The 72089-nt window shown below is 42.1% G+C and overlaps 2 protein-coding genes across 10 annotated transcripts; both read left to right on the top strand.

Moving 5' to 3' along the window:
* Positions 1-674: 674 nt before the first annotated feature.
* LOC109900245 (probable E3 ubiquitin-protein ligase RNF217) lies at positions 675-17268 on the top strand. Its single transcript, XM_020495933.2, has 6 exons — positions 675-1631; positions 12614-12835; positions 13099-13263; positions 14091-14292; positions 15660-15731; positions 16684-17268. The coding sequence occupies exons 1-6, from the start codon at positions 693-695 to the stop codon at positions 16758-16760; spliced, it is 1677 nt and encodes a 558-aa protein (XP_020351522.1). The 5' UTR covers positions 675-692; the 3' UTR covers positions 16761-17268.
* Positions 17269-26235: 8967 nt separating this feature from the next.
* Positions 26236-55677, top strand: LOC109900706 (tumor protein D53 homolog). 9 transcript variants are annotated; one of them, XM_020496467.2, is made up of 7 exons: positions 26268-26421; positions 36875-36901; positions 42044-42159; positions 42492-42640; positions 50344-50445; positions 53337-53397; positions 53997-55677. In XM_020496467.2, exons 1-7 carry the CDS (start codon positions 26403-26405, stop codon positions 54123-54125), a joined length of 603 nt encoding a protein of 200 aa, XP_020352056.1. In that variant the 5' UTR covers positions 26268-26402; the 3' UTR covers positions 54126-55677. The 9 variants fall into 9 exon arrangements, with proteins under 9 accessions (XP_031692975.1, XP_020352057.1, XP_031692978.1 ...); XM_020496466.2 differs by having other exon boundaries at positions 53994-55677; XM_031837119.1 differs by lacking the exon at positions 36875-36901 and adding an exon at positions 31075-31189 and having other exon boundaries at positions 26298-26421; positions 53994-55677.
* The last annotated feature ends 16412 nt before the right edge of the window (positions 55678-72089 follow it).

Raw genomic sequence — 72089 nt, 5'->3', positions numbered from 1 at the left:
AGAATACTGTAGATTCATATCTAAACAATTATTGGTTGAAGGTTAAACCCCCATGGCAAAATAAATGCATTGAAAAAATATAGTCAGTTGTGAAATTAAATGCTATAACTTTCTGAATTGTCATTGTTTTATTGATAATGTCTTTCAGCCAGACTATTGACATTGGAAACTGTAATGGTAGAATGTATTATAATCTCACCAAATATGGATATTATAATTGGTATAGTGTATTTTTTCCTAAATGCTTGACGTAAGGTGTTTCTCACTTTGTGGAATAAAAAGGTTACCCTCATGACTTGTATGAGTTGCGTCCATAGATTTGATGCGCCCTTTGTGGGCAATGGACGTAAATTACAGGTCATACAGTCCTAGATTGATTCTACCTTGGTTGGTGGTAGCCTGTTGCTGGGCAGCCAAGCGTCCAAGGATCCCCAGAGACGACACTATTAACGTTGCTTAACAGTAATAGATGGATATGCATCTGACTCTTACCTTGCTTTTTTTTAATCAACAAATGCGTTGTTATTTCACAGCCAACGAGCTGGCGAGCGTACAGGTTGCAAGTCAAACAGCTACAATGTTACGGATTTATTTTCTCCCACACGCAGCCCCGGAAGCAGAAATACACCTCACTTGGGTTTTGTTTTGTTTTGTTTGTTAGTATCTGGAGTTGGAGAAGAGGTAGAGCGTGCATGGGGAGTTGCACCTTGGGAATGGAAGATGAACACATTTCTCTGAATGTGTATACGTGTAAAATGCCGAGTTTTGTCAGCAGATATGACGAAGAGACAGTCTGCAATCCTTCAGAAATGCTTGATAAAGTTGAGACATCAGGCACAGATTTGATTCAAGATGTCAGGGAAACAAAGATCCAAACACCAGACGGTGACGGGATTTTGGAGACGCACACACACAGGGTTACGAGAAGGGGGAGTAAAGAAAATGTTGAGGGATACAATTTCAGAAAACCGACTGCAGTGGGTATTTTGAGGAGGAATTTCGGGACGACGAGATCCCCTACGAATTTCAAAAACAATTCAGAAGATGACCAAAAACACCCAGAGGATGCCATGGTAGAAATAGTTTTAAATGAACGAATTGATCATGTGGACCTTGAAAAGTCAAGTGGCAGTGAAACGAATGTAAAAGAGCAAATCGCAGATCACATAGAGGGATTAACGTCATCCGATTTGAATGAAGTTGATGTAACATATTCTGACGATATTTGTGAAAGTAGCAGGGCTGACGACGATGTCGTACAGTTAAAGGAGCATGTTTACTGTACTGTATACTGTATTGCAAACGATAACTACAGGAAACCAGCTGACAATACCGGAGAACACCAATATAATGGGGCGATAACTCCGTCAACATCAAACGTCATTACAAAGCCATCCACAGATTTGCGGCAGCAGAGCAATCTGGAAATGGGCCACCACGCCGTTTCCGATCCATATACCCTACCGAACCTGGTTGATCCTAGAACTCTGAGCAACTTTTACAACGGGGATTACAATGAATCAGTTGTTTTGCCATGTCGCATCTGTCTGGACGACACACACATAAAGCCGTTACTTTGTTGCAAGAAGGCTGTCTGTGAGGAATGCCTGAAAATATACATCATTTCACAGGTAAAGGCCTGGTATCCCAATTGTCTATGTTATCAAGCCTTCTTGGTGGGTGGGTGGGTGTGTGCGCAATAGACACGCTGACACAAAACAAGATGGGGCCTATATATATATATATATATATATACATATATATACATATAACATACATTTATGGCACTTGTAGGCCCACCTGTTTTGATACATTTTTGTTTTCACAACACAAATGTACGTTTATACCCCTTGGATTGCTTTGTGTTAATTTAAGATCCTCTCCAGCTCATTTGGCATCTTAATAGTGTATCTGGGTGCAGATGTTGTGGTCTGTCGACAGCTGGCTTGCTGTGTCCTTCTGAATGAACCCAATGGGAGCCCTGGTCCATGTGCTCAGTTACCACTAAGAGGAACACCTGCAGGGAGAGCACTGGGATCTAGTATTACACTGTGCACCATGTGTTCAACTACCTGAGGAACACCCAGTCAGATGGTCTGTCTCCTGCTACAGCCTGGAGGAGTGCCAAGTAATTGGGATGTAGGCTAGTATAGTGATGAAAAAACAGGTTGAACACTTTCCCATCTTAGTGTTGGGCCTAAATGTCAGTATTTTGCTGGGCTGCTTGGAGAGAAGGGATGGAAGGGATAGCCCATTGTGTTGTAACGGTACTGCCTCGGCCATTGTTATCCTTGTTTAGGGAAGTCATGTGCTTCCTGCTTTCTGAGCCAACTGACTCATCTCACAAGGAACAATCTGCAACTGTGCTGCGCTGTGGAATTCAACAGGATGATGAGGCCTAACTCGGTGCAACTGAGTGTAAAGTGAAAGGATATGCAAGGCTTTTCCCAGAGAATGTATCAGACCGTGTCTCTGTCTATCCTTTAATTCGTTGTGGAATGACTTAATACAGTTTCTATGGATGTCTAACGCAGATAACCAGTGAGTGGTGTCTGTGGTTGGTTTGCACAGAAAGGGAGTCTGTAAATTATAAAAACAAATGCAGGGTGACAAAAGAAATTGCAACATCAGGGAAGGCACTGACTGCCTGCAGAATGAATTTGTTGGCTGAGGGAGGTGGGTGTGCTGAGCGCTGTCTTTCCTTGCGGCTGATGGCAGCAGCAGAGGGAGGGGTGGGGACAGGTTGTTTGTGGCTTTAATTGATAGCTTAATCACAGAGCTCTGTCTCTGTAGAACCTAGTGAAATCACACTTCTCTACCTCTGGAGGCTGCGTGCTGCGGTGTGTTATCTCTGAAGACAACATCAGTTGTCCACCTAGACCAGGGGTCTCCAACATTTTCTAGCATGAGAGCTACTTTTAAATAATGTAACATGTTGCAAGCATTTTTTTTTTTAGCTCATTCTTTTCTTCTCCACTCTCCTGCAACTCTTCCCGGGGTCCTTGGTGCACTACTTTCTCTTGTACAGTATGTTTTCTGTCAATATACCTGGTCAAATAATGGTAATAAACAACTCTAAGGGGGAGCTCTATAAAATAGTTTTTAGATCTGGAAGATTTTTTGGACTGCAATTTTGACTTAAATGCGCATCTAACCCTTTAATTGTGCATCTAACCCTTTAATTGTGCATCTAACCCTTTAATTGTGCATCTAGCGAGTGAGGAATGGTTTTGGGAAATGTATTTCTGTCGACCCACAAGACGGTTATCACATCTACTGCCTACGCACGGAATGATATAAAAACCGGGGCAATATTGCTGGAAATTAATTGTGTTAGGTTTGTCTTTTTAAGCCAATAGTGGCAGTAGTTGGGAGATTGTGGTGTCTGATACTTGTGAGATTTGTTTGACAGTTTGCTGTGGAAAACATAAATGTTATGTACTTTCTGAATTGTTTGGTGAGCTACTCATACATTATATATTCAAAAGTAAGTGGACACATCTTCAAATTAGTGGATTTGGCTATTTTAGCTACACCCGTTGCTGACAGGTGTATAAAATTGAACATACAACCATACAATCTCCATACACAAACATTTGCAGTAGAATGGTCTTGCTGAAGAGCTCAGTGACATTCAATGTGGCACTGTCATAGGATGCCACCTTTCCAATGAGACAATTCATCAAATTTCTGCCCTGCTAGAGTTGCCCCGGTCAACTGTAAGTGCTCTTATTGTGAAGTGGAAACGTCTAGGAGCAACAACAGCTCAGCCGCGAAGTGTTAGGTCACCAAGCTCACAGAACTGGACTGCAGAAGCGAGTAGCGCATAAAAATGATCTGTTCTTGGTTGCAACACTCACTACCAAGTTCCAAACTGCCTCTGGAAGCAACGTCAGCACAATAACTGTTCATGGGGAGCTTTGTGAAATGGGTTTCCATGGCCGAGCAGTGGCACACAAGCCTAAGATCACCATGCGCAATGCCAAGCGCCGGCAGAAGTGGTATAAAACTTGCTGCCATTGGAGTCTGAGCAGTGGAAACACGCTCTCTGGAGTGATGAATCGCGCTTCGCAATCTGGCAGTCCAATGGACAAAAATACAGAAATGGATTGTTGAGATCATTGTGGAAGAACTTGACTGGCCTGCACAGAGCCCTGACCTCAACCACATCGAACACCTCTGGGATGAATTGGAACGCAGACTGCGGGGCAGGCCTAATCACCCAACATCAGTGCCCGACCTCACTAATGCTCTTGTGGCTGAATGGAGCAATGTTCCTACATCTAGTGGAAAGCCTTTCTAGAAGAGTGGAGGCTGTTATAGCAGCAAAGGGGGACTTTCTCCATATTAAGGCCCATGATTTTAGAATGAGATGTTTGACGAGCAGGTTTCCACATACTGTTGGTCATGTAGTGTATGTAGCTGCGAGCTACTGGTAGCTCGAGATCGACCTGTTTAAGACCCCTGACCTAGAGGGATCTTGTTATTGTCATCAGGTAGCATCAGATTGCAGACTGTTCCTTGGCTTTCAAATCCAATTGAGTCGCTGACTCATCTGTCTCGGGGTCAGGATAGGGACTGTTACAGCTCCAGTTTCCTCCATGTTCACGTGTCTGTCATGCCTAATGCATTTCAGGTATTAAACCTGTTTTAAAGGATTTGCTGTTGGCTCTTTTGTGCTCAAATGCTCTAACACTTCTGGTGTTCTGGTTTCTAAGCTTTTCCAGTGATCTATATACATTATACAACTCAAGGAGTTGCAGGCCTTCCATGCTTTATGTTCTAAGGATCTAATGAACACTGAAACAGTGGGAAAATAGGCCTAGTTACTCTACCAAAACTTGTCCAGTTATTGATCTATGTCACGGGTCTTCAACCTTTTCTTGCACAGGGGCCCCCTCCCAGGCAAACCGGCAACCCATGGACCCACATCATATGTTAGCAAAACATTTCCTGTCTTATCACCAAGTGAATGATAGCTAGAAAGGTAACTCCAAACATATTTGGACATACATACAAACATAAACAGCAGCTGTTTAGCTGGTTAAACAAAGCTTAGTTAGCAAAAATGTATGTCCAAGTCAAAAAAGCTTACCTGCTGCCAGCGGCACTTGCCTCGCTGGTAGCCCATTCGCCGGCGCTTAATCAAAGCCTATGTCAGATACTCTAGTGAGTGTAACTGGCTACAATGTGTGTAATTGGCTCAATATTGGAAGTTGAAAAATAAAGTTGACATCATTAGAAAGAAGAGATTCTACTCTTACTGTAGGAACGTATATCATTCAACATGTATTTATTCAGTTGTTTTTAGTGATAGTCATAAAACCATTGAAATAATAAAACATATAAATCCATTCTCCCCTTCCCTGCAGTACTTCAGCGGACCCCTAATGGGCCAGGGACCCCTAATGGGCCAGGGACCCCTAATGGGCCAGGGACCCCTAATGGGCCAGGGACCCCTAATGGGCCAGGGACCCCTAATGGGCCAGGGACCCCTGGTTGAATACCCCTGGTGTAAGTGTTCTGTCTCAACCGATGTGGGGTTGAAGAATACCTACTAGCTCCTCAGTCCTGTCCTACAGTATCTATTATTTCCCTCTTTTCTTGAGGACTTCTCATAGCTGGTTTGCCTGTAATGATTCAAACTCATTGTTTATAAAGTCTTAATGTCATTATGATTACAAACGCCTGCATGTCTTCCAGTCTCATGAATAGGCTGCGTGCTCTTGTCTTCATTGATGTGATGCTGCCTGCAGAGGGATGGAAATATGACTATCACTCCAGTTCAATCCCTCACCATGTCTTGAGTGCAAAAAATACACTGTATTTTAAAAAGCCTAATTTAAATGGCTAATTATTCATATAATATAGCTACATGGCTGTCAAATCAAATCAAATCAAATCAAATCAAATTTATTTATATAGCCCTTCGTACATCAGCTGATATCTCAAAGTGCTGTACAGAAACCCAGCCTAAAACCCCAAACAGCAAGCAATGCAGGTGGAGAAGCACGGTGGCTAGGAAAAACTCCCTAGAAAGGCCAATACCTAGGAAGAAACCTAGAGAGGAACCAGGCTATGTGGGGTGGCCAGTCCTCTTCTGGCTGTGCCGGGTGGAGATTATAACAGAACATGGTCAAGATGTTCAATGTTCATAAATGACCAGCATGGTCGAATAATAATAAGGCAGAACAGTTGAAACTAGAGCAGCAGCACAGTCAGGTGGAAGTTGAAACTGGAGCAGCAGCATGGCCAGGTAGACTGGGGACAGCAAGGAGTCATCATGTCAGGTAGTCCTGGGGCATGGTCCTAGGGCTCAGGTCAGTTGAAACTGGAACAGCAGCATGGCCAGGTGGACTGGGGACAGCAAGGAGTCATCATGTCAGGTAGTCCTGGGGCATGGTCCTAGGGCTCAGGTCCTCCGAGAGAGAGAAAGAAAGAGAGAAGGAGAGAATTAGAGAACGCACACTTAGATTCACACAGGACACCGAATAGGACAGGAGAAGTACTCCAGATATAACAAACTGACCCCAGCCCCCCGACACATAAACTACTGCAGCATAAATACTGGAGGCTGAGACAGGAGGGGTCAGGAGACACTGTGGCCCCATCCGAGGACACCCCCGGACAGGGCCAAACAGGAAGGATATAACCCCACCCACTTTGCCAAAGCACAGCCCCCACACCACTGTCCTTATCATTGCTTTCGGAATGTTCGTGTGTTGTGTCATTTTTTTACACATCCATGTGTCTAGTTAGGAACAACACATTGTTTTACATTTAACACAATCACTGTGTTGGCACATTTAACACAATCACTGTGTTGGCACATTTAACACAATCACTGTGTGGTCCCTAACTAGACTGATGAGCACTATCATTGTTGAGCCATGTATTGTCTACTTCAATCAAAATCAAATGTATTTATAAAGCCCTTCTTACATCAGCTGATGTCACAAAGTGCTGTACAGAAACTCAGTCTAAAACCCCAAACAGCAAGCAATGCACATGTAGAAGCACAGTGGCTAGAAAAAAACTCCCTAGAAAGGCCAGAACCTAGGAAGAGACCTAGAGAGGGACCAGGCTATGAGGGGTGGCCAGTTCTCTACTGGCTGTGCCGGGTGGAGATTATAACAGAACATGGCCAAGATGTTCAAATGTTCATAGATGACCAGCAGGGTCAAATAATAATAATAATCACAGTGGTTGTAGAGGGTGAAACAGGTCAGCACCTCAGGAGTAAATGTCAGTTGGCTTTTCATAGCCGATCATTCAGAGAATCTCTACCGCTCCTGCTGTCTCTAGAGAGTTGATAACAGCAGGTCTGGGACAGGTAGTACGTGCAGTGAACAGGTCAGGGTTCCATAGCCGCAGGCAGAACAGTTGAAACTGGAGCAGCAGCACGACCTGGTGGACTGGGGACAGCAAGGAGTCATCAGGCTAGGTAGTCTTGAGGCATGGTCCTAGGGCTCAGGTCCTCCGGGAGATAGAAAGAAAGAGAGAGAGAGAGAATTAGAGAGAGCATACTTAAATTCACACAGGACACCGGATAAGACAGGAGAAATACTCCAGATATAACAGACTGACCCTAGCCCCCTCGACACATCAACTATTGCAGCATAAATTCTGGAGGCTGAGACAGGAAGGGTCGGGAGACACTGTGGCCCTGCCCGACGATACCCCCGGACAGGGCCAAACAGGCAGGATATACTTCTAACTCAGGGACATGTTTCCTATTGGTTGATGACAACATATCATTACTTCCTATTTTCTTTGATTAAGGGACTCGTTATATCTGTGTCCCTGTCTTTATGCTGTAGAGGGAATGCCTTAGTATAACTGTGTTCAGTAGAGAGGCCTCAATGCATCTCATGAGAGGCTGGCAAGTTGTTGTCTGCCAGTCAGTCTTGGCATGATTGCAATGTTCTGACCCTTTGATAGGCCAGGATTCAGGAAGCATGTTATCCTACATTCTAGATCTGGTGTGATGCATGTCTTTGTCCCTCACACTGACTCATACATGCTTTGTTTGATATGGTCTGACCTGTCCAGAGCTTGATGATGTACCACTGGCTTGTCAGCTCTGTCAGAGAATATGAAGACTTTCCTCTCAGTACATCTCACTGTATTGCAGGTGTTGCCAGGCACATTGTTATTCACTTGGCTTTTGCATGGATACAGAATAGTAATCCTTTAGTCTGTGTTAGTCATAATAGGATGATATGACTATCACACTGACTAACACTGGTAGGACAGGTGCCTGATTTACCCCCAAAAATGTATCAACCCGACACTGATCTTCTGTTGTATCTGTAGCTTCCAGTCAGGATCACAACATTTCATGAGCATAGATCAAGTGTGACATAACATAAGGAGTTGTGGATGGCACCACCACAGGTAGTATCCATTGTGTTGCTTCTTGCTGCCCTTCGTGGTGTTACCAGCCTTATCATTTGTAGCTCCTCTACTAAAGTTGGTTCCACCGGCTGAGGCTGAACGCTAAGGGCAGGTGTGTGTTGGTTCTTCTAACCTTGTGGGCACCTAAAATCTCCAACTGTCCCCATAAGGATAGTAAAACAAGGAAAATTAGGCCCATGAGGACAAAGGTTATTTTAAGTTTAAGGGTTAGGATTATAGTTAGGGTTATGGGTTAGGGAAATAGGATTTTAAATATAAATACATTTTTAGGTCCCCATGAGGATAGAATAACATAATGTGTGCGTGTGTTGGTTCGATCCTTGTGGGGACCTAAAATCCCCAAATGTCCTTAAGGTTATTTTTAGCTTAAGGGTTACAATTAGGGTAAGGGGTTAAAATTTGGGTTATGGTATGGGTTTGGGTTAGAGTTAGGGGAAATGGGATAATATAACGTGTAGTGTGTGTGCATTTCTGCGTCCGCGCACGAAAGAGAGCTCTACCTCAGGACCAACGTTGTAGTCTGAGGACAGAAGCATTCTGCCTGATGAAGTTAGTCTGCACCTCTGGTCATCAGTGAAATCAGAACTCAAATTAGACCTAATAAAGGGTTGAGAACGCACTCCTGGAGAACGCTCATTCATTTCTCTGTGAGGCTGTGGTGGACTACAGTTTCTCCTCTGTTTGGTTCTGGCTCTGAAGCAGCAGGACAGTTATACTAGGTGTACACATACACACACCACTTGACCACAGATGTTATGCCCTGGTGTAATCCAGGGGCACTGCTCTTGGAGGGCAGAAGCGAAGAGAGATGTTAGTGTATATATTTTTCACGTCTTGCCACAGCTCCAGTGTCCCTGCTGTGTTGGCTGTCAGGGCCACTGTCCTTTGGCCTGGTTAATGGGTGTAGAGGTGGGCTCAGGGTTTCCCTATGGGACTCCTTCACACCCTCATCACTGGGCACTACGTTCACAGGTGGCAACTGTCTTACTGACTGTCTCATCAGTGTCACAGCCTAGCTAGTCCTAAGCCTGTGACCTTGTCTGTGCAGCTTTAGAAGATAGACTTCCCAGTGCAAGTCACAACATAAACTATCCTTCCATTCACTTCCTTTTATTTACACACACAGTAGATATATCATGCTGGTGCCCACACACAGTTAGTTACAGTACAATGGACTAGACATATTATTAGAAGAACACGTCCCATGTTTAGTTAATATGGGTTCTTTTGTCTAGTCAATTGGTCTTGTGTGGCTCAGTTGGTAGGGAATGGTGCTTGCAACGCCAGGGTTGGGGGTTTGATTCCCACGGGGGACCAGTACAAAAATGTATGTGTTCACTACTGTAAGTTGCTCTGGATAAGAGTGTCTGCTAAATGACTGAAATGGAGGTTGGTTGAGTTGGCTGATGTCATGGTTCTGAGAAAGAACAATGTGTGTTATTGATATCTCACTTGCACTGGGACTGCTCTTTCTAGAAATGTCTTCAATCAGCTACCTCAAAAAAACATTCTGCTTGTTGTCACTTTAGGTCTACGTACTTCTGATGGGATAACATATGTGAGTTCATTGGACAACAATAGCTGAGCTGCTGTTGAGCAATCCCAAGAGCAGAACAGAGTGCACAGCCTGGCCCTGAGGAGAGTACAGTCCACACTGTAAACCATTTTGTGTTGTTTTTACTGTAACTTACAGGCAGCTAGTTGCCTGTAAGTTACTGTAAAAAAGGTACATTATGTTACCGTATTGTATGGTATCCAATAGTGTTACTGGAATCTTTTTTGCCTTTGTTTTTATGGTAACTTACAGGCAACTGGCTGCCCGTAAGTTATTGTAAAACAACTGTAATCTTATTATGGCAATTGTAACAAATGAATTAATGAATGGATACATTAATAAAAATTAAAAACAGACCGAAGGACAATGCAGATACTCAACCATTAAAGGTCTGAGACTTGCTGCCACTCCAATCTGTTCCCTATACACATTTAATTGTTAGGGCACAACGACCACATATCAGTTAAATTAGTGCAGCATTCTATCTAAAGGGTGGCACAAATGTAGCCTCTTAACACGGCACACCTCAAAATATGTTAATGAGCCAGAAACAACAGTACCATGCAACCATTTACAGTATGATTTAACATTTACGCCTAAGATCATTCAGACTATATTGTCATTTACGTCAATTTTCTATAAATATTTAATATGGTACTTTACTGTTAGTTTTATTATATAATACTGTCAAAACAACTATAATGTTTTATAGTGCAGGAACAGGGTCCATAGGGCCAGGGGCCAGGCTGTCATAGTGAAAAGAGTCTGCTGGGCATTACCCCAGAGCTGTGCTGCATCACTCTCTAGTCTACTTTATGGACATGTACTACAGGCCCAGCCAGGAGGGGATTACTCAGCTCAGATCAGCAGCAATGTGCTAATCTGGGGCCTACCCGTCTGTCTGCACCATGCCCTGTGAGGAGCACCCTGGAGGGGACCCACTGTGCCTGGAGCAAGGGTGTCCTGGAGCTCTACATGGGAGGGGGAGAGGTGATGGTGGGGTGTACTCATCAGGCTAATGCTAACTCAGTGACTCCCACTGAGGCGTACTGGGCCCTTTTTCCCTCTGTAGTTTTCCACTGTTGTAGTAGTGTTATCAAATCAAATCAAATGTATTTATATAGCCCTTCGTACATCAGCTGATATCTCAAAGTGCTGTACAGAAACCCCAGCCTAAAACCCCAAACAGCAAGCAATGCAGGTGTAGAAGCACGGTGGCTAGGAAAAACTCCCTAGAAAGGCCAAAACCTAGGAAGAAACCTAGAGAGGAACCAGGCTATGTGGGGTGGCCAGTCCTCTTCTGGCTGTGCCGGGTGGAGATTATAACAGAACATGGCCAAGATGTTCAAATGTTCATAAATGACCAGCATGGTCGTATCATAATAAGGCAGAACAGTTGAAACTGGAGCAGCAGCACGGTCAGATGGACTGGGGACAGCAAGGAGTCATCATGTCAGGTAGTCCTGGGGCATGGTCCTAGGGCTCAGGTCCTCCGAGAGAGAGAAAAAAAGAGAATTAGAGAGAGCATATGTGGGGTGGCCAGTCCTCTTCTGGCTGTGCCGGGTGGAGATTATAACAGAACATGGCCAAGATGTTCAAATGTTCATAAATGACCAGCATGTTCAAATAATAAGAAGGCAGAACAGTTGAAACTGGAGCAGCAGCACGGCCAGGTGGACTGGGGACAGCAAGGAGTCATCATGTCAGGTAATCCTGGGGCATGGTCCTAGGGCTCAGGTCCTCCGAGAGAGAGAGAAAGAAAGAGAGAAGGAGAGAATTAGAGAACGCACACTTAGATTCACACAGGACACCGAATAGGACAGAAGAAGTACTCCAGATATAACAAACCCTAGCCCCCCGACACATAAACTACTGCAGCATAAATACTGGAGGCTGAGACAGGAGGGGTCAGGAGACACTGTGGACCCATCCGAGGACACCCCCGGACAGGGCCAAACAGGAAGGATATAACCCCACCCACTTTGCCAAAGCACAGCCCCCACACCACTAGAGGGATATCTTCAACCACCAACACGCCCCCTGGCACGTTATGACTATGGGGTGGCAGATAGCTTAGCGGTTAACAGTGTTGGGCCAGGAACTGAAGTGTCGCTGGTTTGAATCCCCGAGCCGGCTAGGTGAAAAATCTGTTGATGTGCTCTTGAGCAAGGCACTTAACCCTAATAGCTCCTGCAAGTTGCTCTAGATAAGGGCATCTGCAAAATGACTAAAATGACTAGCGAAGTCACTCGTGGTTCATGGAAGCCTTCCAAGGCACATTCTCTCACACACCACAGTATCTCTTATAGGAGGATTAGGGTAACAACAGATCGTACCGCTCAACTTCTGGTAAATAACTTTTCCTTATACAGTACCATCCAGGAAATGTATGTTCCGTACTGTATGTACTGTACACTGTAGTATTTGCTTGTGTATTCTGTTTACCCTTCACCTACATAACACACATGCAATCCAGTAGCTAAATGTATCAACAATATTTTATTACCGGATCTAGGGCCAATGGCTTTGTGTTTGTATGCAACTTACGACCACTGTCTTATTATTTGTTTATCCTAATTTGTCATAAAGCATTCACATCTCTCTCAATTGATCCCTGTGTTATGTCTATGTGTTCCCCAGGTCAGGGTGGGCAGAGCGGACATCGTTTGCCCCATCACAGAGTGCAGTGGTTACCTGGAGGAGAGCCTGGTGGTGTCCCACCTGGGCAGTGAGGAAGTGGCCAAATACAAATACTTCCTGGAACTGAACCAGATTGACTCTAGCACCAAACCCTGTCCCCAGTGCAGCCAGTTCACCTCGCTGAAAGGACACACCCCCAGCAGGGCAGAGCACAAATACAAGGTGAGAGAGAGGGCCTGTACTGTTCTGAGATCAGATATTATACAGCATGACTGAGCACAAGTACAAGGTGAGTACAGGGCCTCTGCTGTTTGTAATTCTTGGGAAAATGTTTAGGTTTCTTGAATCATGGACAAAGTGCTTTTTCATGTATCATTAATGAGGGAGGTTTTAGTCCATGCAGGCACTTCAGTTCTTCTCACCAAATCTATGCCTCTTATACGCCATGCCTCTATCTAGCCAATCACATGTCTATGCCTCTGCAGATCCAGTGCACAAAGTGCCAGTTTGTGTGGTGCTTCAAATGCCACGCCCCCTGGCACGAGGGCCTGAAGTGCCGGGACTACAGGAAAGGGGACAAGCTGCTGCGTCATTGGGCCAGCATCATGGAGCACGGCCAGAGGAACGCCCAGAAGTGCCCCCACTGCAAGGTGGGTGACAGAGCCAGGAGAGTGGAGAAAATAGCAAACCTTGCTAGTTAACATAGCTACTGGAAGAAGATTGTGGTTGACAGTTCTGCAGCCAAAACGATGATATAGGAGGCCTTCTCACATGGTCCTAAATGGTGTTCGCTTGATTAGGCAGGTGGAGACAGGGCCGTCTGTTCTCTCCAGCGTTGTATGTCAACGACATAAGATGATTAAAGATGTGCTTTTCAGTAGTTCTACAGCCATGACAGTGTCCTCTGTGTGTTTTTCTCTAAGAGGAGAGAGAGAAAGAGAGTGTCAGAGGTCTTTTTACCCCCTTGTCCACTTGTAACAATGGCTGGAAATGAAGCATTCCATGTAGTCATAAGACTGAGTCCTGGGCAGAAAGTCAATACCAAATTAGATTTAGTATGCCACGTCAGCTCTTTGTTTCATACACAGTGAGAGGCCTTTTAGAAATCAACAGCAACAAGCACAGTGCTGCTAATTCGTTTTGGTATTGGAAGGAACTTTCACTGAGGTGTTGGCTGCTAGCTGGCTGTCTGTCCATGGCAGCACTCTCCTCTCAATGCAATGTCAGTCAGCATGAGTCAGGTAGAGGGGTTGAGTGATGCTCAGATATCAGGACAAAATGTTCCATTCTTTTCCCTTGATTTGGAACCAAACCAAAATACTTTCTATTCTGGAAATACCTGCGCTGAGCTGACTGATAATCTAGTAATTGATACATATAGTTAATAATTTGTTCAGAAATTAGGGTCCCACTTTAAATGAACAACGACTTATAAAAGCTTTATAGAGCATCCATGAGGTCATGTCGCTCTCTCCAGATCCACATTCAGAGGACGGAGGGCTGCGATCACATGAACTGCACCCAGTGCAGCACCAACTTCTGCTACCGCTGTGGGGAGAAGTACCGCCACTTGCGATTCTTCGGGGATCACACATCCAACCTCAGCGTGTTCGGCTGCAAGTACCGCTACCTTCCTGAGAAGCCCCACCTCCGCCGGCTGGTCCGGGGGTCCGTGTGTGGTGAGTCTGCCCAGCCTCAGCCCGGGCCCCAGAGGCCCTTAAACCCGTTATAGAGGGGACATTTTGGGATTCCCTTTACATTTCATGGTTAATATTATTAGACAAGCAAGCAATCAGTACCCTCTGACAATATGACAACTATATTTAGACTAGGCCCTTAAGGCCTGATTTAAAAAGATGCTCTGATTAGCAGCTGTAGTTTACAGTCCTTCTGCCTCCCTTTTAATTCAGTCGTTACACTGCCCATGACTTTCCTCCTTGGTCTCTGTGGTCAGACTCAGAAAGATACATACGCGTCACATACGCGACGAATTAACTTCAATTAGCATGTGGGTGGCCTTTCATCTTCTTAATCAGTTCACACAATAATGAAGATGATCAAAACAGCATATACTAGCTTGATGCTGCAGACATGACTCGTTCAAAACCCATTTTCACAGTACGTCTAGTGCCTATGCTAAAAATTGCATTGTGCATTGCAGTGCATTGTAATTTCTCACAGCTCTGAAGTCAGAACAATAACGGTAAACTGTAGCTGCCAACACAGTGGATGATTTGCATGCCCCTTATCAGCAGAACTTCCTTATCTGAGAAGAGGACTGGCCACCCCACATAGCCTGGTTCCTCTCTAGGTTTCTTCCTAGGTTTTGGCCTTTCTAGGGAGTTTTTCCTAGCCACCGTGCTTCTACACCTGCATTGCTTGCTGTTTGGGGTTTTAGGCTGGGTTTCTGTACAGCACTTTGAGATATCAGCTGATGTACGAAGGGCTATATAAATACATTTGATTTGATTTGATTTGAGATGACCCATGTCTTTGTGACCCTGCCTGCGGTGTGTGAATAGTGAACAGCTCAACTGAGAGATTCAGTAGTTCTCCGATAGGTGCTCTGACTGCAGCTCTGTATCTGTTGTTCCCTCAGGGCCTTGTGTAGTGACATGCAGTGCCTCAGCTGTTGCTCCCTGAGTGGGGTTAGCTAAAGTTAGTCCGATACCAGCATGGTGCCAATGGAAACATCTGACACACACTGACGGTGGGATAATGTGTCCCTCAAAGGGTCTACAAAAACCCCTCTACCTCCCATTAAAACACTCCACTGCCTGCTTCCATTCTCATGTTTTAACAGCCGTGCCAATGAAAACAAACATGGGAATTATCTAAACCGTAGTCCCATAACTCACTACTGGCTGTTTTGATTTAGGTTGGGTGTACTGTAATTGCGCAGGACCTCTGATAACCTGTTAAAAATGTGAATGTGCCAAGGTGCTATTCCAAACTGCCCTGTCCTCCCCATGCATTTTCATGCATGTAATTGTCCTGACCCCTCATGCATATCTGTGTTGTCTCTTCTGTCTCCCTCCCATTCCAGTGAGTAAAGTGGTGGTGGCCCCTGTTGTCATAGTCCTGGTGGTGGTTGTCGGAGCAGTATCCATGGTCATAGGTAAGCATTGTTACATCCTTTTTAACATTAAACGACTACTATTACCTACTGTTTTAGTCCTGCTCTTTTAATCCCTAGATAACAACATGAAACATTACATAACCGCTGGTGCTTTAGAGAATCTGAAATGTGTTACTTTCCCTTGGTTCAGGTATGTAGTGTGACTCCGCTTGTTCAGTGGCCGTGGTCTGCTGGAGAGGGCTATCTGTGTTTTGGTGTGAATTGATAGAAGCAGCTAAGTGTCTGCTTGTCCACTTCAGATAGCACTGCTACACTGGGCGATGGGAGGATGACACACTGATATAAAGCTGTTGACAGACACTTGTTAATCCCGCTCACAAATGATCTTTACTGTTGTGTGTCCGTATTTCAAAGGTAATGTGTTACTAGTGCGAACAACAGAACAGTATTGAGATTATTAAAGTATTTCCTTGATCGATCACCAATACTGTGAACACTTCCTTGCGAGAGGTGTCATTTCCTTGATCGATCACCAATACTGTGAACACTTCCTTGCGAGAGGTGTCATTTCCTTGATCGATCACCAATACTGTGAACACTTCCTTGCGAGAGGTGTCATTTCCTTGATCGATCACCAATACTGTGAACACTTCCTTGCGAGAGGTGTCATTTCCTTGATCGATCACCAATACTGTGAACACTTCCTTGCGAGAGGTGTCATTTCCTTGATCGATCACCAATACTGTGAACACTTCCTTGCGAGAGGTGTCATTTCCTTGATCGATCACCAATACTGTGAACACTTCCTTGCGAGAGGTGTCATTTCCTTGATCGATCACCAATACTGTGAACACTTCCTTGCGAGAGGTGTCATTTCCTTGATCGATCACCAATACTGTGAACACTTCCTTGCGAGAGGTGTCATTTCCTTGAGCTTAGATCCCATTCCATATTAACTGGCCTGTTCTCTCCTACTCTGCTCTCTCCTCAGGACTCGTGGCTTTTCCTATCTTCTACATCTGTAAGAAGAGACGGCAGCGCACCCAGGGTACTGGCCGTTGGCACTGAGCTGAGCACCATGGCAGTGTGGTCAGGACCCTGCTCCAGATACGAAGCCCAGGGAGGGGACACAGGGATTTGGGGGGAGGGGGGAGGGTTGGTCTCCATCCACAGCCTGAGAAGAGCAATGCTTTCCAGTGGCCTTCTCTCTCTACTGCATGTCTACCACAACACTGTATGTGGCTCCTCCTCCAGCCTGTGGATCTAAAGGCTCACAGAGCAGTCTACTCCTGTTCCGCCCACCTTACCTCCACAGTGTCTGGGCTCCTATAGCATGGCTAGTGAAACAGAAACACATTGGGTAGAATGGGAAAGAGTTACTGAAGACGTGTGGGTGAGTCTATCACCATTCTTTTGCGGACCCTGAGCACCTGCATATTTATGACATTTTCAGGGATTTTATTGTGATGCGTCCATACAGGTAACTACCAAAATGAAGGAAAAACTTGAGTAAATGAGGGATACAAAGTGCAGTGCATTCAGAAATTTTTTGTCACGCTACAGCCTTATTGTATTTTTCCCCCATCAATCTACACACAATACCCCATAATGACATAGCAACATTTTTGAAAATGTATAAATAAATAACAACGTATACGTTATTTACATAAGTATTCAGACCCTTTGCTCTGAGACTCAAAATTGAGCTCTGATGCATCCTGTTTCCATTGATCACCTGATGGTCACTCTGACAGAGCTCCAGTGTTCGTCTGTGGATATTGGAGAACCTTCTAGTAGAAGAACCTTCTGCAGCACTCCACCAATCAGGCCTTTATGGAAAAGTGACCAGACGGAAGCCACTCCTCAGTAAAAGGCACGTGACAGCCCGCTTGGAGTTTGCCAAAAGGCACCTAAAGGACTTTCAGACCATGAGAAACAACATTCTCTGGTCTGATAAAACCAAGATGGAACTATTTGACCTGAATTCCCAACGTCACGTCTGGAAGAAACCTGGCATCATACCTATGATGAAGCATGGTGGTGGCAGCATCATGCTGTGGGGATGTTTTTCAGCGTCAGGGACTGGGAGACTAGTCAGGATTGAGGGAAATATGAATCGAGCAAAGTACAGAGAGATCCTTGATGAAAACCTGCTCCAGAGCGCTCAGGACCTCAGACTGGGGCGAAGGTTCACCTTCCAACAGGACAACCACCCTAAGCACACAGCCAAGACAATTGCAGGAGTGGCTTCGGGACAAGTCTCTGAATGTCCTTGAGTGGCAGCCTGAAAATAGCTGTGCAGCGATGCTCCCGATCCAACCTGACAGAGCTTGAGAGGATCTGCAGAGAAAAATGGGAGAAACTCCCCAAATACAGGTGTGCCAAGCTTGTAGCGTCATACCCAAGAACACTCAATCGCTGCCAAAGATGCTTCAACAAAGTACTGAGTAAAGGGTCTGAATACTTCATTTTTGCTTTTTGCTGTCATTATGGGGTATTGTGTGTAGATTGATGAGGTGGAAAATACTATTTAATCTATAACGTAACATAACTAAATGTGGAAAAAGTCAGGGGCCTGAATACCTTCCGAATGCACTGTATATAGAAACCAGGTGCTTCCACACAGGTTTGTGCTGAACAAATTAGAGCTTTTTGAAGTTGGTTTGGTTTCTGTTCGGTTTTTGAAAAATCATCACTGTTTTCTATTTAGATTTGTGTGGGTTTTGTGTGGGTTGAATGCAGTAACACAACCTTTATTCAACCATCCTTTATTCACATTACTATAATACAATATTTCAGTTGTTGTGTATAAAGATTCTGGTCATTATAGTTAATTACCATGCTTTCTGCACTTACATATGATGAATTTTGACCTGTGGAAAACTACACCTGTCTATAACGTCCCACAGTTCATGCTTGATTTGCGCATTGAGCTTGCAGGAAAAAATAAATAAATAAATGAAATTCAAATAATTGAACCGATTTTCGGTCAATTAGTTGTCTAAAAAACAAAAATAAACAGAAATGTCAGCTAATCGCCCAGAACTAACACAAGTGTGGTTCCTGAGTTAATTAAGCAATTAACACCCCTTCATGCTTAGGGTAAAAAAAAGCCCAGTGCACAATATTTTGGCTACCATGGCTAGAAGAAGAGATCTTTGTGACCTTGAAAGAGGCTCTTTAAGGAGCATAGGGGGTTTAAAGGGTGTGTGTGTGTGTGTGTGTCAGTCAGTCACCAGATCTCAACCTTATTGAACACTTATGGGACATTTTACAAGCGACACCTGAGACAGCGTTTTCCACCAAATTATGGAATTTATTGTGGAAAAATGGTGTCGCCCAACGCCCTATTCAGACTCTATGTTGGCGGTTCCTTTATTTTGGCAGTTACCTGTAGATAGTTACACACAATAAGCAATTGATTTGTACATTTTTTATGACCAATCCCAAACTGCACTGTAAGTGGTGCTTGTGTTTTAGTGAGATTCAAGGTTCCATTACATACACTTACACACGTTCAGCCACTTCCATCCCTGCCAACCCCAGAGTGCTGTGCCCATACACACTGGTATTTGCATCGTCAACCAAATACATTTGTTTTTGTCCATGTTGTAAACAAACGAATGGGGACAGCACTGTTGAAATAACTGCTGTTTCATGCCCAGTAATGATGCCGCAATATATGTGTTTGTTTTGAAAATGTACATTTGACAAATTTTCTGCCTCCTTCAATGGTCAATATCAGATGTCTGCTGTGAGAATATATCTAAAAACCCATTCAATTTAAACATGGATATCTATGGAGGACAGACAGAGATGTACAGTAAGATCCATGATAAAGAAGTCATGGTTTTGTTATTTAATTTGAGGAGCCTATTTAAGGAACTCACTTTCAAACTCAACTAGATTGCATGAAACAATCACCTTCCCATAGTCGTCCATTATTTAAATCTAGTTGGAATTGTCATACAGTACATGCTATATGTTTATGAATGTGTATGAAGTTCATATTAGTCATGTCAGGGGTTTCTGTTCACATCAAATGTATAAGCCCGGTGTCTTGATATCATTAATAATAAACCATAGTCCATTCTCAATTTGAATTTGGAACACTGATTACAATAGGGCATGTTTAGTTAAGCTTTCTCTCAAATTCAATTTGGGCACAACATCAGTAAAAAAAAAATGTAATTGTTTGTATCACAGCTGATAATCAAATGTCTCTTAGACTTTTTTCCAGTGGCCTTTGATTTAAGTACCCTTTTGAAAGGCACACAATGGACCTGGATCTGTGCCAGTGAATAGTGGATTCTCTGCAGCTTTAAAGGTTGTAACTTGGCAACAGTGGGCCTGTCCACCTCCCCCTATCTACCCAATCTTCTCACCGTTGCCACTGTATTCATCAGACATTCAGACACTGCATTGATTCATGTGTTATTAATAACACATAATATGGTGAGGATGATGATGGAGATGGATGAAAGCTTGGTTACTACTTCACTCTAGTTACTGTGACGACTTCAGTTACCACAATGTCAAAGGTCATGAACAGAATTTGAAATCTATGAGGCTTTTGTAATTGTTCTCAGGGAGCATTCTGTTCACGTTCTCCACTGCTGTCTTTCCCTGCATGCCCCTTTAGCTCCCAACTGTGCTACATGATCAAAGCCTGACACACAAATGGTTTGTTTTTGTTTTTTAATGATTTTAAAGATAGAGCTTACCAGATACCAGGTATGATATCACCATTGTTTTCATCAAGTAATCACCTGGATATACTATATTAAAATGCCATTGTTTGATGACACTTTTAGTGTATACATGTTACCTTTTAACCTGTCACATTGAATTGACGTCTGGGCAGGTGGGTGATTCACCTCTGATGTCTGAACTTGCCCAGGGGCTTATCGGCTGGCTGAAGTCCCTATTAAAGCCATTGAGGTGTTGTTACCATAAAGATTACCTGGTGCCTTTACAAAGATTATTGATATATGCTTGATCTCCATGTTATTCCTGACTTTAAAGAGAATCTCATCTCTGCTCCAAAAAAGGTCTGTAGCTTGCACAACTGAAATGGTCAATTTCTCCTGATCTAGATATAAATGATCTAGTAGTTTAAACTAAAGCTACAACAACACAGATAGTAGTATTTCATGTATTGGTTGGTTTATGAAAATCAAATGCACAGATTTGTATTCTACATTTGTTTGTGGGTCTTCGATGCTGCTGCACCACTATCTTCTCAGTTGTAATTCATGTTTTGTAGAAAACTAATGTATGTTTTTATCAGATGGAATTGTAGAGTTATTAAACAGTGATGGTTGAAATGCCAAAAACATCTCTCTTCTCCCTGTACTATTCAGCCAAGGAAAACCAATTGATGGCTCAACAAAAAACACTGTCTTGCACTTGCCTTGATGTATAGTTTTTCAAAGAACACTGCCCCTTCCCCTCGTGAACCCCATTCCCTCCATCCACGAGGATGTCCTGTTCAGAAGTTGTTTTTACGGAAACGTTATCACCTTCATTTCCATTAGTGCTTGCCCCCTCTGAGAATAGCCCAGGAGGGTGGCCTACACCACATCAGCAGGGCCAAGCTGTTATGTTATCTATCCTTTCCAGTGTCCACTCTATCCTCCCTGGGTGGACAGACACAGGATGTGTCCCAAATGGCACTCTCTTCCCTTTATAGTGCACTACTTTTAACCAGGGCCCATTATGCTCTGGTCAAAATAGTGCACTATATAGGGAATATGGGGGCATTTGGGAAGCAAACCCAGCTCACTGCTTCCCAACATCATGTGATCTAACTGGGGCCTGCGCTTACTCCTCTGTACATTGCTCTGAGATCAGCTGACCTTGCGGCTGTGATGGCCACTGAGAAAGTGAGTCCAGCTGGTTATGGACCCACAGGTCCAGTGGAGTCCTCCTGGGGATGGGAAAGTAGTTACAATAGGGCCTTCAAACAACCAAGTACTGTGGACTCAGATACGCTCCTGTGAGCCAGCACAGGGAGCGAGCCCCTGAACGCAGATATGCTTGTTTGACCAGAATGCTGTGTGCTCCCAGCTGGTTCCTTCCTTCCAACCAGGATCATCTGATTTATTGTGTGTGATTTAGAATGCTGCGAACAGCTGTGTAAATACACAGGCTCCATATCAAACAAGTTCAAGAAGACAGCACATGATGCAAAAGGTATCATACCGGCTGTATTTCTGTATTTTAAAAGTTATTTATGTTGAAAACTTGATTGCTGACATGCAAAACATTTCTGATAGTATATCAACAATGGACTAATGAAACAAACACCAAAACATTGTTTTTGGGTGGAGTTTTTCTTTAACAGGGCCTTATCAAGAGGCTCAGCAGAGCTGACAAAGCTATTAAATATACAACACAATTCATGAGAATTGCCTGTAGTTAGTGGTTATTCATCAGCAGTATTACATAGTAATATAGACTCTTGTTGCTGTTCGGCCCAATGCAAAGGCCTCATACCACAATAAGAAACCAATCTGTACCAGATATATTGTAGCTCTGAGTCTGATCTGAATAATTGTTCATCATAATGAAAATTCCACCCATCAGTTGAATATCCTGCCTCCTCCTGTTTCACTCTGTGAAGTGGAGTTGCTGTCTGTCTGGGGGACTGTTTCCTCCTAGTGTGGGGCCGTGCTCCTCTCTCTCTGAAACAGACATCCTGTTGACAGAGCTCCTCTGCTACTAATGACAGGATACGGCTTGGCAGAGCTGCAGATTGAGGAACTCGGCTACCAGTACTACCACACTGGTCCCTGGTATAGCATGCCAGCGTGGGATATGGAAAAACACCCAGTGAATTACAGTATTTCATATGGTGTCTTGATAAGACAAAACAAATACGTAATCTTTCAAATTCATTTGAAATTATATTAATGGAAAGATTACATCTTAAAAGAGAATTTCACTATTTTACAACTTGATGTTAGATGGTTCTGAAAATAGTCTATGGGGCAGGAGAAACTCTAACTTCAGCTAACTTTAGCCACTGATAGAAAAATATCTATGGAATTGATGGGCATGTGAGCATGTTTTTTTGAATGTTATGGCCAAATCACCTTTAAGTCAAATCAAACCAAATATGTATTACATTTCAGGTGATTTGGACATACATCTTTTTTTACATGCTCACATCATGCCCATCACTTCCTTATATTTTTAGCTAGTAATGGCTAAAGTTAGCTAATGTTATAATGGCTGTTTAAAGAAAACTGAACCATGGATTAGTTTCTACTGGCCAATATACTATTTTCAGGGTGAGGAACTATCTAACATCAAGTTGTAAAATAGTGAACTTCTCTTTTAAAATGCAAGGTCATTCCAAAACACCTCATGGGTCAAAAGAGCAACTTCTGCATACAAGAAGTGTTGCTGGATGCTTTTTTTAACCTTTATTTAACTAGGCAAGTCAGTTAAGAACAAATTCTTATTTTCAATGACAGCCTAGGAACAGTCGGTTACTAGTCCAACGCTCTAACCACTAGGCTACCTTGCCGCCCCATAAAAGGATGAATGATAAAAGAGTTCAGGTTGAACATGACTTGATTTATTAACCCTCACAGCTATCATCCAATCAATGCATCTGAAAGACTGATGTCTTGAGAGTCTAACTATCTTCTAACAAGTGTTTTGCTTCTTATAAAATGAATACGTTTAGCATAATTTTCAAAAGTAAATAAAATGTATCTGTTTGCCTGGCCATAATTGTAAGCAAATACTGTATATCATGGAGTAAGGGATTGATTGAATCTGTTAAATCAAATGATATAGTATTATTTATTATTATACTGTAACCCAATCATCTGGAGTTAAAGTTACTCAATTTATCTTGTGACAAATGTACTACAAGAGATGTAGTTACCCTACTCTGACAGATGAGGGTGTACTGTACATTGATCAGGGTAGATTCTCAAAGAATCACAATTTATGAATCAGCAGACATGAATGTCACGCTTTCACTCTACCGGAAACAATGTCAATAATATTTAAGTGTACTAAACTAATAGCATTTATATATACAGTGGGGAATATTTAGTCAGCCACCAATTGTGCAAGTTCTCCCACTTAAAAAGATGAGAGAGGCCTGTAATTTTCATCATAGGTACACTTCAACTATGACAGACAAAATGAGAAAAAAAATCCAGAAAATCACATTGTAGGATTTTTAATGAATTTATTTTCAAATATTGGTGGAAAATAAGTATTTGGTCACCTACAAACAAGCAACATTTCTGGCTCTCACAGACCTGTAACTTCTTCTTTAAGAGGCTCCTCTGTCCTCCACTCGTTACCTATATTAATGGCATCTGTTTGAACTAGTTATCAGTATAAAAGACACCTGTCCACAACCTCAAACAGTCACACTCCAAACTCCACTATGGCCAAGACCAAAGAGCTGTCAAAGGACACCAGAAACAAAATTGTAGACCTGCACCAGGCTGGGAAGACTGAATCTGCAATAGGTAAGCAGCTTGGTTTGAAGAAATCAACTATGGGAGCAATTATTAGGAAATGGAAGACATACAAGACCACTGATAATCTCCCTCGATCTGGGGCTCCACGCAAGATCTCACCCCGTGGGGTCAAAATTATCACAAGAACGGTGAGCAAAAATCCCAGAACCACACGGGGGGACCTAGTGAATGACCTGCAGAGAGCTGGGACCAAAGTAACAAAGCCTACCATTAGTAACACACTACGCCGCCAGGGACTCAAATCCTGCAGTGCCAGACGTGTCCCCCTGCTTAAGCCAGTACATGTCCAGGCCCGTCTGAAGTTTGCTAGAGAGCATTTGGATGATCCAGAAGAAGATTGGGAGAATGTCATATGGTCAGATGAAACCAAAATATAACTTTTTGGTAAAAACTCAACTTGTCGTGTTTGGAGGACAAAGAATGCTGAGTTGCATCCAAAGAACACCACACCTACTGTGAAGCATGGGGGTGGAAACATCATGCTTTGGTGCTGTTCTTCTGCAAAGGGACCATGACGACTGATCCGTGTAAAGGAAAGAATGAATGGGGCCATGTATCGTGAGATTTTGAGTGAAAACCTCCTTCCATCAGCAAGGGCATTGAAGCTGAAACGTGGCTGGGTCTTTCAGCATGACAATGATCCCAAACACACCGCCCAGGCAACGAAGGAGTGGCTTCGTAAGAAGCATTTCAAGGTCCTGGAGTGGCCTAGCCAGTCTCCAGATCTCAACCCTATAGAAAATCTTTGGAGGGAGTTGAAAGTCCGTGTTGCCCAGCAACAGCCCCAAAACATCACTGCTCTAGAGGAGATCTGCATGGAGGAATGGGCCAAAATACCAGCAACAGTGTGTGAAAACCTTGTGAAGACTTACAGAAAACGTTTGACCTCTGTCATTGCCAACAAAGGGTATATAACAAAGTATTGAGACAAACTTTTGTTACTGACCAAATACTTATTTTCCACCATAATTTGCAAATAAATTAATTAAAATCCTACAATGTGATTTTCTGGATTTTTTTGTTCTCATTTTGTCTGTCATAGATGAAGTGTACCTATGATGAAAATTACAGGCCTCTCTCATCTTTTTAAGTGGGAGAACATGCACAATTGGTGGCTGACTAAATACTTTTTTGCCCCACTGTATATATATACTATTTTCTACATTGTAAAATAATAGTGAAGCCATCAAGACTATGAAATCAAGACTATGAAATAACACATATGGAATCATGTTGTAACCAAAAGATTATTCAAAGTAGCTACCCTTTGCCTTGATGACAGCTTTGCACACTCTTGGCATTCTCTCAACCAGCTTCATCTGGAATGCTTTTCCAATAGTCTTAAAGGGGTTCCCACATATGCTGAACACTTGTTGGCTGCTTTTCCTTCACTCTGCTGTCCAACTCATCCTTAACCATCTCAATTGGGTTGAGGTCAGGTGTTTGTGGAGTGTCACCAGCAGAGCACCCCTACACCATCACACCTTAAAAAAATATACATTTTTATTTTATTTATTTGTTTAACACTTTTTTGGTTACTACATGATTCCATATGTGTTATTTCATAAAATGTTCTCAATTTTCTGAATAAGCATGACACGCATCATTCGTTAGACAGGATAGAGTATTTGGAAAAGGAAAACATCACAACTTTGTTTCAGATTCCTTTGTGAATAAAGGGCAGTCAGTCTAGTTGGATGCAATCCTTGGGTCGTCCCAACTCTAACGTCACCCATTTGAACATTTTTACATTTTAGCAAACATTGTTATCAAAAGCAATTATGGTTACGTGCGTTGAAGGACACATCGACAGAAGTTTCTTCCAGTCGGCTTGGCGATTTGAACCAGTGACCTTTCTTTTACTAGCTCAATGTTGCTAACCTCCAGGCTACCAGCTGCTCTACACTGGTCAAAGGGTTAGGGTTAACTAAAGGTATGGGTTAAGGTTAGGGCTTAGGGTAAGGACGTCCCAATGAGTCCAGATAGCGCTAACCTTTTTTTTATGAGTCATTGGGTACACAACCATTGGTGCGTGTTGGACGCTCCGCCCACGGAGGCGGTAGCGTAATAACTGAGAGTGAAGGAAATCGTGTAAAGACTGGCATCTGACAGCGCAGCAGGAAGCTACGTCCAAAGTGTTGTTTGCTAGAACTATTTATATTTACTTGAAGTAGCCAACTGCTTCAGATTGTTTCGAATGGAGACCAGACAACAGGGTGAGTGAGAATTCCAACTCTCTAAAATTATAGAATAATATGTTCCACATAGTGGATTTTTGTTGTTGCATTTATTCAACTGGGTAACTAGTATTTAGCCAATTGTTTGTTACTTACAATTATCAGAGATGAACGAAAACTATTGTTAGTGTATTCATATTTGATATAGACTTAGTTAACCTTTGCATATATTAGTAACCGTAATAAGCAGTTGACCTTGTATATGGGAGGATGGTCTTGATAGATGCGTCATAACTTTTAACAAATTCTTCCTCCAAAAGGCAAACATTTTATCAACAGAGTAGCCAGTTATCACATGACGCATCTAGGCTGCCTAATGGAGCACGTGGTTAATTTGTCCATTTCTGTCCGGTGTGCAACATCATGTTCCAACATGGTAACAAAAGATCAAGTTCATGTGGATGTAAAATTGCTCTGTCCCTCTGTTAGGTTAAAATTCATTTTGCAAACCATATGACTGGCTCAAGGGCAAGGCCACTATTTTCCCTCCCCACATGACCATCTGACCAAATAATTGAAACCTTGCGATTGGTATTTGGTTTGGAGAGGGTTTCTTTGTAGTTGGCCGATATCTTCCAAATAGCAAGATGGCTGTCTCATCTTGTTCACACTAGATTAAGTTACCAGTTGAATACTGGATATTATAATCAACTTTCTGGTCCAAACAAGGTCTAGGCATTGTTTTTTTTATCAACTGGTTATCAAGTGTTGTACAGTCCGTCTGTAATGCAAGGTTTTCAACCGGAGTTCTGCGGTCTGTGGAGGTACTGCAGGATGTGTGTCCCCCCCACAATGTTTTTATTAAAATCACTAGCAACAACAGAATTTTTGGGGGACTACATACCTACAGTACAGTAGAAAATAGGAGAATATCTTATTTCTAATGATATCCATGTTAATTCTCAACTCCAAATATTGAGCAAATTACACTAATTGGAGCTAATTACACTCACTGGAGTATCTGACACAAGCTTAGAAAAAGCACCCATGAATAGATTACCAGGCTTGTCAAGTGCCAATGGCTGCTAGTAAGCTTTCTTGACTGACTTGGACTCTCATTTTGCCAACCCACGGCTAACCTTTGTTTAATCAGCTGAACAGCTGTTCTTAGAGAAAATAAGCTATGTTAGAGTTTACACTTCCTCTTCCAATTATAATGTGAGGAGGTCAAAATAATGAAAAACTATTTACCACATATTAATTTTAAAATGTTGTAAGCCAGTATGAGGGTTTGCACTCAGGCTAAAAAGAAAGGTGGCCTGTGCGTAAGATAAAACCTATATAAAGTTAGTTCTAAAAGGACTAGCACTCAAACCATGAATAGGAATAACCCAAGGAGGCCGAGATGTAAAAATAATATACTTAATTTAACGAATGCTCAAAAAATACAAAGGGCGACAGTGCAAGGTGCAAAAAAAGTGAATAAAGAGCATACCTTTCGGCCTTATACATTCATCACTGCTGTACAAAGCATTGATTACTTGATGACAAGACGTGACATTTTTTGGGGGGGTTAATGTATGATGTGGGTCGCCAGTTTGCCTGGGAGCGGGTTCCTGAGCCAAAAACGTTGAAGACCCCTGCTTTAATGGACACTGTAACCTACATTGTACACCAATCGTGTGTGTGCCTGTGTGTGTGCCTGTGTGTGTGCCTGTGTGTGTGCCTGTGTGTGTGTGTGTGCCTGTGTGTGTGTGTAACCTATTCTTTTGTCTTGCACCCCACTCATTGGCCTATGAACATCAAATGCATCATCATCAGATCTGTACTCGAGTGTACTGAGCGACTTTAATGTACTGAGTGATGGTATGGGGTAAGACCTTGTAGTCTGATGAGTGGGTTATGCCCAGCAGGTTTGAGATGCAACCTGAAGGTGACATGCCTTTGTTCAGTCCCTCCTTCCCAGTTATTGGTAGTATTACAGTAGTTACAGTCATTTGAGTGTGTCATCATGGGCCCACTGTTGAACAGTAAATCTGTGCAACATCAATTGCATATGTTGTATAGGCTACTGTGAATTGTAATAGCATGTGGTGATAAATCATTGGATTTAGATCCACTGATCTGTCTTGATGATTCTGCACAATTTAAACCAGAAAATGGGCCTATGTGTTCTTGATATGCTTGCTTGCCCTATTATGTAAATACAGTTGAAGTCAGAAGTTTACATAAACCTTAACCAAATATACACTGCTCAAAAAAATAAAGGGAACACTTAAACAACACAATGTAACTCCAAGTCAATCACACTTCTGTGAAATCAAACTGTCCACTTAGGAAGCAACACTGATTGACAATACATTTCACATGATGTTGTGCAAATGGTATAGACAACAGGTGGAAATTATAGGCAATTAGCAAGACACCCCCAATAAAGGAGTGGTTCTGCAGGTGGTGACCACAGACCACTTCTCAGTTCCTATGCTTCCTGGCTGATGTTTTGGTCACTTTTGAATGCTGGTGGTGCTTTCACTCTAGTGGTAGCATGAGACGGAGTCTACAACCCACACAAGTGGCTAAGGTAGTGCAGCTTATCCAGGATGGCACATCAATGCGAGCTGTGGCAAGAAGGTTTGCTGTGTCTGTCAGCGTAGTGTCCAGAGCATGGAGGTGCTACCAGGAGACAGGCCAGTACGTCAGGTGACGTGGAAGAGGCCGTAGGAGGGCAACAATCCAGCAGCAGGACCGCTACCTCCGCCTTTGTGCAAGGAGGAGCAGGAGGAGCACTGCCAGAGCCCTGCAAAATGACCTCCAGCAGGCCAGAAATGTGCATGTGTCTGTTTCTGACCATTTGAGCAGACTCAATGAGGGTGGTATGAGGGCCCGACGTCCACAGGTGGGGGTTGTGCTTACAGCCCAACACCGTGCAGGACGTTTGGCATTTGCCAAAGGCGCCCTGTGCTCTTCACAGATGAAAGCAGGTTCACACTGAACACATGTGACAGAGTCTGGAGACGCCGTGGAGAACGTTCTGCTGCCTGCAACATCCTCCAGCATGACTGGTTTGGCGGTGGGTCAGTCGTGGGGTGGCATTTCATTGGGGGCCCTCACAGCCCTCCATGTGCTCGCCAGAGGTAGCCTGACTGCCATTAGGTACCGAGATGAGATCCTCAGACCCCTTGTGAGACCATATGCTGGTGCGGTTGGCCCTAGGTTCCTCCTAATGCAAGACAATGCTAGACCTCATGTGGCTGGAGTGTGGCAGCAGTTCCTGCAAGAGGAAGGCATTGATGCTATGGACTGGCCCACCCGTTCCCCAGACCTGAATCCAATTGAGCACATCTGGGACATCATGTCTCGCTCCATCCACCAACGCCACGTTGCACCACAGACTGTCCAGGAGTTGGCGGATGCTTTAGTCCAGGTCTGGGAGGAGATCCCTCAGGAGACCATCTGCCACCTCATCAGGAGCATGCCCAGGCATTGTAGGGAGGTCATACAGGCACGTGGAGGCCACACACACTACTGAGCCTCATTTTGACTTGTTTTAAGGACATTCCATCAAAGTTGGATCAGCCTGTAGTGTGGTTTTCCTATTTAATTTTGAGTGTGACTCCAAATCCAGACCTCCATGGGTTGATAATTTTGATTTCCATTGATAATTTTTGTGTGATTTTGTTGTCCGCACATTCAACTATGTAAAGAAAAAAGTATTTAATAAGAATATTTCATTCATTCAGATCTAGGATGTGTTATTTTAGTGTTCCCTTAATTTTTTTGAGCAGAGTATTTAAACTCAGTTTTTCACAATTTCTGACCTTTTTAATCCTAGTAAAAATTCCCAGTCTTTGGTTAGTTAGGATCACCACTTTATTTTAAGAATGTGAAATGTCAGAATAATAGTAGAGAGAACTATTTATTTCAGCTTTTATTTCTTTCATCATATTCCCAGTGGGTCATAAGTTTACATACACTCAATTAGTATTTGGCAGCATTGCCTTTTAAATTGTTTAACTGTTTAGCTTCCCACAATAACAGAGCTGGTGGAACTGAGTCAGGCTTGTTGGCCTCCTTACTCGCACATGCTTTAACAGTTCTGCCCACACATTTTCTATGGGGTTGAGGTCATGTTGCTTCAATATATCCACATAATTTTCCTGCCTCACGATGCCATCTATTTTGTGAAGTGCACCAGTCCCTCCTGCAGCAAAGCACCCCCACAACATGATGCTGCCACCCCCATGCGTCACGGTTGGGATGGTGTTCTTCAGCTTGCAAGCCTCCCCCTTTTTTCTCCAAACATAACAATTATCATTATGGCCAAACAGTTCTGTTTTTGTTTCATCAGACCAGAGAACATTTCTCCAAAAAGTAGGATTTTTGTCCCCATATGCAGTTGCAAATCGTAGTCTGGCTTTTTTTTATGGCGGTTTTGGAGCAGTGGCTTCTTCCTTGCTGAGTGGCCTTTCAGTTTATTTTGATATAGGACTCCTTTTACTGTGGATATAGATACTTCTGTAGCTGTTTCCTCCAGAATCTTCACAAGGTCCTTTGCTGTTGTCCTGTGAATGATTTGCTCTTTTCGTACCAAAGTGCGTTTATCTCTAGGAGACAGAACGCGTCTCCTTCCTTAGTGGTATGATGGCTGTGTGGTCCCATGGTGTTTCTACTCACACACTATTGTTTGTACAGATGAACGTGGTACCTTCAGGCGTTTGGAAATTGCTGCCTAGGATGAACCGATGGCTGATGTTTGTTTTTTTTTGATTTTCCCATGATGTCAAGCGAAGAGGCACAGAGTTTGAAGGTAGGCCACAGGTACACATCCAATTGACTCATATGATGTCAATTAGCCTACCAGAAGCTTCTAAAGCCATGACATGATTTTCTGGAATATTTCAAGCTGTTTAAAGGCACAGTCAACTTAGTGTATGTAAATGTCTGACCCACTGGAATTGTGATACAGTGAAATAATCTGTCTGTAAACTATTTTGGGGGAAATTACTTGTGTCATGCACAAAGTAGATGTCCTAACCGACTTGCCAAAACTTGTTCAACAAGAAATTTGTGGAGTGGTTGAAAAACTAGTTTTAATGACTCCGACCTAAGTCTATGTAAACATCCAACTTCAACTGTAGATAGCAAGATTTCACTTTTGGAATACTAAAGTTCTCTAGCATGTTATGTTTGAGCTGATTGAAATTTCTAAATGTTCTCTCAGTACGTATACAGCCCTAAAGTATCTGTACGTGAATTGCCTAACCAGGGTCAACTTCATCACGCCAACAATGAAACACCTATGTAATCTATGTATGTGTCAAAAATGTTCAGATGTTTGTTATACAGCATTTTTTCTCTGGTTATGAACATGTTATATCCAAAGGCTGTATGTTTAGAACATGTGACCTCCTTGACAAAGTAGTCTAGGCCTACACACAGAGTACAAAACATTAGGAACACTTGACCTTCCTAATATTGACTTGCATTCCCTTTTACCCTCAGAACAGCCTCAATTCGTTCGGGCATGTACTCTGCAAGGTGTGTGTGTGTGTTTGAGTTCCACAGGGACGCTGCCCATGATGACTCCAGTGCTTTCCAATGTTGTCAAGTTGGCTTGAAGTCCTTTGTGTGGTGGACCATTCTTGATACACACGGGAAACTGTTGAGCGTGAAAAACCCAGCAGTATTGCAGTTCTTGACACACTAGAGAACGACCGATATGGATTTTTTTTTAGGACCGAAACCAATATTTTAGGCCGATATACAATATCATTAGACCGCCATGTATGCATTAATGCATAATTTTTTTTTTTAAACAAAACAATACATTTCACTTTGTTGATATGTAGTTAAATAGAAAAAATCGGAATATATTTAGACCCCTTGATTTTTTTTCCCCACATTTTGTTACGATACAGCCTTACTCTAAAATTACTTACACGAAAGATCAATCTACAAACAATACCCCATAATGACAATGCGAAAACAGGTTTTATACATTTGCACAAATGTATAAAAAAAATACAAAAATGGATGAGACTTGAAATTGAGCTCAGGTGCATTCTGTTTTCATTGATCATCCTTGAGATGTTTCTACAACTTGATTGGAGTCCACCTGTGCTAAATTCAATTGAATGGACAGGATTTGGAAAGGCACACACCTGTCTAGATAAGGTTCCACATTTGACAGTGCATGTCAGAGGAAAAACAAAGCCATGAGGTTGAAGGAATTGTCTGTAAAGCTCCAAAGATTGTGTTGAGGCACAGATCTGGGAAGGGTACCAAAACATGTCTGCAGCATTGAAGGTCCCCAAGAACACATTGGTCTCCATCATTCTTAAATGGAAGAAGTTTGGGACCACCAAGACTCTTCCTAGAGCTGGCCGCCCGACCAAACTGAGCAGTCGGATAAGAAGGGCCTTGGTCAGGGAGGTGCCCAAGAACCCGATGGTCACTCTGACAGAGCTCCAGAGTTCCTCTGTGGACAACCATCTCTGCAGCACTCCACCAATCAGGCCTTTATGGCAGAGTGGCCAGATGGAAACCACTCCTCAGTAAAAGGCACATGACAGCCCGCTTGGAGTTCGCACAAAGTTTTTGCTTTTGTAATTATGGGGTATTGTGTGTAAATTGATAAAGGAAAAAATCGATTTAATCAATTTTAGAACAAGGCTATAACGTAACAAAATGTGGAAATAGTCAAGGGGTCTGAATACTTTCCGAATGCACTGTAATTTGATTTGAATGGTAATTCTCTTGATAAACTGGGTTAAGACGGCATGAACAGCCTTTCAAAACACTTCATGGCTGCCAACATTTATTTTCTACAGGTTATTTAAATATGATGGAGAAAAAAAACATGACTGTAAATAATTAATTATAAAAATAAAGAAATTAAGAAACTAACTTTCAAATGAAAGGAAACTTCTTTGCAGGGAAAAAACAATGTTTGAATAAATGTGGGTTTTGACATTGTCATAACCAGTCATAAAATAACGCAATATATGTTACAACAGGTACATGAGTGTTATGACCATATTATGACAGGTTATGAGAAGTTGTCAGCTGTTGTGACATATGACATGGTTATAACCATGTCATAACGTGTTATTATGATAGGTTAAGTAAAGTGTTACCAAAAATAATGTACACTTTACTCCATACAATTTCCCTGCCACCCAAAAGTACTCGTTACATTTTAAATGCTTAGCAGGACAGGAAAATGTTCCAATTCACACACTCAAGAGAATATCCCTGGCCCATCATCCTCTGAGCTGGCAGACTCACCAAACACACATGCTTAGTTTGTAAATTGTCTGTGTTGGCGTGTGCCCCTTGCTATCCTTAAATAAATAAACAAGACAATAGTGCCATCTGATTTGCTTAATATAAGGAATTTCAAGTTATTTATACTTTTACTTTTGATACTTAAGTATATTTAAAAGTAGATTTTGGCTGATCAAATCAAATCAAATTTATTTATATAGCCCTTCGTACATCAGCTGATATCTCAAAGTGCTGTACAGAAACCCAGCCTAAAACCCCAAACAGCAAGCAATGCAGGTGTAGAAGCACGGTGGCTAGGAAAAACTCCCTAGAAAGGCCAATACCTAGGAAGAAACCTAGAGAGGAACCAGGCTATGTGGGGTGGCCAGTCCTCTTCTGGCTGTGCCGGGTGGAGATTATAACAGAACATGGCCAAGATGTTCAAATGTTCATAAATGACCAGCATGGTCGAATAATAATAAGGCAGAACAGTTGAAACTGGAGCAACAGCACAGTCAGGTGGAAGTTGAAACTGGAGCAGCAGCATGGCCAGGTGGACTGGGGACAGCAAGGAGTCATCATGTCAGGTAGTCCTGGGGCATGGTCCTAGGGCTCAGGTCAGTTGAAACTGGAACAGCAGCATGGCCAGGTGGACTGGGGACAGCAAGGAGTCATGTCAGGTAGTCCTGGGGCATGGTCCTAGGGCTCAGGTCCTCCGAGAGAGAGAAAGAAAGAGAGAAGGAGAGAATTAGAGAACGCACACTTAGATTCACACAGGACACCGAATAGGACAGGAGAAGTACTCCAGATATAACAAACTGATCTGTGGCATCTATGGTGCTACAGATGACAAACAATCCGTTTGCCTTCTATATTGCCCTACTGATCAACATTTGCATAAAAGCATCACTCACGCATGTGACACCTGTATGGAAGGACATCATATAGGCACTGCTGTTAGTGTGAGAATATAAAAGAACATCTGTTCAATGCAAATGGGTCCAACGTAACGTCATGATTTATGACCACGGATGCTAATGAAACTAGTATTTTCCTTTTATATGGATTATTATTATTTATTTTTTTAATTTTGCTGCCAGGACACATCTCTTAACAATGTAGCTGCCAGGACACATCTCTTAACAATGTAGCTGCCAGGACACATCTCTTAACAATGTAGCTGCCAGGACGCATCTCTAAACAATGTAGCTGCCAGGACACATCTCTTAACAATGTAGCTGCCAGGACACATCTCTTAACAATGTAGCTGCCAGGACACATCTCTTAACAATGTAGCTGCCAGGACACATCTCTTAACAATGTAGCTGCCAGGACGCATCTCTAAACAATGTAGCTGCCAGGACACATCTCTAAACAATGTAGCTGCCAGGACACATCTCTTAACAATGTAGCTGCCAGGACACATCTCTTAACAATGTAGCTGCCAGGACGCATCTCTAAACAATGTAGCTGCCAGGACACATCTCTTAACAATGTAGCTGCCAGGACACATCTCTTAACAATGTAGCTGCCAGGACGCATCTCTAAACAATGTAGCTGCCAGGACACATCTCTTAACAATGTAGCTGCCAGGACACATCTCTTAACAATGTAGCTGCCAGGACGCATCTCTAAACAATGTAGCTGCCAGGACACATCTCTAAACAATGTAGCTGCCAGGACACATCTCTTAACAATGTAGCTGCCAGGACACATCTCTTAACAATGTAGCTGCCAGGACACATCTCTTAACAATGTAGCTGCCAGGACGCATCTCTAAACAATGTAGCTGCCAGGACACATCTCTTAACAATGTAGCTGCCAGGACACATCTCTTAACAATGTAGCTGCCAGGACGTATCTCTTAACAATGTAGCTGCCAGGACACATCTCTTAACAATGTAGCTGCCAGGACACATCTCTTAACAATGTAGCTGCCAGGACACATCTCTTAACAATGTAGCTGCCAGGACACATCTCTTAACAATGTAGCTGCCAGGACGCATCTCTTAACAATGTAGCTGCCAGGACGCATCTCTTAACAATGTAGCTGCCAGGACGCATCTCTTAACAATGTAGCTGCCAGGACGCATCTCTTAACAATGTAGCTGCCAGGACGCATCTCTTAACAATGTAGCTGCCAGGACGCATCTCTTAACAATGTAGCTGCCAGGACGCATCTCTTAACAATGTAGCTGCCAGGACACATCTCTAAACAATGTAGCTGCCAGGACACATCTCTTAACAATGTAGCTGCCAGGACGCATCTCTTAACAATGTAGCTGCCAGGACGCATCTCTTAACAATGTAGCTGCCAGGACGCATCTCTTAACAATGTAGCTGCCAGGACGCATCTCTAATCAACTTAGCTGCCAGGACGCATCTCTAATCAACTTAGCTGCCAGGATGCATCTCTAATCAACTTAGCTGCCAGGATGCATCTCTAAACAACTTAGCTGCCAGGATGCATCGCTAAACAACTTAGCTGCCAGGATGCATCGCTAAACAACTTAGCTGCCAGGATGCATCGCTAAACAACTTAGCTGCCAGGATGCATCGCTAAACAACTTAGCTGCCAGGATGCATCGCTAAACAACTCAATTGACTAATGCAGCTATCGGTCAATAAATGGGCGAACTTGATCCTACTGCTACGGTTGGATAGAGCGATGGCTGTAACTCTGCACCCTTTCACATCTCTTCATCGCTCATATCACTTGCTGCTGTTTCCTGCTACTATGAGAACTATCTCAATGGCGATGACATTTGCTACCAAGCAATAAATGTGAATATCTAACAAGGAGTGCGTGGGTAGGAAAAAGATGAAACGAGGATACACGTTAGACTAGAAAATGCCAATATCGGACCGCTATATCGGCCTGGCTGATTATCAGTCGTTCTCTAACACAAACTGGTGCGCCTGGCACCTATCAGACCCTGTTCAAAGGCACTTCAATCTTTTGTTTTGCCCATTCACCCTCTGAATGGCATACATAACCAATCCTTGTCTCAATGTTTAAAAATCATTCTTTAACCTGTCTCATCTACACTGATTGAAGTGGATTTAACAAGTGGCATCGATACGGGATCATAGCTTTCACCTGGTCAGTCTATATCATGGAAAGAGGTGATCCTAATGTTTTGTACACTTAGTGTATATCTGATCAACAATTACTAATTTCATAAAATTAACAATCTTTCCCCCTCGTTTCTGCTACCAAATGAAGAAAGAGGACAAGGACATATCAGGACAGGTATGCTGCTTCTCTGATTATCTGACTGCCCTTCACAGGAATGTTCATGTGATGTGTCCCTTCTGACTGAAGTAATGCAGTATTACTGATTCATGTTTTAAGTCTCACTGTCGTGAGTGACTGAGGGACTGCACTCACTCTCACCTCCCTCCACCAATTGGATAAAAAACACCCCTGACAGTGTTAATTTACCTAATGAGTTTGAGAGCAACCATTTGAAGTTGCAGTCAGAGGACTATCTGAAATGGCATCTTCGACTTGAGCTAGCTATCACCACTGCTTAATTCTGCTGTGGCTGAGGCGAAGGACTGTGGTAAATCCAGTTTGATAATCCCTGAGGAAAACCCTACTACTATAGCCAGGTCAGAAATGATGTAACAGGTCGAGATGGTCTAAAACGGAAGCAAAAAGTGGAACCAATTTCCAGATAACCTCTGTTTATTTACTAACTGATCCATTTTATTTACCGTGGTTAAGAGCTATCTCATTGGTAAGGGGATTGGGGATTTACAGTAACACTTATGGTTATGTTGGCTCCGTGCTCCGTCTGACACAGGTTAAGTTTACAGGATTTGTTCTTCTGTCAATGCGTAATGGGTAAACTCGTTGAACATCAATGAGCTAGCGGTGATAATAGGAGATGACAGTGCTGTCGCTATCATTGTGCAAAGGTCGAGATGAGAGGGTATCAGTACATTTTCCATGTCATCAAAATTGATCGCAACCTGTTTGTCTGCTTTGAGAGAGAGACAACCATTGTGATACCCACTGTGATACCATCACTAATAGACAGATATTTCACCTTGGATGACAGACTTTAGCATGGCCAGAGCAGCCACAGTGTGAGAGATATGCCTTTCAGTTTGCCTATAGGTTTGTATCAGGTTGATTGATTATGTGTGAACAACACTGGGGTAGCTGTCAATACTACAGAATATTTGGTGTGGAGAAGGTTGTACAGCAAAACAATGATGACTTTGAGAACCTAGCATGTGAAAAGGAGAGAGTGTATTTCTACAGCTCTGGCCTCTGTGCTGCTGAATATGATTAGTGTGAGTTAATTGAGGATGAGTTGTCAAGCCACAGACTACCCAGACCTGCTGACCTGAACTGAGATTGTGACAATGATGTGTTCAGAATTTACTTGTGTATCCCACAAAAAAAGGTACACTGTAATAAGCTAACTTTTTTGCTGAATTTAAGCAAAATTCAGAAAATTCCCGGGCTTAACATCCCATGGAAAAGTTCCAGAAAAATTCTGGACATTTACCCAGAAAGTTTGACTCTTTGCAACCCTATCCCTACCTATATGTACATATCTACCTCAATTACCTTGTACCCCAGCATATCGAATTGGTACTGGTACCCTGTGTATATAGCCAAGTTATCATTACTCATTGTGTATTTATTCCTAATGTTTTTTTCTTTTTATAAAAAATTAATCTCTTCATTATTGGGAAGTAAGTAAGCATTTCACTGTTAGTCTAACTTGTTGTTTACAAAGTATGTGACAGATAACATTTGAGTCTCCGGACTTGAACCCAATTGAAAACTTGTGGTTTGAGTTGAATAGGGCAGTCCATTAGTGCAGACGAAGGATATCAAAGGATCTGGAAAGATTCTGTATGGAGGAATGGTCTAATGGTCTATTCCTCAAATGTGTTTTCCAATCTCAGTGCCATTGTCCTAGTAAGGGGAGGGTGCACAAAGTATTGAAAACAAGGGTGCCAATAATTTTGACAAACATTCTTTTGTAGAAAAATAAATGATTACTTGATAAACCAAAAATAAATAAATAAAATCTCTTTCTCTGAGTAATTGTATTTGTATAAGAGACTATAATTTTTCTTCATACAATGTAGCTGAGTATTTGAATGATTTATTTTATAGTCTTTGTTCATCGCTATCAAGGGTGCCAATAATTTTGGCAGTGACTGTGGTCCTCTGTTAAATCAGACTGGCAGGGATGGGGTGAGGGTTTAGAGCTGTGTGGTGAAACAGCAATGTGATTTTCAGATGACAGGCTGCCAGGGAGTCGAGAAGAAAGTCAGAGTCCATCGACTCCAATGGCATTCCGGCTGCATGGTTTCCTGTTGTTTTTGTGCTTTTTCATATTTATTTCCATATTGATTATTTAAGGAACATGAGAAAATGTTAATGTATCTACAGCAGGGACCTCATTCAGGGCCTCAGGAACACTGCTAATGGACGCAGAACCTCACACTGGCAACACAAGACCTCTAAATTGTCAGATTTAAATTGAATGAGCCTTATTGTTGACAGATTGACATGTCTTAATGACAACAACATGATTCAATGAATATGATTAGGTTTGCATGTCTATGTGGCAAGTTGCTAAGCAACATATCCCTACCGGGGGCCTACCCTTTCACAGTGAAAAGATTAGAAACCGCTGTTCAAAGTAAACTGAATCCTTTCCCATTTGAGATGAGCAAAGTGTCAGTAGAAAACGAATGAGGTAAATGGAATGACCATACAATGCTGAGTTTGGTTATATTGTGCTCTGAAATATATTGACTATTACAAGCACTGAAGCAAGGCAAAATGACAGAGCTGTAGAGTGATTCACAAGGAGAGCTGAAGTTCATAATGTGGAAGGCTACATGAAAAGGCTCCAAATAAAGGGAACGGCTCCAAAGGCTTCTGATGAGAAAATATTGGACTCCGTTCCCCAGCACAGCCTTCCTTTCTGTTATTGGGTTATGTGGCCAAACTGCATCACGAGCTCTGTGCCATGCCACCATTCATCTGCAGATGTAATGAGAAGCCAGGCCTCAAAGACGTGACGCATGTTTGTTAGTTGTCGTCTTTGTCTGGACAAAAACATCCGCTAGCTAGCTTGTCGCTGCTCAATAACATCCCTTAAGTTTAGATGTCGTAGTTATGTCAGAGCTTTTCAACCTTGGGATTAGTGTAGGTTGGGATTTCTATTCAGTTTACATTGTCAGGTGTATTACTGTAGGCTTGTATAGAATGTACAGCCACAGTCTCTCTTTACTGTACTTCTTATGCAGTTATAATAGACTATTGGTAGTCGGGACAATTAATGACTGATCTAATCTGCAGAGGGAACACCATGTCAGGGCTTTGGCCATTACTTCATCGGTCTGTGCGTCAGTCGTTTAGAGCAGGGCTGCAGATATTGACCAGACACTCAGTGCTTCACGTACCAGGAAGTGTTATGTTGTTTGTCTGGTTTTGCTTATATTGTGACTGTAAACACACACATGCACACACAGATAGATAGATGCATGCACACACACACTTATTATCATGTAATTAGATCACTATTAAACAATAGATTTGTGCTCCTATTTAATTAGACACTGTTAGTCAGACCTGTTGACCTTTTTGTTTGTTTTAGTGGAACCAGATAAGAAACAACATCTAAGACGGTTAATTAAGTGATAATGCCAGAGATACTGGTGTTGGGAGGATATATTGCTGTTCGTATAAGGCCGGCAAACTGTGCTAATATATCCTCAACACCGGCTTCAATGGCATTATCACTTTTATACAACAGGTTACCAACATATTCAAATAATGATTGACATATTTTCATTAAAGAAACATTCTTTTGATGAATTTATTTATACTATTTTATCCTTTCACGAGATATAGTCCCGACACAAATCTAGGTTGCTACCCAAGCCAGCTGGTTGTTTCTTCTAGCGGTTCGGTTGCCAGAGACGTGCCCCAGTCGTTAAGTATTTTTGTTCCATATCTATGGACCCAGTCATTCGTTCTAAATACTAGCCACATACGGCTAACTTAGTCACATCAAACAGTGCAGCCAAAAGGACAACAAAGTAGCTGCATTTGCGTTTTAAGCAGTTTTCTAGTGCCATTTTATTTGGATGCATCCATAACAATGAGTTAGTGATACGCGATTTTGCCTGGCATAGAAAATGTACTCTTTCATCAGGACACTTTTGTTCAGAGCAGGAGCTAGGCAACACCACAGGTAACACAATCACTTCAAACTGAAGATGGAAGACTACAAACTAGCTGCATTTCGTTTTACCTGTTTTCTATTGACATTTCTTTGTGTATATATCTATAAAAATGATGCTAGCTGATTCATGATTTCGACTGGCTGAGAAAAGCTGACTGCCTGTCTTGTCTCATCTTGACTCACGACACGTTTATTACTATGGGACAGCTGGAGATCAAATTTCAATATTGAAAACCAATGATCTCCACTGTTGAAAACCAAATGCTAGTCTAAAATAAATGGGAGATAATGTCTGTCATACCCTGACCTTAGTTTTCTATGTTTTATGTATTATTTTGGTCAGGTCAGGGTGTGATGAGGGTGGGTATGTGTTCTTTTTTTGTCTGTGTAATTGCATGTCAGCACTCGTTATATACAGTGGGGCAAAAAAGTATTTAGTCAGCCACCAATTGTGCAAGTTCTCCTACTTAAAAAGATGAGAGGCCTGTAATTTTCATCATAGTTACACTTCAACTATGACAGACAATGAGAAAAAATAAATTCAGAAAATCACATTTTGTAGGATTTTTTATGAATTTATTTGCAAATTATGGTGTGGGCATTTCAACATCATAGCTTTAGCCGGTGATAACTTTTGGAATAGACACCAGCTGGAATGCAGTTTTAACCAATCAGCATCCAGGATTAGACCCACCTAGTTGTATATGCTCTTATAGACAACTGGTGTCCTTCTGGAACGGGATAGCATTACTTTTCTCTAAACTACCCAGAAGATACTGTATCTTAGCTTTAAATGCATAAAAATATAAATCGGCTTGGAAATAGAAGCTCTAGTGTAGAGTATTACGGTCACTGGATATAATGGTGGTTGTTAAACTATTTTGGGGTCATGCTGGGTATATTGACATTGTCTCGGTGATGCAGAGCAGTGATCTAGTTCATTCTGTTTGAACTGTGGCCGTGTTACTATGGCAACAGATTTGTGAATCTGCCTTGCTGTAGCCTACTCAGCTCTTCTAGTTAGACCATTTGACAGCAGGGTGCCTGAGTTACTAGCCATGACTTACTGTATGTGATTGTTAATGTCCACCATATGCAAATTTGTAGTTTCCTAACCTTTGGCGAGTTGGTTTAGTTTTTAAGCCTCCATCCTTGTCTATCCCCAGGTCTGTTGGACCCAGAGCCTGTAACAGAAGTAGATGAAGAGATGGTGTCAGATGTGGACCTTAACAACACTCTGACTGATGAAGAGAGGGAGGAAATATTGAGTGAACTCACAAAGGTAGTCCCTCTCATCAGCACTTTTCACTGATCTGTTTTTCAATGTTTAGCCTGGTATGTTGATCGAGTTGGATTCAAGAAAGCTCTACCTTCATTCTGTCCATCCAAATAAGCGAAAGTCTGCTAAAAGCCATTGTTCTGTACTTCAGTTCCCTCAGTTTATTACAGCTCTATAATCAACATCTATGTAGCGTATTAGGCTTCATCCCAAAACAATATTACACTTTTTAAAGCAAACAAGGTCACATATGGATACTTGAGCCCAAGGGGAAATTAGTATCCCTCTCTTACTCCATTTCTCTAATTCTCTTTTTTCTTTGTTTATCCCTCTAGTTAGAGGAAGACATCTCCACCCTGAGGCAAGTGTTGGCCTCCAAAGAGAAACACCACTCGGAGCTCAAAGCCAAACTGGGTATAACACCACTCATTGAGTTCAAACAGAACTTCAACAGGAGCTGGTATGACATGCAGACTTCCACTGCGTAAGTACCCAACATATTTCAATGTGTGTATTATGCTTCATGTGTCAAATATGTTGTTACAATACATTCCAATGTGCATGGAGCCAGAGGAGGGGGGAGGGGGAGGGGGGGTCTAAATTAGACTCCTACAGTTGCCATTTATTGTTGCCATTTAAAGACTGTCTCAGAGTAAGTGCATAAGCTTAGCATTTGGAGAAGAAAATAGGAAAATGGCACTCGGGCCCTACCCATCCCTTTAGCGGGATAATTGTCATCAACAACCGCTGAATTGCATAGCGCCACACTCAAATAATATTACAAAAAATATTTATATTCATGAAATCACAAGTACAATATAGCAAAACACAGCGTAGCCTTTTGTTAATCCACCTGTTGTGTCAGATTTTGAAAATATGCTTTACAGCGAAAGCAATCCAAGCGTTTAAGTTTTTCGATCGCTCGACAAAATATTATGAACCCCTAGCATCAAGTAGCTTGGTGACAAATCAGAAAAGCAATCAAATTAATCGTTTACCTTTGATCTTTGTATGTTTTCACTCACGAGACTCCCAGTTACACAATAAATGTTCCTTTTGTTCCATAAAATTATTTTTATATCCAGAATACCTCCGTTTGTTTGGCGCGTTATGTTCAGAAATCCACAGGAATGAGCGGTCACGACAACGCAGACAAATTCCAAATAGTATCTGTAATGTCCACAAACATGTCAAACGTTTTTTATAATCATTCCTCAGGTTGTTTTTAAAATATATAATCAATAATATATCATCCGCAACTGTCTTTTTCAGTAGGAGAGGGAAAGGCAATGGCTGCCCAAACTCTGTTGCACCAAGCAAAGCGCTGCTGGCACCCGGCCATACAATGACGCGATGTTATCTTTCTCGCTCATTTTTCAAAATAAAAGCCTGAAACTATGTCTAAAGACTGACACCTTGAGGAAGCGATAGGGAAAGGAATCTGGTTGATATCCCTTTAAATGGAGCAAAGGCAGGATATGGAACATGGAGTTTTCAAAATAGAAGCCACTTCCTGGTTTGATTTTCCTCAGGAAAAAAAAAAATTCACCTGCAATATCAGTTCTGTTATACTCACAGACAATATTTTGACAGTTTTGGAAACTTTAGTGTTTTCTATCCTAATCTGTCAATTATATGCATATTCTAGCATCTGGTCCTGAGAAATAGGCCGTTTACTTCGGTAACGTTATTTTTCCAAACAAAAATAGTGCCCCCTAGCTTCAAGAGGTTAAGGTGTTTTGCTCCTGACACCAGAGATTGCCTTTATAGGCATCACAGAGCGATGTATGTATGGATCCGGGTCTGTTCAGGCTCAGTGAGGCAGACATTGACAGGGAGCAAGCAGCCTATTAGTGCTGTTACATCTACAGCAGCACAGTGCTGCCTGGCCCAGGACACATCTTCCCACGGGAGCAGCCAGTCAAAACAAACAGCAGCTTCAGGCTCTCTCTGAGACACTGATCAACATCAAAACAATGTGTGCAGTTCTGGCCAGGACAAACCCTGAAAGATATGTTAAGTAGACCGCTGATTTGTTTTGTAGAGCTCAAATACACTGAGCGGATAAAACATTAGGAACACCTTCCTAATATTGCAATGGCACCCTCTATTGCCCTCAGAACAGCCTCCATTCGTCGGGGAATAGACTCTACAAGGTGTTGAAAGTGTTCCACAGGGATGCTGGCGCATGTTGACTCAAATGCTTCCCACAGATGTGTCAAGTTGGCTGAATGTCCTTTGGGTGGTGGACCATTCTGGGGAAAACCCAGCAGCGTTGCAGTTTGACACATTCAAACCGGTGCGCCTGGCACCTACTAACAACTCATTCAAAGACACTTAAATATTTTGTCTTGTCCATTCACCCTCTGAATGGCACACATACACAATCCATGTCACAACTGTCTCAAGGCTTGAAAATCCGTATTTAACCTGGCTCCTTCCCTTCATCTGCACAGATTGAAGTCGATTTAACAGATGACATCAATAAGGGATCATAGCTTTCACCTGGATTCACCTGGTTAGTCTATATCATGGAAAGACCAAGTGTTCACTCAGTATAGGTCAGTTCTGTATTTATAGCCATTTTGTGTGAACAGCCATACAGTTGGCCTAGATCTCCTGTCTCCCTGTTTATTCAGTTACCAGAGTCACACTTTAAATAAGGTGCGCAAAGGAGCAGTGCCCCTCTCCAATCACTGTTACCATGGTGAGGGGGAACCGCAAGTCGCCAGGGCCAAGCAGATCCGTGGTGCTAAGGGATCGTTGGCTGGACGGGAGAGGAGAGGAGATTAGGGGGCCTCCACTGTGTAAATGCCACAACATATCTCCTTAATCTCCAGTCTCAAAACCAATGCAAAACAGGGACAAGTGTGAAGGAGGTCAACAACTCCATCAACGCCTGAGCTGTATCTATTGTCAGTGTGGTTTGTTGTTGGCGTCCGTTGTTTACTAGATAGCTACAGTAGTTACCCTGGTAACCAAACAGACTTGCTAGTTTAGCTAACCAAACCATCAGTCCTAGCTTGCTATTATGAAAATCGAATTCCACAATGCCAATAATGTTTTCAATTTAACTTTTGCTTTCAAAAGCAGCTAAAACATAGAACATGTAAGAATTAACTATAACCATTGAATTCTACCGTGCTGATATTCCGTGCGCTATAGGGAAATAATGGACGCTCTAGAATGCTCTTCAAGCCAATCAGAAATTAGTATTCAACAATGCCGCAGTTTAATTAAGCAATAAGGCACGAGGCAGTGCTGTATCATTAATACAGTCACAGGTGAATGGTGTTGTTGGTCAACCCATTTACCTGTGACAGTATTCATGATATATCACTGCTTCGCATGCATTATTGCTTTATAAAACGCTTACTATCATATTACAATAACAATGAATTACATGTTTTCATTTAAACAGTTATTTTGAGTTCATTCATACAATTTAATTCTTCCACCAGAAGATATTGTCCGGACAAAAATCTTGGTCATGTTGCTCCAGTCGTTTAACTTGTCACTTGCTAGCTAACTTCAGCTAATTCAGTCACATCAAATATTGAACCTGGAATGGCACTACACTTGCTGCATTTTTTTTTTTTTACTTTTTTCGATTGGCATTTAAATGGATATGTCCATGATAATGGGGTTGGTGCATGATTTCGACTGGCTCAGAAAAGTTGCCTCGTCTACATGGAAACCTGGTGTTTGAGTTCGATTTCATTCCATTCCAGCCATTACTATGAGCCCGTCCTCCCCATTTAAGGTGCCACCAACCTCCTGTGCTATAAAAGCACATTGCACAATCCATGGGTCAGATGCAGACCATAGAGTGAATGGTGTCCAGACTTACAGTCTATGGTACTACAGAGATTGAAATTCAAAAGGGAAACTTTGTTGTTTACGAGGTCGGACAGACAGACTGCAAGGCTTATATTAACCCCCGCTGTACCAAACTACATTTTAGGCTGGAAGCAAGGACCAGTAATGTGCGAGTTGAGAGAAATGCAAGAGACTATTCGGACAGCAACATGAACATGATATTCTTATGGAGGCGTAGTGATAATTTTCAGATGGAACCGTTAGCAGGCATAGGTGTGTCTGTGACGGCCAGATGCGGACCTCAGATTTCCATGCAGTCTGTGTCTAATGCACTGAGCGGTAATCAGGCTCTAGGGCCTGGGGCTCTGAGAGGTTGGAAGCCAGGCAGGCAGCATCCTGGTCTCATAGAATAGACGTAACATAGTAAATCCGGGACACTCAAATTAGTATGATATGTTACTTTTGGTATGGTTATATAAGACATATGGTTACTTATGGCAAAAATGAAAGTAAGGGAAAGGGGGGGATACCTAATGCATTCAACTGAAATGTATCTTCCACATTTAACCCAACCCCTCTGAATCAGAGAGGTGTGGGGGGCTGCCTTAATCGACATCCACGTCTTCGGTGCCTGGGGAAAGGGTGGTTGGTCGGTTAATGGGTAGGCGTATAACCCGACTGTCTAGCAACCCAAAGGTTGCGAGTTTGAATCTCATCACGGACAATTTTAGCTAATTAGCAACTTTTCAACTACTTACTACTTTTGAGATAATTTGCAACTACTTAGCATGTTGGCTAACCCTTCCCTAACATTAACCCTTCCCCTAATCCCTTTAGCTAATCCTTTCCCTAACTCTAACCCTTTAACCTAACACCTAAACTTAACCGCTAACCCCTAGTCTAGCTAACGTTAGCCAGTTAGCTACAGTTGCCACCTAGCTAGAATTAGTAACATGTCATACATTTAGCAAATTTGTAACATAGTACATTTTGCTAATTCATAACATAATGTACGTTTTGCAAATTCGTAACACACTGCTCAAAAAAATAAATGGAACACTTAAACAACACAATGTAACTCCAAGTCAATCACACTTCTGTGAAATCAAACTGTCCACTTAGGAAGCAACACTGATTGACAATAAATTTCACATGCTGTTGTGCAAATGGAATAGACAACAGGTGGAAATTATAGGCAATTAGCAAGACACCCCCAATAAAGGAGTGGTTCTACAGGTGATGACCACAGACCACTTCTCAGTTCCTATGCTTCCTGGCTGATGTTTTGGTCACTTTTGAATGCTGGCGGTGCTTTCACTCTAGTGGTAGCATGAGACTGAGTCTACAACCCACACAAGTGGCTCAGGTAGTGCAGCTCATCCAGGATGGCACATCAATGCGAGCTGTGGCAAGGTTTGCTGTGTCTGTCTGCGCAGTGTCCAGAGCATGGAGGCGCTACCAGGAGACAGGCCAGTACATCAGGAGACGTGGAGGAGGCCGTAGGAGGGCAACAACCCAGCAGCAGGACCGCTACCTCCGCCTTTGTGCAAGGAGGAGCAGGAGGAGCACTGCCAGAGCCCTGCAAAGTGACCTCCAGCAGGCCACAAATGTGCATGTCTCTGCTCAAACGGTCAGAAACAGACTCCATGAGGGTGGGGGTTGTGCTTACTGCCCAACACCGTGCAGGACGTTTGGCATTTGCCAGAGAACACTAAGATTGGCAAATTCGCCACTGGCGCCCTGTGCTCTTCACAGATAAAGCAAGTTCACACTGAGCACATGTGACAGAGTCTGGAGACGCCGTGGAGAACGTTCTGCCGCCTGCAACATTCTCCAGCATGACCGGTTTGGTGGTGGGTCAGTCATGGTGTGGGGTGGCATTTCTTTGGGGGGCCGCACAGCTCTCCATGTGCTCGCCAGAGGTAGCCTGACTGCCATTAGGTACCGAGATGAGATCCTCAGACCCCTTGTGAGACCATATGCTGGTGCGGTTGGCCCTGGGTTCCTCCTAATGCAAGACAATGCTAAACCTCATGTGGCTGGAGTGTGTCAGCAGTTCCTGCAAGAGGAAGGCATTGATGCTATGGACTGGCCCGCCCGTTCCCCAGACCTGAATCCAATTGAGCACATCTGGGACATCATGTCTCGCTCCATCCACCAATGCCACGTTGCACCACAGACTGTCCAGGAGTTGGCGGATGCTTTAGTCCAGGTCTGGGAGGAGATCCCTCAGGAGACCATCCGCCACTTCATCAGGAGCATGCCCAGGCGTTGTAGGGAGGTCATACAGGCACGTGGAGGCCACACACACTACTGAGCCTCATTTTGACTTGTTTTAAGGACATTACATCAAAGTTGGATCAGCCTGTAGTGTGGTTTTCCACTTTAATTTTAATTTTGACTCTAAATCCAGACCTCCATGGGTTGATAAATTTGATTTCCATTGATAATTTTTGTGTGATTTTGTTGTCAGCACATCCAACTATGTAAAGAAAAAAGTATTTAATAAGAATATTTCATTCATTCAGATGTAGGATGTGTTATTTTAGTGTTCCCGTAATTTATTTTTAGCAGTGTATAATGCAAAGTTGGGTGATGGACATCCACAAATGATTACATACCATACAAAACGTAACTAAATGTAGTGTCTCTGAATTTACATATAGAAAAATACGAAATGCTCTGAGACCAGGTTTGGCATCAGACTTGCAGGCTGTTAGACCTAGAAAACAAAGAGGAAAATCAATGGCTTCCCTTTATAGGCCAGAGCCCTAACAGTGGTATTTAAGCTGTACAAATGATCAAAGTGATGCTCTCCTGTGTGTCCCATCGATTCTGCAGCATCAATAGGGAAAAGTCTTTCTCACCTAAGCCTTGCTCAGGGTACATTGCCTTCGGAAAGTATTCAGACCCCTTGACTTTTTCCACATTTTGTTATGGTACAGCCTTATTCTAAAATTGATTACATTGTTTTTTCCCCTTATCAATATCCAATAATGACAAAGTAAAAACAGATTTTTAGAATTTCTTGCTAATTTATTACCTGAAATATCACATTTACACATATTCAGACCTTTAGTCAGTACTTTGTTGAAGCACCTTGTGCAGCGATAACAGCATTGAGTCTTCTTGGGTATGACGCTGCAAGCTTGGCACACCTGTATTTGGAGTTTCTCCCATTCTTCTCTGCAGATCCTCTCAAGCTCTGGCAGGTTGGATGGGGAATGTTGTCGCACAGCTATTTTCAGGTCTCTCCAGAGATGTTTGATGGGGTTCAAGTCCGGGCTCTGGCTGGGCCATTCAAAGACATGTCTCGAATCCATTCCTGTGTTGTCTTGGCATTGTGCTTAGGGTCGGTGTCCCGTTGGAAGGTGAACCTTCGCCCCCAGTCTGAGGTACTGAGTGTTCTGGAGCAGGTTTTCATTAATGATTTCTCTGTACTCTTCTCCGTTAATCTTTGCCTCGATCCTGACTAGTCTCCCATCCCCACAGCATAATGCTGCCACCACCATGTTTCACCGTAGGGATGGTGCCAGGTTTCCTCCCAACTTGACGCTTGGAATTGGTAGTTCCTAACTTTTTCCATTTAAGAATGTGGAGGCCATTGTGTTCTTGGGGACCTTCAATACTGCAGAAATGTTTTGGTACCCTTCCCCAGATCTATGCTTGGACACAGTCCTGTCTCGGAGCTCTATGGACAATTCCTTCAACGTCACGGCTTGGTTTTTGCGCTGACATGCACTGTCAACTGTGGGTGTGTGATAGATAGGTGTGTGAATTCCAAATTATGTCCAATCAATTGAATTTACTACAGGTGGTCTCCAATCAAGTTGTAGAAACATCTCAAGGATGATCAATGGAAACAGGATGCACCTAAGCTCAATTTTGAGTCTCATAGCAAAGGGTCTGAATACTTATGTAAATAAGGTATTTCTGTTTTTTATTAGCTAAAATGGAATACACAACCTATTTTAGCTTTGTCATTATGGCGTATTGTGTGTAGATTGCTGTGGAAAATGTTGCATTTAATCCATTTTAGAATAAGGCTGTATCGTAACAAAATGTGGAAAAAGTCCAGGATTGTGAATACCTTCCAAAGGCACTATATGTATACTATATGTAGTGAATAAAAATGAATAAAATCTGCTGTCCACAGGTAAAGGATATTCCCATTGGGCATATTTGTATAGATATGATGCTGTGCTGGAGAATCAGTTACACCCTGGCTCCAACTATGACTATGAAACTAATCTGTGTGTGTGTAGTGAATAGTGTTCTGGACAGGGATGGGAAGAGCACAGGAGTGGCTGTCCTAAGGTATCCTGTTCTTTGTCTGTTTTGATCATCACCGTCTTTTCATTTGGCCAGGTACAAAAAGACATCGGAGACGTTGAGCACGGCAGGTCAGAAAACGTCAGCAGCTTTCACCACACTGGGAACAGCCATCAGCAGGAAGTTTGGGGATATGAGGTACAGTGTCACTAGTGCCTATGGCAACCACGCATCAAAATATTGAATATCCTATCAACTAAATCCTTATGCTACATCTTTAAGCTTACAGCTATTGAAACAGAATACAGGGGCCCTCCAGTCAGAATGACCACGCTCCCCCCTCGTCTCTGCTTCTCTGCACCCAGTCTGCCTTGTCATGTGCCCAATCCTCACTGTTGCTGGGGTTGACCCAGACAGGGGGACATGTTTGCATTGCGTAAACCCAGAGTAAGCGGCTTTCTGCAGGCCAGATTGGATGCAGGCCGGGGTGGGTTTGGATCAGAGCTTGGAGAGCTGTGATCAGGGCTGGGAGAGCTGTGAGCTAGCCCGCAGTGACTGACCACGATCAGCCCTGAAGGACTGGAGCTCTGACAAGGCATGGTGGCACAATAGAGCTCGATGGCTGGCCAGTATTCTGGCTCTACACTCTGCCACTGGGGAGCTATCGTATCATAGACAGCTGTCACTGGTAATGCAATACTCAGACGAGTCATGACAAAGGAAAACTGTGATTTACTGTTATACCTGTCCATGTAGTGTGTGTTGTCGACGTGTCAGTCTTTGTTTTGTTCTTTTAATATTGTTGTCATTATTGCATGATAATGACATGTAACAAAATACTTCGAATAGTGTATTTATCAACCAATTTTGTTTGAAATCATGTTTAACATGAATCTAGAGACGAATGGACATTCTTTCATGTATTCCAGCATGTTTGGCCTTGAGTTAATGTATCTCAAAAGGTATGCCCCCTAGTGTATGCCCCCCTTGTGTGTGCATGCAAATGAGTTCCTGTGGATTTTTCGTGTGAATTATATATACAGTACAACACATTATTTTTACTATGTTGCCCAGTGAAATGAAAAGGTGCCCTGGCCCACTTGCATTGGGTTTGAAAAATGCTCAAAGTATTATTTAGCTAGGAGGTACCAGACAGAGCAAGGTATGTTGCCTGTGGTGATACTTGCTGCTGGCTTTACTCGGCACTACAGACTGCAGATTTCTATTTAAATAGTTGCAACCCAAACATTTGCATTCTATTTCATAATGTCGGCCTAGAGTACAGCATAGAGTATGGCATTGCCATAGCTTGGATGATTGCTTGGTTAACTGTGTGTGTGGACTGGATCTTTATGTGGCTTTTCTTGAAAAGAAGATTAATTCAACTCTGCTGTATTTCTGAAATTAAGTCACAATGTACAGTATAAGTGGGGCACTTGATACTGTCATTCAAATGTCTTGAAATATGTTTTTTCATCTCTTTCTACGCATCAAAAGATCAAATTCACTTGGGTAAGATATTGTGTTTGTGTTATCTCAGTAGTCTACTTCTGATTTGGAGTCTGATATTCTGTGTGTCTTTGCTATGACTGCACTGAAACTAGTCAAAAGACCAACTAAGATGGTGGCCATTTACTTACATAAATATGAGTGTAATTAGGATGCTGACTACCAACTGAATGGGATCATATCCAGGATTTGATTGAGACAATTCCGGTGCAGTCACATAATAGTGAATACGCCAGCTCCTCAGATCTGTAGCAAACTGACCACTAGGCATGCATGACTTAGTGTTGTTGACCATAGCATGTTTTATTTGAGGGTAGACCAATATGGTTACAGTTGCGTTTTATTTTTATTTCTCTTTTGTACAATTACCATTACTAGTTCTCTAGAAGTTGTTAGTCATATAAATATGTATAAGTCATCACTTTAGATGATACTGCATTACTAAGTCGTCTAAGAACAGTGTTGAGTAGGGAACTACATGTAGTTCAACTAGTCATTTAACTACAAATGTTTTGCAGTAGGTTTGTGGTAGTTTAACTGAATTCAAATAGTGTTTTCAGTAGTAAACGTTTTTTACCATGTAGCGGTGTAAGTAACTACTGGAACTACACTACTTTTTTGGCTAAAATATGGGTGAAGTAGGCAATAATTGGCTTTCCCAACACTGTCTAAGAACATATATCATATTACACTATAAGCTATTATATTCCTCTATAATACTTAAATCTAAAAACTGTATGTTTCTTTTGGGCAATCGGATGATGGGTAAATCTCTATTATAGAAAAGTTTCCGTACTGACTAGTGTGTGTGCTCTGTGATTTCTGCTTTCTGTAAATTCATGTTAATGATTGAACTCCTCTCTTATCTGGGCCATGCTCTCTGGGGACAGCTACTCTATCCGCCACTCAATGAGCATGCCCGCTATGAGGTAATTGTGTGTAGTGATAGGGTTAGTACTCCGTTAGATCCCCATCCTTAGCCACCCAGTCATTCTTGTTGTCTTAAGGCTGAATGTTTGTAAGCATTATTATGAGGGGAATTGGTATTGTTTCAGAATTTACAGGTATAATGTAATCTTGGTCTATTTACTGCAGCAGTCATCAGGACAAGATGGCTAGAAATGTATTTATCTGACCTGTTTATTAAAAGATAAATGTGTGAAAATACAGCAATCATAGAAATCCTAACACTAGAAAAAGCAACCTTTCGATTACATACAGGTCTTCTCACAGTGTTGTGTTGATAGAGGACTGTAAGTGCAGGCAGCTTTAGTATATAGAGGACTGTAAGTGCAGGCAGCTTTAGTATATAGAGGACTGTAAGTGCAGGCAGCTTTAGTATAGAGAGGACTGTAAGTGCAGGCAGCTTTAGTATAGAGAGGACTGTAAGTGCAGGCAGCTTTAGTATAGAGAGGACTGTAAGTGCAGGCAGCTTTAGTTAAACTGTACACAACAGTAAAGGTACAGTATGGTGGCTGGCTTCAACCGTTGTGCAGTTCTGCTTCATGTTGACTCAGATACATGTTGTATAGTAAAATTCTAGTATTGTGGAAAACTGATCTGACTAATCATCCCATTAGGAACTCACCCAGTTTCAAGTCCTTTGAGGAGAAAGTTGAATGCACCGTTTCCAACATAAAGGTAATGTGAAACATTACACATGTTGCTGTCAGAGCAATGACTGAGCTATGAGAGATTTATTTACGTAATGTTGAAGTAAGTTAGGCCGTTAGTTAGTTTTTTAAGAATGTGTCCCTTCCGAATGCGGGAACATTGCCTTTAAAATGTGCATTGCGAACAAAGCACGATCGGATTGAATCCCAGCCTAAGTAAAGTCAACATAAAGTAAACCTTGTGTCTCAACAGTATTCGGGTCTTTCTTGTTGACTCCTTTCAAAGCTTCACTTCCTCTAGTTTAGGTATTCCATAGGGCGGCGCACAATTGGTCCAGGTTTGGCCGGTGTAGACCAGCATTGTAAATAAGAATTTGTTCTTAACGGACTTGCCTAGTTAAATAAAAGTTGTTTTTTAAATCCAGTCTATTTTTACAGCTCAACTAATTTAAGTTAAACACTACTCTCTGGAGAACAATTGCTCCACTTTGAATGTGAGCATTTAGAGCCAAATGTTGTCATCAGCAGGGTTGTTAGAACACCAAAGAAATGTCACAGATTCTTATTGGTTTTAACATTGTTGTTTGCTTTTGTGTGTGTGCCTCTGCATTTTTGTTTTTGGAGCAGACCAAGGTGGGAAGCCAAGGGGGTGGAGGGAGTTTTGAGGAGGTGTTGTCTTCAGCCGCTCACGCCAGTGCCCAAGAAACCCCCAGCAACAACATGTCCGAGAGCAGTGATCATGAGAGGACCTGCTAGACCAGTCTGAACCACTCAACTACCTCCCCAGACCAGGATTAGCACTCTACTGCCCCTCACTGGCCCAGAGGCCACATTACCTGATGTGGAGTGCATGACATAGGCCTACCTAACCAAAGCCCCATCAGTACCAACACAAATGTATATTATCTACCTGCTACTTAGCTTTATATGCGTTTCCATACAACATCAAAAAGAAAGATTGTGATACTGTAAAGTACTCCTGTCCTTTATTTCATTTCTATGATTACAACTATTAGCTTTTTGTATTAAAATGAATGTTGCGTTTATATCAAATGTATTTGAAAAACAAATAGTGATACATTTCTTCCCAATACTAAAATGACTGACTTTAAAAAAATGTTATTATCATTAGGGCTCTATTCAATCCATATTGTGGAAGTTTTAAAGGCAATGTTCCTGCATTCACGGTAAATGCTGCATATGTTAGCTCAATCGGAAATGTACCTTTTCTATTTTGCAATCTGTACGGCTTCAGCAATACACATTGAATAGAGCTCCTACTTCCAAGAGTGGACAGTCATATAACACTATTGGGGGGAGGGAGTTGTACCTGATACTTGAAATTGCATGTGCTGGGTTTGTAGGCCAATACTGTTAATGGGGACCAAGATAAGGCCTTGTGCTGGAATCTACTGAATACACTGTCACACCTTTCGAATCATATTAATATCTCCTTTAATCCAACTGTGTACCGTTTGCACATGAGCCTTGATCGGGGACAGAATGACCATCCAGTGTATGTATATGATACACAATTTATGCTTATTATAGATCACAGCTGTCAAGCAGTGTAGATGCTTTGACACCCTGTGGGATTAAATGTTTATTTTTAAATGTGTTTATTACTGCTAATCTACAATGAACCATACAGCCGTTTTTTTTTCTATTTACATAATTAGCACAATCTCCTTGTTTATTGTTCAAATTGTTTAACATAACTGTGACGTTTATCAGACATTCAGGTGATAGATGTTTTCAGACATTTGCCGATTTTAGGCCTAGATTCAATCAGATCAAGTGTTAACCTGCGATAGATGTCACCCGCATAGACTGATGTTTTGGTGGTGTCACAAAGCCAAATCTGTCCCACTCGCGTTTGAATTTCAGAATTAGAAAGTGAGATGTCTATATAGAAATAAAGTCGCTCAAATTGAAAATCATTCAAACAAAATAGAGGACTTTTATCAACCTAATTGAGATGTACTGTAGATAACATCTCACATTCCAGTGTTTGAATTTGTAAACAAGGCTGCATGGGTTCTCTCTTAAAGCGACGCCATGCATGTCCACTGTAGGTATAATGCCAGGAGTCGCCTGTGGATTTGACCGCTCTAACACAGTTCCACATCAAACACTGCCGAAAAAACTGCTATGTGAATATACTGTGTTTACTGCAGTATCATTATTATTATTATTTTTTTTTTGCAAACCAACCTAAAGGTCCAGTGTCTTAAAACATGGTATTACATTGAAATATATACTATATGTTAAATGATGTGGTACTACTCTAATAAAACACTCAAGCACACATACATTGTATTAAAACAGCCCAAACACTCAAGCACACATACATTGTATTAAAACAGCCCAAACACATTTTTTAAATGTGCTGTAATTGACAAACATCTTCCCATTCCCACGTCACGTGAATCATACAGGTGAAATATGTGCACATTCAGAAACGTTCATTTTAAAAAATGACTCAAAATCTTTCCCAACTTCTATGTAGAATAAAATGAGCACTTTATGAGTACAACAGGGCGCACGTTTTGTTTTCAACGACAGCCCAGCTTTTGCTTCATTATTCCACAGCTCCCGAACCAGAAATCCTGCATTTTCCTGTGAGGAACAGTGGCTACCACAACATTATGGACACATGCTGAGTGTAGCATCATTCAGTGAAAATGTTGAAGTCACAAGGAGGAGCCTGTTCTTGGTTTCTTGGTCTCTGATCTAGACAACCCATCACCTCCAGCTTCCATGTGGCCAGCTCTCTTCGTTCAGACTCTTCATAAACCGGACAATCTCCGGGTGTTGGAATCAGCCCGTGGAGGGTGAAAGAAACAAACATTTTACACCACCTTAACATAGTCCATAGAACCGATTATCAGCCCTCGTTACCAAGTTAAAGGAGAGATAGTACCTACCTTGTGTGAAATCAAATAATTATTGTAGCCTGCCTGGTTTCTCCTCCAGCACCTTGTACTCATGGACCGGCAGAATCCTCTCTAGCAGGTCAAACTCTCACAAGTTTAGCCTCAGCGCTCGACTGGCTCTCGTACTCCTGGGGACACAGTGGGAGCAGTGATTCAATTAAGCTGGAGCTTGTTTAAAAAAATATATAAAAAACGTTCAGTTGCCCAATGAGTTTAGTACATTTCAACATGTTTTTAAAGTCCTCTGAGTTTATGTGGGCAGACATTGGTGTTTAGGCGAACTGGTAGTAAACAAAAGCCTGGCCAGAAATGTGTGTAACGATCAAATAGAGCCAATAGATGGCAGCATAAACAAGGCAATGCACAAACCATAAGCTCAGCACTGTCAGAACAGTTGTTTTAGGCCTACTACTCGACGGCTGTGTTTAGACAGCCAGCTCAAATCTGTGTTTTTTTTTCTTCACAAATTGGTATTTTGAATAATCAGATCAGCTCTGAAAATACCAATTAGTGGAAGAAAGAATTGGGCTGCCTGTCTAAATGCAGCCAACTAGTTGACAATGTATGTACAGATTGTTTCTTTGAAATTGTATTTCAATTCTAACACATAACATATATAATAACATGCTTTTTTTTATGAGCAATATCATTTTTATGAGCAATAGAACGCCGCCCAAAATGATACACATTACAATTGGACTCCCTTTGAAGCTGTCTGGTAAATTAAGTTTGGCCTAATGCCCAGGAAATTAGTCTCCTAATCATTATACCAGGAATCGCTCTCATATTCAAAAAAATGCCTTTAACTTGGAATTATGACGTCCGACCTATTCACGTAGTTTCCCAAAGTGTGTGAAAACTATGTGCATGAGAAACAACGTTTCTAAAGGAATCTGTTTGATAGTCAGATACATGTTGTGGAAATGACTGATTGTGTGTTCATAATCTCCAAGTATTTACAAAGTGAGTATTTAGACCCCTTTCTCCTTCTGTTGCTGTTAAATCTGTTTCCCCTGTGTCTTTAGAAGTAGAGGCCTTGGCACGTCTGACAAGGCATACAATGTGTCTGTTACAGGAACATTAGGATTCCACTCACATTACATCACTGGCATCTTACTCCAAACCTAATCTCAGTTAACCCAACTAAAGTCTGGCGTAATTGTTCAGATTTATGTTTACGTAGTCTGTCCACGAGAGATGACTCTAAACCAAACATCAACACATTACATGTCAAAGAGCTTATAAACCCTCCTGTTGTATTCGTTTCATGTTAATTAATTATCTTCCCGGTCCAAAATGACCGCCCCATTATAGCTGATTATAAATCCATAATAATACATATATTATCACCTAATGTTGTGTTAGATCTTTTAATCAACTTGTGTTCTTGTGAACAGTACACATTTTGAACATCTATTTGCTATTTATGGCTTGTGGGCCTCATTGACCTGAATTCATACAACTCGTTTTTGATTAACAAAAAGCATAATGTATGGATTATTATGACTATAACAAATACTCAGATGAAACATAGTGCTATTTATCCCAGAGTACTTTCTCCTCTAATGCATCTTCACTGTCAGTTTCCTGGCCTCTATCCTCCTCTCCAGTGTCATGATCAAAGATATGATCAAGAGCCTCACATACAGTATATCGTTTGGTCATCCTGCTCCCACAGAACGAATTGTGAGCAAGGCCTCAAAAAAGCTTTACATACCAGAGCTGTGAGAAAAGTTCTATATATTATTGAAACAATGTTGCGATTGTTTGTGAGAATAACAACAGGTGTGGTTCCGTGGTGGGGGAAATATTCTATTGGGGAAAGGTTCCCGTGGGGGTTGCCATGGAAGCCAAGCCAACACACATGCATGTGGGGGTCTGGGAGAGGAAGTGTGTCCATCTGATGAATGGGCATGTACCTGAACTAAATTTTATACACTAATTGTAGTCTCACCCATTTATTTCTAATGACCGGGAACACCACAGGTGTCTAACATTTTATGAAAATCATCAACATTTATTTTGTGTTCAGATGCCCTGTGTGGACAAAGTCATGGAACCATATGACAATCACATTAAATGAACTACATTTTTCAGAGGTAAAACTTGTAAATCGGTCCAATTCGACAAGAACACAGCAGGAGGGTTAAGAGAGATAGGGGGTGAGGTAGCTGAGATATCTGGTGAAATATTGTGACTTTTGCAGTGGAGTGTATTGATTGATGCTTCCCAAAACAATGTACCAAGAAAAAATCTAATAATTGATCTTTCGTCTCTCTGTGTTTCATCATTTTTCTTCAATTCCCTAGAGGCTGAATGTATCTCACCGGAGAAAGCATCAGAGCGAGTGAAACAGCGCCCATCTGTCTCAGTATGGGCAGGCCATCTATCTGATGCTGTCTGGTCAAAAAAAAGCATTGAATGCAATGGAAGCCATCGAGCATTTGGCTTCCCTTTATAATTTTTTAAAGTTAAATAATAGCCAATCAGTGTTGAGTGAGTTCAACTGTCAATGGTCCTGGCACACCAAAAAAGACAGTTTGGATTTGGCATCACACCAATCACAAGCCAAACGTTATTTACAGATTTTTTTTTTTTTTGCATCTCGTTGTGTTGTCATCCTCCAGTGGCTAGCTAACTAACTAAAATGTTTTCGTTCCTAAGCTAGCCATGGATGGAGCTAGGGACTTGGCCTTGTGGTTTTACTTAATTCTCCGCACTGGCCAATGATTATAAAGACGATTCTGATCTAACCATAAATTCATACATTGTGCCCGCGGCCTGAGAGGATGGAAGTTCAATATGTAGCTAGATGTAGTAGGCTAATGTTAACTAGCCGGCCTGCTGCATTGTTTCCAATGAAAGGAAAGGATAGCGAGCAAGCGTTTTAGCCAGGTAGACTAAGACGACAAAAAACGAAAAGCGTGTACTGTATGATAGAGTCATGAAAGAAAGGAGGATGGCATTGGTGTTTCTGGGTGATTCAACATGTTTTTTTTTTCCTTCTACTTCCCCCCCCACACACACACACACACAAATCAGTACAATGGACAGCAATATCATATTTAGCTTATGTTGATTGCACTAAATAGTTCTCTGTGATTTGATGATGTTGAAATATTGAAGTTGAAATGGTGCTGGAATAATGGAGGCAACTCCTGTGTTCTTTGCGACTTGCGGTAACTCTCTGTGGTTCTAAATCAATAGTTGTTTAGTATTCTGTAAATATCGAGAACATTATCTTGCTTGACCATGCTGAAGCCATGTAACTGTTTGTTACATGTAATATGTTTTGTGGACCTCAGTCTTGTGATGAAACAAAGGTGTGGTTGAATTTATTCTGCCACTGTGTCGGCTTATTGTCTCAGCCTTATACCTATATATCACGGTCACAAGGCATATGAACAAACAGATTATAGAGCAAATAATGCAATTATCACAACACATAGGTTGTAATATGGCATTTCTTTTTCTTGGATTGGCTTCCCCGGGGATTTTACCCACACACCGCTACTGGACTTTTGTGTTCTAAATTGTTGCTTAATCTTCCACCCATGATACTTGGACATGGAGGGTATTCTAACATGTTTATTTCTAGAAATAGGCCTATCCCCAACTGAGTTGTGTCGTCTTTGTCTCTCGGTGTCTTTACAACCAAGCAGCTATGAGCCCATATTTCGTCATGATGATGGCAAAGGATATGGGTCTCTTCCTCCCTCTTGGGTTGTAATGCTATACCCAGGGTCTGTGTCCTGTCAGGGAGACAGGGACAGTCTCGTTGGAGGATGTCAGCCTCATCCACCTGTGCCACCACACTTCCTGCCTACACTGTTTCCTCCAGACAGACACTCTATTTAGGGGCATGGTAGGCAAAAATACCCAGCCTGGAAGAGCTCTCTCTGGGGCACGACTTGGGGGTTAAATGGGTTTAATGGATGATATGACCGACCAAAGTGCGCTTTGATATGGATTGTAAGAGCATTAGTAATTGAAGTATCAGTAAACTCTGTAGTGTTGTGGTACTGTATGGTAATGTCTATGTTTGAAATGATAGACTATAGTCAGCTTATACTATATCTGTAATTGTTCCCAACTTTGGAATGGGTTGGTGAGCCTGAGAAATAATGCTTGAATAGTTTCCATCGTCATTAGCCCCTAAGTAGACTATTATTATTCACCTTTCTGAGTCATGACTATTGGCTTTCTAAGCTGCTGACAGAGTACATGTTTTCTTTCTGAGTATGGTTTCATCTTCAAGATGGAACAAGTTCCCAGTTCAGACAAAACCCTGCCCTTTGACATCATTCAAACATCGCCTGCATTCCTGTTAGTCAAGATGCCGTTCATCTGCCTAAAGTTCTGCTAAGAATCTCATATCATATCAATGGGTGGATGTTTCCAATTGACCCCAGGGCAATGTGACGACTGTCAGACAACAACATCCACGCTGTTCAGGTTGTCAAAACAATGATAGCTGCTGCTCTCCTCCCTCTATTTACAGTTCCTTCCTCCCATCCATCCTCTACTCTGTGGGGTAGAAAATAGACCCAGCCAGTTGACCGACCAGAGGGACAGCTAGGATAGCTAGCTGGTGACTGCTCATCTCTCAGGGGCTGATTACGACCTGAGTCGAGCAAGCGTAAATGGAATATTATTCTGTTTTTAGGCACTATTCTCACTAAGTGTATTCTGACCTTGAATGTAAGCATGAGAATAGCATGCTATTCGTTGGGGGTGGCGATCAAAGAGATTAAGGTGTGGCAGAGGAGTTCGACAGATATCCCGTATTCTGACCTTGACTTAATTCCGTAATAATTCCACCAACTTTACACATGATGAAACAATAAATCTACTTTCTTTTTTCTATAGAAATATCACCATTCTCCATGCACTGTAATTTACAAATTGATAAGAGCTATTGGTAAGAGCTAGGTAAATGAGTAAGCTGTTTGGAAAAGGGGATTCTAAATATAAATTACAATTGTTTTAGATCTATTTTACCGTATAATCACTGGAGAAAATGTGAAACCAGTCATATGGCAGCAAAGTGAAGCAGATAAACATAAGCTTTTCCACAGGCAGTTTATGAAATGACAGCCTTATAACCTGGGATGAAGTTTGGAGACCCAAGCTATAGGCTTCTGTAGCCATGCACAAATTACAGTACAGCGCCACACTTAGAGTTGATTCATGATTTCTCAAATCTTTTAATTATATGCCCAGACGTTTCATAGTGTTTTTTTACACTTTGTATTGTTTTAAATATTTGCCACTATCGGTAGCCACCCATATACATTTATAACTGTCATTGATGGTAATGATGTGTTAACTTCCTTACATTTTGCATCATTACATTACATGGTAGGTCTTTCCTCTGTCATGTTCATGTGTGTAGCGATTGTCATTGGGAGAAGAGGACCAAAGTGCAGCGTGGTACAAATCCATAATACTTTTAATCCAGAATGAATACACAAACAAAACCAACAAACCAATAACCAAACAGTTCTGACAGGTGCAACAAACACTAACCAGAAAATAACTACCCACACCTCATAGTGGGGAAAACAGGCTACCTAAGTATGGTTCTCAGTCAGAGACAACGATCGACAGCTGCCTCTGATTGGGACCATACCAGGCCAAACACAGAAATACAAAACCTAGAACAAAAACCTAGAATGCCCACCCCAACTCACACCCTGACCAAACTAAAAGAGACATAAAAAGGGAACTACGGTCAGGACGTGACAGTGTGGTTGTTCCTGATGATCGCTAGCAATAGTGGATCATATTAGGCTAACGTATTACAAGTTGTGCAATAATTTGGGACATGTAGTCTATTTGAATCATTATGGAACACAGACCATACATAGCAGTTTAAACCTGGAGGCTGGCTCACGATTCACAATGACTAGACCGTTGGAACTGTGATGACATGATTAGTGAGGATTATTAGGGTAGATTTATAGGGCTACTCTTCAACCCTTATTTTACACTTTTCTCACCTTCCAATATTTGATGGATTGAACAATTTAATATAGCAACTTTCAGGATGAATCAAACCAATATATTTAGCGGGTAAAGGTGCTCCAAACCTGTTGTTTTATTATTCATAGATATTATAGCATTTTTTTATTGACCAATTGATGCTGATAAGGAGATGAATATGCATGTATTTACATGCCTTTCTTTCATTAAGACCTAATATTCTGAAACATTTTCTCCATATATTGTAATCTTTCAAGAAAATTCCAATTAAATGTACACCAAATTTAAAGGGATGGCTTTAAGAAATGTACTGAAAACCCTATTGAATGAAAGCTCCATGAGAAAATATTTTGGCCAGTAAGTGGGAGGCGTTTCAGCGGTTTAATTATATTTATTCAGCCTGCACAAGGGAAAGCAAAGCCCATTACGCATCTGCATAAGGTAAGTCTGAATACCAACTACTGAGAAAAAAAATCAATTTAAACTGTATTTGTCACATGCGCTGAATACAACAAGTGTAGCCTTTGCGGTGAAATGCTTACTTTCAGAAGTGCGTACGAAAGGCGTGCGTATGTAAGGCGTACATTTCCTAAATCTGAATCGTCCCCAAATGCATTCTCCCATCCTCCATTTTTATGTTTTGCAGTTTGGGTTTTTTAAGAGATCCTCCTAACCTTTGACTCCTCAGTTTGAGTCTAGTCGCTCTAAAATTAGGGCCTGGCACTAAAAACGGCCTGGGAAATCTTTAGGGGGATTTTTCTATCCGGCCATCCTGAAAATCCTCTCGGCAAGAGTGGTGGTGAATGTGAGGCTGGCTGAACGTGGGGACATAGCAAAGAAGTTTCTCATGAGAATGCCGTACCGCCTTGCGTTGGGCTTGCTTACGGAGAGCGCCGGCGCAGGGTCTTCCGAGTGAGCATCACTCAGACGTCCATGTTGAAGACCACAGAGGTCTTGCTCTCTGCACCAGACTGTTATTGTAACTCCCATGACCTCCTCCCTGGCTGGCTACTCTGCTATATATCACTGCCTAGTGTTTTAGCGACTGTTGTTGAGTGACGTTATAAAGACTAAGAGCGGGCCCCTACACTGAGGGAAAAGGCACAATTAGTAGCACACTTCAGAGTTTCACATATGTGATTTAGCTTGTGATTGTAGCATTTTATTCATTTTATTTAGTGGTGAATTTCATTAACAACTGGAAAAACTTATATTTTACATTTTAGTTTAATTATTATTATTTTTATTCTCAAATCCTAAAGGTGATATAAGAAGGTTGATTAAACCAGAAAATGTCAGAAATGCCGTTTGTGTCTGGTCTTGGTCTATTGGTGTGATATTTAGAATGTTAAGCATACTTCGACATGCCTGACTAACAGGCTATAGACAAGACTTCTGGCCAGAATGGTCTCAAGAAGAAGTAAATAAAGTAGTGCACATCCTTTTTGCCTGGGTTTCCTCGGCAACAGGTAATAGATCCCAGGCTCTGGAATCCCTCAGCTGCTCTCTCTGGGTGTTGCCAGAGCGCAGCTTCCTTCCAGTCAGCGACCAGCAACAACAACACTGCTGTGGAAAACCATGGTGGCAAACAAATAGCATCACTTGCGCTGCCTTGTGCAGAGTCTGTCAGACAGAGGAGGGCTATGTCCCTGCAGGCCTTGTGAATGGGGAGAGGTTAGGGCCAGGGCCGGTGGAACATGAGCCCCAGCAACACTGCTCACTGCACCAAAAAAGAGCAGAGCACTACCTTGAAGTGAGCGACCTCGCCCCGGTCATAAACATGGTTTACAGGGGAAGACGGGAAAATCTGTGTTTTTCTGAGAACAGGACTGACTGGGGCCTCAATCACAATTCTGATTTCTTCTATTCTCTGTGGAGTGGGAAGAAAGGGATATTGTAATTCATGACTACTCACCTAGGATTAAGAGACTTTGAGAGGCCATGTACACGTCGTCAGGGCATTAACTCTACAAGGTGTCTAAAGCGTTCCACAGGGATGCTGGCCCATGTTGACTCCAAGACCTCCCACAGTTGTGTCAAGTTGGCGGGATGTCCTTTCGGATGGTGGACCATTCTTGATTGGAAACTGTTGAGCGTGAAAAACCAATCAGCATTACCACCTACTACCTTTATATCCCGTTCAAATGCACTTCAATCTTTTGTCTTGTCCATTCTCCCTCTGAATGGCACCCACACAATCCATGTCTCAATTGTCTCAAGGCTTAAAAATACTTCTTTAACCTGTCTCCTCCCCTTCATCTACACTGATTGAAGAGGATTTAACAAGTGACATCAATAAGGGATCATAGCTTTCACCTGCATTCACCTGGTCAGTCTATGTCATGGAAAGAGCAGGTGTTCTGAGTGTATGTTAGGCTCATTCAGGAGGACCAAAGCACAGCTTAGCTCACTTACGAAAAGAGGAGGTGGAACTTGCCATATCCATAACATTTATAATTTATCCATTTGAATACACTGGTTTATCATCAACAAGTTATGATAACAGATATGTATATCTTTTTTAACCCTAGATTTTCCAAGAGTGATCTATAATCACTCATTTTGAAAATGAAAATCAGTTGTTTCTATGGAGAATAGTATTTTTCCTCAGGCGTGGTTAGGGCTTGTTGTTCACTGTTAGTTGAATGGGGAGAGTGATTTTTTTTTTCTTCAGATTTATTGGCAGTGTGACAAGACATTTAACCCTGCGTTTGGCATTACGAGGGAGCCCTTTCAGCTGCTCTATGGGGTGCGATGATTCCCAGTGTGCTGTGCCTGTGCCACTATATACCTCAGAGGGAGCAACGCCACAGCCCAACACCATCACACCAATGGGCTTCAGAACAGAAGAACTAAACAGATTGAACAAGATTTTAAGCACCTACAAATTCGTAAAAAAAATTACGAATTGGATTTCATAACATATCATGCAAAGTTCTGGGGGAAATGGTGGGGGACATAACATAAAATACAAAATAGATGAAATTTTACACAATTGTGCACAATTTTCAGGGACCCATTTTGGCTTGTAAGTGATACTTTCAAAACTTCTGGCTGGATTTATACAAAACCTTTTTAGCATCACTTTAACATAGTCTGTTTGTGGCATTATAGTACACTCTGATGGATGCTTGTGTTTACAGCCAATTCAAAATGACTGTCACTTTGTGTTGTTGATGTGTTAAATTTAAACTTTCTGATTCTGATTTCCAATATTCTGTTTTTCTAAGCATATCCAGTCCTCTTGAATTTCAGAGGATGTATCCATTTTGAATTGATGTAAAATTTAAATTCAGTTAATTTTGTGTACTATATAAAACCTTCCACCTAAATGTTGATGTACAACTCTGAGGGCCAACAAAAAACCCACAAAGGGAATAAACTAGGGAGTCAGCTCCCAGTGGGCTGTCAGTAATTGTAACTCTACCTCTGTTGGCCGTGGGTGACCCACTTCTCAGCCCTGCGTCTCAGATAAAGGGAGAGAGAGGGAGCTGAGCAGAGTGTCGCGCCAGGAGACTTGCCTCCCAGTGTCTGCTCCCACGGCTCCAGCCCCACCAGATCACCCTGTTCCCAGCACAGTGCCAGCCCCCTGGGTCGCTGAGAGAGTGCTCTCGCCAACCCTCGCCACCCTGCCTCCTCCCAGGCTGCACACACAGAGCGCCACTGTCTGCCATATGTACCCAGAGCCTGCCTGGCTGGTTGGCTGACTGGCTACTGCCACTGGCCACGTTGCGTAACAGGCGATCTGCTTGTACTGTTTTCTCTTGCACTTTTTGGCATGTTGACAGGGCCACAGTCATGTTTTCCCAAAAGAACAAGGCTGGTTGGGTAACATTCGAGCAGGGGGGACAAAGTGCGGGGATTTTGGGTGCTAGAGCTGGGCTAGACTGTCAGTCAGTCAGAGTAGCCTGGGAAAGGGAGCTGGAAGTCAGGGTGGGTGAAATCCCAGGTCATGACGATTTAGCCTGGGAGCATGTGATGATGCGAGCCCAAAGAGCCGCTGCCGCCGGTAATGTCAACCTTTGAATCAGACGACGTCTGAAATCTCCTTCTCACGTTTGAACAGCAGCCTCCGATAACGAAGTGTGGAACATCACCCGAGCCCCCTGTGCAGACAAACTGAATGGGTATTCAGGGGGTATTAAAGGGTCGCAGGAACACCTTTCATCTTTTTAAACTGTTGTTGTGTTCCATCTGTCACCATCAAAAGGAGCTCCTGCCGTGAGCCAAAATCCACAACAACTAGCGTTACCATTTCAGGATCACTGCTCAGGAGTTATGGCAGAGGGAGTCATAACATGTCCACCATAAACAGGATTAAAGATCACAAGTCATGTGCTTGTTATTTTATGACCGTGTTAAATATAGAGGGGTCTGACCCCCCTTGATAAAGATGAACAAAAAAGACTATAAAATAAATAATATTTATACTGAGCTATATTGTATGCAACAAATATATAATTATATATCTATACAGTCTATACAGTGCTAAGCATTCAGACCCCTTGACTTTTCCCACAATTTGTTAAGTTACAGCCTTATTCTAAAATGAATTAAACTTTTTTCTCACTTTTTTTCCCCTTATCAATCTGCACATAATGATGAAGCGAAAACAGGTTTTTAGAAATTTTGGCAAATGGTTATTTAAAAATAAAAATAGAAATATCTTGTATAAGTATTCAGACCCTTTGGTATGAGACTCGAAATTGAGCTCAAGTGCATGCTGTTTCCATTGATCATCCTTGAGATGTTTCTACAACTTGATTGGGGTCCACCTGTGGTAAATTCAATTGATTATATATAAGGTCCCACAGTTGACAGTGCATGTCAGAGCAAAAATCAAGAAATTAGGTCGAAGTCGGGGGAGAAGGACCGTGGTCAGGGAGGTGGCCAAGAACCCAATGGTCACTCTGTGAGAGCTCTAGGGTTCTCCTGTAAAGATGGGAGAACCTTTCAGAAGGAAAGCACTCAACCAATCAGCGCTCAACCAATCAGGCCTTTCTGGTAGGGTGGCTACTTTGAAGAATCTTAAATATAAAACATATTTTGATTTGTTTCTCTTCTTTGGTTACTATGTGATTCCATATGTGTTATTTCATAGTTTTGATGTCTTCACTATCATTCTACAATGGTACAAATGAATAAAACCCCTGGAATGAGTAGGTATGTCCAAACTTTTGACTGGTGTTCCCACATATGCTGAACATTTGATGGCTGCTTTTCCTTCACTCTGTGGTCCAACTCATCCCAAACCATCTCAATTGGGTTGAGGTCATGTGATTGTAGAGGCCAGGTCATCTGATGCAGTACTCCATCACTATACTTCTTGGTCAAACAGCCCTTACACAGCCTGGAGGTGTGGTGTCATTGTCCTGTTGAAAAACAAATCATAGTCCCACTCAAACCAGGTGGGATAGCCTATCACTGCAGAAGGCTGTGGTAGACATGCTGGTTAAGTGTGCCTTTAATTCTAAATAAATCACAGTCAGTGTCACTAGCAAAGCACCATCACACCACCTTCTCCTCCATGCTTCACAGTGGAAACCACACATGCAGAGATCATCCTTTCAACAACTCTGCGTCTCACATAGACACAGCAGTTGGAACAAAAATCTCAAATTTGGAGTCATTAGACCAAAGGACAGATTTTCACCGGTCTAATGTCCATTGAACGTGTTTCTTGGCCCAGGAAAGTTTCATCTAGTAGTGTCCTTTAGTAGTGGATTCTTTGCAGCAATTAGACCATGAAAGCATGATTCACGCAGTTTCCTCTGAACAGTTGATGTTGAGATGCATCTGTTACTTGTACTTTGTGAAGCATTTATTTGGGCTGCAGTCTGAGGTGCAGATAATTTATGATTTCTGAGGCTGGTAACTCTAATGAACTTGTCCTCTGCAGCAGGGGAACAGTAACTCTGGGTATTCCTTTCCTGTGGTAGTCCCCATGAGAGCCAGTTTCATCATAGCGCTTGATGATTTTTGCGACTGCACTTGAAGAAACTTTCAAAGTTCTTGAAATGTTCCAGTTTGACTGTCCTTCATGTCTTAACGTATTGATGGACTGTCATTTCTCTTTGCTTATTTGAGCTGTTCTTGCCATATTATGGACTTGGTCTTTTACCAAATAGGACTATCTTCTGTATACCACCCTTTCCTTGTCACAACGCAACTGATTGGCTCAAACACATTATAAAAGGAAATAAATTCCACAAATTAACTCTTAACAAGGCACACCTGGTAATTGAAATGCATTCCAGGTGGATGAGAGAATCTGGTTGAGAGAATCCCACACTTGTAGAAAATAGTAAAAATAAAGAAAAACCCTGGAATGAGTAGGTGTGTCCAAACTTTTGACTGGTATTGTGTATATATATCAGTATATACACTACATGACTAAAAGTATGTGGTCACCTGCTCGTTGAACATCTCATTCCAAAATCATATGCATTAATGTGGATTTAGTCCCCCCCTTTGCTGGTATAACAGCCTTCACTCTTCTGAAAAGGCTTGATGTTGGGTGATTAGGCCTAGCTCACGGTTGCAATTCATCCCAAAGGTTTTTGATGGGGTTTAGGTCAGGGCTCTGTGCAGGCCAGTCAAGTTCTTCCACACCGATCTCCACAAACCACTTCTGTATGGACCTCACTTTGTGCAAAGGGGCATTGTCATGCTAAAACAGGAAAGGGCCTTCCCCAAACTGTTGCCACAAAGTTGGAAGCACAGAATCGTCTAGAATGTCATTGTATGCTGTAGCGTTAAGATTTCCTTTCACTGGAACTAAAGGGCCTAGCCAGAACAATGAAAACCAGCCCCAGACCATTATTCCTCCTCTCCCAAACTTTACAGTTTGCACTATACATTTGGGCAGGTAGCGTTCTCCTGGCATCCGCCAAACCCAGAGTCGTCTGAAGCGTGATTCATCACTCCAGAGAATGCGTTGCCACTGCTCCATAGTCCAATGGCAGCAAGTTTTACATCACTCCAGCTGATGCTTGGCAAGGCGCATAGTGATCTTAGGCTTTTGTGCGGCTGCTCGTCAATGTAAACCCATTTCATGAAGCTCCAGACTAACAGTTATTGTGCTGACGTTGCTTCCAGAGGCAGGTTGGAACTTGGTAATGAGTGTTGCAGCTGAGTACAGATGGTTTTTACACACTACACACTACACACTACACACTACACACTACACACTACACACTACACACTACACACTTCAGCACTCGGCGGTCCCGTTCTATGAGCTGTAAGTAGACCTTTTCACTTCACAATAACAGCAGAAATGTATGTACAGAATAATGAATATATTGAAAGACTGATGACTTGCAATAGTCATTTCCTGCACTAATTCTTTCACTATTGACCACAACTGTTGAATAATCTAGTTTGGTAAAACAACCAACTCCTGCTTCCAACTGCACTTACAGTTGACCAGGGCAGCTGTAGCAGGGAAATAATTTGACAGACTGACTTGTTGGAAAGATGGCATCCTATGACGGTGCCATGTTGAAAGTCTCTGAGCTCTTCAGTAAGGCCAACCGACTACCAATGTTTGTCTATGGAGATTGCATGGCTGTGTGATCAGTTTTACACACCTGTCAGCCATGGGTGTGACTGAAATAGCTGAATCCACTAATTTGACGAGGTGTCAACATACTTTTGGATAAATAACCGGACAGATGTTGCTCTCCGGTTTTGTGATCAAACAAATGTGTGTTAGAATAATTTCAATCACTGTGTCTTATTATTGTCTCGGCCTTAGGCCTATATATCATGATAGCAAGGCATATGAACTAACAGGTTATAGCTCAAACAACACAATTATCACAACACACTTTTTTTTATTGGATTGGCTTTTGGCTTTTTTTTATTGGATTGGATTTTACCCATGCACCGCTACTGCAAAGAATATCAAAAGATCTGGAAAGATGCTGTATGGTTGAATGGTCTAAGATATCTCCCAGTGAGTTCTCCAATCTCCTAAAACATTTTTGAAAAAGGCTCAGTGTCGTTGTCCTCGCAAGGGGAGGGTGCTAGTGTATTGAAAACAGGGGATCCAATAATTCCATCCTCTTCTTTCATGTTGCCTAAACGGTCTATAACTCTGTCATACAGTACACGCTTTTAGTTTTTGCTGTTCTAGGCTACCTGGCTAAAATACTTGCTCTATCGCCTATATTCCTTTCATGGGCAATGATACATCATGTCAGCTAGTACATTCTTTGCATAAGTCTGTCTTCCCTTGACTCCATGAATACACGTCACTGATCCTTTGTCTGCGCTTCTGGACTGCCCTCTTCATTTAAAATAACAGGTTTTCAATGGGGTTCAAGTCCGGAGGCTGAGATGGCCATTGCCGGCTCCAATCCAAGTGCCAATGCCGTTTAGAAAACTTCAGGCGGTGCTATGGTCTGATGACATTAAAATAGAGCTCTTTGTATCTTTGGATCCAATAATTCCGGACCCCTAGATGACAACAGTTTTGGAAGCAGGGGTTGGTTGTTTTACCAAACTGGATTATTCAACAGTTGTGGTCGATAGTGAAAGAATTAGTACAATAAATGACTATTGCAAGTCATCAGTATTTTCAGTATGTTCATTATTCTGTACATACAGCAGCCATACATGCTATTTAAAATGTCAGGATAAAGTCATGAGAAAGTCTTCCAGATAAGCATCTCTCGGTCTCTATAATATTTTTGAACGCTTTGTCTTCAGTGTCTATGTGCTCCAGCCTTTCCTTTCAATTCACCCAAATTAGGTCATTCAAATCATCGAGACTTATCTTAATTGATAACAAGGCCTTTCATTTGGGTGCGCTGCTGTACACGTTATCGTTCCATGGTCTGGGTGTAACCACCTTGATTTCATTAAATAAGAGATAATCTGAAAGTGGGAAAATTCCCCTTACATAACTCCACCAACTTGCTATTAAAAACCCTGTGGAGGCATCAAAGAAAGTCAGGGTCGCTAAGCACACGATAGTCAAATTTGGATTAGCACCAAAATATTTTAAGAATTTTGTTATGTGCTAGGTGATAGTTCACAGTCTTTTCATCTGTAACTGTCTCGATTTGCCCCCCTCAGCAACAAACTGTGGAGGAAAATCAACTTGACCTTGTCACGGTATGATCAAGGGCCACTGATGACATCTAATAACCAGGTATACTGCTGTAATCTCAGCAGAGCTTGCTAGGAAAGGACACAGGCATGAAGGTATAAGTGGGTGTGAGGAATTTAACATATTGGGAAAAACATTCAACTTTATTTCATAAGCTGATATACGGTCCCTCCAAAATACATGAAAGTGATTTGTACCACTTCGGTATAAAAATGTTTTCTGGGTTGCTGGTTTAAAAACATAATTTCTAAATAATATGAAGATTTATCCTTGTGGAAGTAATAGTGAACCTTGTGTGATCATTTTCTCCTTTTTAACAGAAGAATAATGCTCCAAAACACATTAAATAAACTTTCTCCTTTATAACAGAAAAAATACAGTATGATTCATCATCTCTCTGGAGAAAGTGTGTGTACTATATCCTGTAGCTCTCATTGGAGGGGAGCCAGGGGGAGGTTAAAGCAATGGGAAACGGCCTCCTGCTCCCCCAGCTCCCCTCTGTGCTGCTCTGCCGGCCACTGTGAGCCAGGGGCCCTGCATGGTCACAATGAAAGAGAGGAAAATATGTTATATTTAAAAATATATGTTATATTTAGAACCTGGCCCGTCCGCGCCACCCCAGACTAGAAAAAAGGGCACCACTTAATAAATAAACATCCCAGAGCCTGAGAATGATGGTGA

The sequence above is a fragment of the Oncorhynchus kisutch genome, linkage group LG12, assembly GCF_002021735.2.
Source record: "Oncorhynchus kisutch isolate 150728-3 linkage group LG12, Okis_V2, whole genome shotgun sequence".
NCBI lineage: Eukaryota > Metazoa > Chordata > Actinopteri > Salmoniformes > Salmonidae > Oncorhynchus > Oncorhynchus kisutch.
This window is presented reverse-complemented; position numbering and strand designations above follow the sequence as displayed.

Excerpts from the sequence above, each read along its gene's own strand:
- LOC109900706 (XM_020496466.2), top strand. Across the intron at positions 42,641-50,343 it reads GACATGCAGACTTCCACTGC|GTACAAAAAGACATCGGAGA; the intron begins GTAAGTACCCAA and ends TCATTTGGCCAG. Across the intron at positions 53,398-53,993 it reads GCACCGTTTCCAACATAAAG|CAGACCAAGGTGGGAAGCCA; the intron begins GTAATGTGAAAC and ends TTGTTTTTGGAG.
- LOC109900245 (XM_020495933.2), top strand. The coding sequence starts at position 693 with ATGGGGAGTTGCACCTTGGGAATGGAAGATGAACACATTTCTCTGAAT. Across the intron at positions 13,264-14,090 it reads AGAAGTGCCCCCACTGCAAG|ATCCACATTCAGAGGACGGA; the intron begins GTGGGTGACAGA and ends CGCTCTCTCCAG. Across the intron at positions 15,732-16,683 it reads AGCAGTATCCATGGTCATAG|GACTCGTGGCTTTTCCTATC; the intron begins GTAAGCATTGTT and ends CTCTCTCCTCAG.